Here is a 72089-nt window from a genome sequence, read left to right on the forward strand (position 1 = left end):
TACCAAAGGTCAGTAGTACTATTCTAGCAACAATTTCCACTGATCTGGGCAACTGACGGCACATCCAGATAGCATTTTTTTCCAAGGATCAGATTAACAGCCCAATCCTATTCCCCACTATCTTCCACCTGCAGCCACACTGATGGAGTATATGCTGCATGCAGTGGTGGGGGGGGGGGGTCAGACAGCCCATGAAAGAAAAGTAAGAATATTTTTTATTTACCTCCCAGTAGGCAACCTGATCACCAGTGGGTCTCCTTGGACATATGCCAGCTATTTTGCTGGCTTAAGTCTGAGGCAGTGGGGATATTGGCTGTAAAAATGGGGATAGGATCCTGGCACACACTGTTGCCACCAACATCCACCCTCTCCAACCCCTGAACTGCCTCCTGGCCTCCCCCTCCCTGCCCTCACACTACTGCCCCCACCACCACCTGACCAGTTCTGGCACATGCTGGGCCCATTAGTGGCAGGCACACGGAGCTGCTGGTCATTTTCACCAGCAACTCCAATGCACACAACAGCAGGGTACCATTGCTAGCACTGCTGCAGCCTTTACAATGACGGAACATGAACTCCGCTGTCGTAAAGGCCCCATAAAGGACTGGGCTGTTATTTGTGTGGCACATCCAGGCCCAACAGGATGCATTTCAAGACTCCAAACTGAAGTGATTTCCAGCCTATCCAAACTGAGGAATGACTGTGTGACCAGAGCAGACAATTCAATTGGCACAGGGGTGGGTATCCTGATGTTACCTCCTATGCTTTGGGTGGGGTGCATAAACTGTTGCGGTGCCATTGTGCTTTAACCCATTTCTGCCCAGCCCACAGGTGTACACATTTGATCCCTGTTGTGTATATGCAACATTGGGCAGAAATGACTTAAGCACCTTGCCCAATAATTGAAAATGGGGCTGATGGAATTATGTGTGGGAGGGTGGAATTGTTTATCTTCAAGATTTTAGGAAGCCTGAAATCATCAGCATTACACAGATAAGCAAGGGAGAGGCCCAGTTTTCTTTCCTGCGTAGTTTTGGTTGTTTCCCAAGTAGGGTTGCAGCAGAAAGCCTAGAGAGTGTCCTGAAGCCTCAGATGACTTTGAAGAAGAATCTAAAATCTGTTTCTGCTTGTTCAGAATTTCATGATTTCTGAACATGTGTGGTGGTTTGCAGTCCCTGATGGCTTTTTTTTTTTAAATTAGAATGTGCACAAATGGGTAAAGTAGGAAGGAAGGCACTGGAGGGTGGTTCATTACATAGAATGCAGGCTGTCATTAAGTGCTTCTGCTGAGGAGATGCTGCTTTCACTGTGCTATTTTTTCCTGCTGAGAGTCATGGTTTCTTGAGGAAAGGAAAATATAAATAGGGGGCAAATGAGATGGAGTGAGAGCAGGAGAGAGAAAGCAAACAGTCAGACCCATCACCCACGTGATTGCCTGGTTCACGGAACCCAACTCAGCCACAGGAGGAACTGCAGGGAAGGCCAAAGGACTGGAGGCGCTGTTGGGAGATAAAAGGGGAGCAACCCACATCCTATTGCAATGAATGGTAAAATTGCCACCAGTTTGAATGGATCAGGACTGCACTCTTATTCTTATTGAATAATAGGCCTCGCTGTATCTATAACACAGCTCACGGCAGCTGTGCATATTACAATACAAACATCTTACATTCCATTTCACAGTTAATATAGTATAACCAATATAGTCAGTACAAGACAGTTGATACTCATGCCATTGTAAAATATCCTATCTGATGCAGACTCTCAAGTGAAATATCTTCAGAACTAATATGATTTTACCTAGCGAATCACACTGCCTCAGGACTGACTTCTGAAGTGCCTTCAGTGGGTTTCATTCCTATCACTCCCAACCTCAGGTAGACTCTGTCAGAATTTCTGTGCTCTCTGTCATCCAACAACTCCATGCTTCCTCTACCCTTCCTTCACATACCTCCTCTTGAACCTGACTCCCATTCCTCCTAACCCATGCCACACAGTCCCTTACCAGCCAGGCCACAGCCGCAGCTATTCTTTTCCCCAAGGATGCTGCTATATACAGGTATAAGCTACAGAAGCAAAAGTACACAGCAGCTGATTCAAGTCCACACCTGAATCAAATGTTTTATCAGTCATCAGCTTGCTGATTTCCCTTCCTCAATACACCTGCCTTGCTGAAATCACAACTGTTGGCCATAGTATGTAACCCTGTTCAACCATGATGCAACATTTTCACAGAACAGCATCGGAGAGCACCATTCGTACAGTTCATCATGAACTTTGGCCTCTAGGATGACTTGCAGTACCAGAACAAGCGCAACAGCACCTCCCTCTCCAATAAGTACATGCTTGTGTCTACTGTCCCAACCACACAGCACATGGTTTTATCTCCTAAGCCATCCAAAGTTGCTCCCATAAGGTGTTGGAGATTCTCTCTGACAGTAGGAGAACATGAAGCAGGGCCTCCTCAGGTTGAATACCTGAGCAGGTGGATCATAGCGTCATTGATATTTGCACTCCCTACCCAGATGGAGAAATCCTGGAGAAACTGAGATAGGGACAAAGGAAGTCCTAAGATGATTGGCGAGGCATGGTTGAGCAATACTTATTTATCCAGTGCACCTTTTGGTTCCATTTGAAGATGCAGGCAGGGCCAGCCCATGCATGAGGCCAACTGAAGCACTTGTCTCAAGTAGCAGATTAGTGGGGGGCACCCGTCTTTGTTCACCTACTTGCTTCCCCTTCTCCATTTTCTCTTTCCACTCTGAATTGGTAAAGGAAGAGGGGGACAGAGAGGAAGAGGAAATGTGGAGGGGAGGGGAGTACTGAGCTAGAACAATGGAGAGTATGAAGAGCAGGGACTGGCACATCCTTGAATTGGGGGCAGCATTTGGCAGGAGGTCTTGGACCAGCCCTGCACATCGGATTTGTAGTTCCTCTGTTTGGGAACATGGACTACAGACTCTACAGACTCTACAGAACATGTTCCTTCAGACTCTTCCAGGACCTCCAAGCTGTCCCACTAAATCTGGCAAATAGGTCCAGTTCAATATTCTTCTATTTGGGGTGACTCCGGGATGAATGAAAGCAGGTTCTTTGGAGTGACAGGCATCTGTGACAAGTTAAAGCCTTAACAATGAAGGCAACTTGCACAGGAAAGACACTCTGTATAAGATGATGTAGCTGCTACAAGTGTACACTGAAATTGCCTTTTTCCACTTTTGGGTTTTGTGTCTGCCTTCCTGCTTGCAGCTTATTGCAGGCTTATTGCTGGAACTGCCACAGGAAATGATCTGAAGGGGGACTTTACGTGTCTTCAGCCATTGGTCCCATTTTAACTGGGGGTGAAGTGGAAATTACCTATGGAGTATGAACACTTGAATGTATTGGAACTAACTCTGTTTACCAAGATAGGATCCCTTTGCTTTTTCCTCTATCCTTCACATAACATCCCTTCTGTGGTTTGTGAAACTACCAGATAGATAGGCAGCCCAGTGGCCATATCAGTTACACTTCCAATACTAAAGGAATAATGTTGCACTTCAATCACAACAAGAAAAATTTCAAACCAGAAAACAACAAAAAAATACAAAATCACAATATCCATTACTTCCTCTGTACATGCATGCATGTGTAGACAGACAGACAGACAGACACACACACACACACACACACACACACTATTCTGGACCATTCCTTGTTACAAAATCATGCCAGATTTTGAGTGCAGCAACTGCAAACCAAGCACATATTTTATAGTGTTGTGCCTTATTTTCTTGAAGTTCAATTTTCATTGTGAAAGTTGCTGTTTGGGAGATGAGAACCATTAAAAAAACCCTGCCTTCCACTATGCATTTTGCATATCCATTCATGTACATTTTCCCTGTGTTCTGCTGCTGCTTACAGTAGTAAGGGATCACATCAGTGCTCAAATTGCAGAGGGGCAGATGCCCTCTCTCTACCTTTAGTGATGAATTCCTTTGCTGTTGTGTTTCAAAGGCTTTTTGGGGCCACGATCCAGCTAAAATTAGGGAAAATCAGGAAGTTGGGATCTTGGATTCTGTTAAGGGTCCTCCTACCTTTCCCCTTCATAATCCAAGTATTAGATACATAGTGAACATGATGACATCACAATGCTGCACAGTCAATCAAATTTTGCTCTGTGACAATGTTGCTAAGGGTAAATGAAGCCCTCCCATGGCAGAGGGGTCATATCCCATTGTCCAATGCGATCAGGCGATCAGGCTTATTCTGCCACACTGCCCAGGCTGTTACTTAGCAGCACTGCATGGCATAACTTTTATCTTGATCCATCTCTACTCATGCATAGTTACACATTACTAGTGACCGCATAGCAACACATGGATGTAGATGCCCATCTGAATGTGTGATGTGCATCCCCATCCACATGCTACTGCGTCTCTTCAACTGTCCACTATTAGATCAGTCTGAAGGCACATCAGCCCATTTGCGTCAGCAATGGGGACACATTCCTCTTTCTCTTGATAACTAACCATCCCATTGTGAATAGTTTTGTAACCTATTGCTAATGTGTGTGGGGGAAGAACCATTAGAAAAGGGGCCATGTTTCTTGGGGATGAATATGTTCACAGAATGCCCCCTCCTGCTTTGGCTAGGCATGGCTTCTTAACAAATTGCATATCCACTCTATTCAATGTAACAAGAGCTGTGTATTGTATCTCCCAGTGTGGAATTTGACATAGAATTGGCTCAGGAAAACCTTCTCTTATAAAGATGGACGTAGCTGTATGTAAAGTGGGAAATCTTCAACACAATTAGCACCACAAATTCAGAGGGTTTCTGGGTATATGGATTTTCTGAATAGTGTCCCTCTGAAGGCATACATGGTATTGTTTTGTAGCATGGGACAGTAAATACCCTTCTGGCATTACCGTGGCCTACTTCTGTTAGATATTGCTCTCAGCAACGTTACTATTTAATTGATGCATATCAAGGAGCAAATGCAGAGGTCCCAATAAATGTAGGATCCTTCTGGGCTTTCATTTCAATTATTCTGGTTTTCAACTGCAATTTAGCTGATAGAAACCCAGAAGAGCCTGAATTCTGAAGTAGCCAGAAGAATAAATAAGCTGGGTCACCTTAGGCGTCCTTAAAGCACATCTTTTTCAAGGACTGTTGTTATCCATAAGCTGTTGTTCTAAGCTATAGTTAAGAGAGCAAGTTCTAGCACTGGCAGCAATAGATAGTGGCAGCTCTAAGTAGTGGGACTGGTACAAGAGAGGAAACTTACAAGTAAGGGTTACAGCTGTGATCCTATGCACCTATAGTAAGGAGTATGTTCCATTCTAAACTCAGAGGCCTCTGTGACTGCCTCCCCACCACAGTATGCAGTGCATTGGCACTGGAAAATTGGATAGGATTGGACCCTATGTTGTTTAAGACTGGTGCACAAGTGGAAGCCAGAGGAATTCTGCATGCAGTTATGTATATGGAAGGGGCTGTCAGGCTTCAGGAGGGATCTACTCTCTGCTGCAGATATGAGCATGTTGTCCCAATGGGCAAACCTGAAGTCAAAGTAAGCAGATGGAGATCCAAAGAGCCAGAGGCAGAAGTGTAGTTGGGATCAGGCTGAGGGTTGATTTCCAAGGAAGTCATCCAGGTGGGATGAGGCAGGGCAGAAGTGAGATTGGAAAAGAGGCTGTTTGGCTACTCCTACTATTGCAAACAAATTGCTCAGCCTGAGGAGCTAGCTCAGTCAGGACTTTACAGAGCCTGGTGGATCCAAATTGGCCAGCTGATGATATTCACACTGGTCTTCCAGCTTGGAGGGTGGACTTGTCCCATGCAGTTTGGTCTGCTGGGCTTGCCAAGAAAGTAAACAATTGTTGATATAGAAAGTAAGTGTCAGAGACTGGTTGCTAGAGGCATTGGCCCGAGATCCCCTGCCTGCCTGCCTTCCTCCATTGCCTTACATGATGATACCAGAGAGGTTATTCATCCCCATCTCAGACCTTGGAATGGTTTTCTCTCAAACCTCAAAGTTGGGAGCCAATTCCATTTCGGTACCCACATACTGAGAATTTACCCAGACAAAATATTCAGTGACTCATCATAGGGTTTCCCATTCCATGAGAATATGCATGAAGATATAATTTAATGAAGAACTATTCCTTAGAGGAGAAGCCACACGGATTCACACAACTGCAATAAGATGATACCAAAGGTCAATGGAGTGCTGGAAAGCTACAACATCTTTTCCGGGCATGAAATGCAGGAAAGATGAAAGTAATGCAAATCAGGTATAATTACATTGGATTGGAAATGTAGACATTGGATTGGAAATGTAGATGAATCAAAGGTGAAATAGTTACCACTGAAATCAATATGGGAGTAAACTTAGATACAATTATACTTGAAAAAGTGCAGGCAAATACATTCTTTGAAACATCTTTGCTTCCTATTGTCTTGTTTGCTTCCACTTTGAAACTCCAAGACTTAAAAGTGTATATTTTTAATTGTACAGCAATTGATTTAAGTGCTACATGTGAGGTGCTGAGGAGTGGTGAGCCAGAGAACTGGAGGTACCTCGTTTGGGATTTCTATGGAGAGACTGGGCAACACAGGAACAAGGGGCCAGGGTTTGTGCTGTCCTGGATGCTTAATACATCAAGTAACTACCAGACTGAGGTGAAAGGTTAACATCTAAAATTATTGTATTTACTGACTTGACATAGAAAATGCTATAAGAGTTCATTCATGCAATTATTACAGGAGAGCTGGGAAGTTTACAGTCCTGGATTCTAGGGTTCCTTTACATTTAGGTTATGATCCCCTATATCAGTGATTTTCAACGTTTTTCTTCTCCTGGCAAAATGACCTCTATGCTCTTCTCTATGGTTTTCGCCTCTTGTGATGTCACTTCTGGCTTCCAGGAAACTCTCCCAGATTCTGCTGCTCTGTTTTAAGGGAAACTGCTTGTAGAAACAACTTGTCTGTCCCTCTTCCTCCATTCGTTCTGACATATGATTCATTGCTACAGACAGTTGCCCTAGAAGCAAAGCTGCAGAACCCAGAAGAGTTTTTAAGTGATTTTCAACTACTGTTGAAATTCCAAATTCCCATGGCACACCATGGGACCTTTTGTGGCACACCAATATGCCACGGCACACAAGTTGAAAGTCACTGCCCTATATCATAGTAAAATCACAACCCTAAGGCCAAACAAGAATTATTAGAAATAGTCATATTTTTTTATTTATGTGTCTAATGAACTGGGTTGGGAAAAATACACCTGTAGAAATGGAACATGGAGAAACACATTTCTCAGTGTGGAAGGCTTGCCTCATATATGAACATTGGAAGCTGCCTTATATTGGATCCATCTTGTTCAGTATTATCTACTCTACACTGACAGGAGCAGCAGGCAGAGAAGGAGCTTTCCTACTTCAATCTGAAGATGCCAAGAATTGAACCTGGGACCTTCTGCAGGCAAAGTGGGTGCTGTGTCCCTGAACTATGGAACTTCTCCTCTTAATTGAAATATGAGCTCTTCTAGGCAGTGGCATAGCTAGGTCATTTGACACCCAGGGCCCATAAATTTTTGTCACCCCATATGACATAATTAATTAATTACTTAATTAATAATTAATAAATTATTAATTCATTCATTCACATTTTTATACCACCCTTCCTCTAAGCAACTCAGGATTTGAAATGAATAATAATGGACAGAAAATAAATGCAGTGAATATTTCCCCACAAGCAGTGGATGAAATTCTGCATCAAATGGTATATAACATGATGGTATTATTCCTAAAAGCTATGATTTTCACAACTTTGGTCACTAGAGTGTCACCCCCCCCCCCCCCGAATGTCTAATTGACCTGTTCTGAGTTAAGGCAGTGGTTCTCAAACTTTTAACACTGGGACCCACTTTTTAGAATGACAATCTGTCCAGGACCCACTGGAAGTGATGTCATGGCTGGAAGTGACATCATCAAGCACAATAAAATAAATATTTATAAATAATTAAATTAAAAAAGCAAATAATTAAATAAGGAGAAGCCAGCCCTGTTCCCCCAAGTGAATTTTCTCTGTAGCCTGCCTGCAAAAACACCCCCCACACACACACACACACAAATATCAGTGAGATTTTCAGCCTTCCCTAGTGCCCAGTTCATTGTACATTCGTCTGCTTGGAGGGAGGGACTTCCTTCTAGGGTGTTTCTGTTGGAGTTAATTAAAAATAATTTCCTCTTTGGGGGGGAAGCAGAGTAGCTTAAGCAGCGGACCCCCGTTTGGGTATCACCCAAGGGAACCTCCCTCACCCGGTTGACTGCTATTCAATAAAAAAGACAAAGAGGCAATGGCTTGTTAAAGTTGCAAAAAAGAAGTTATTTACTTATAGTTCCATTGAGTGTATAGTTACAGCATTGGATTAGGATCAGAGGTTCAGCTATTACTTAGAGACAGCAAGGCCCTAGAGCTGCCTCGCCCTGCATACCATGTGCTCAAGATGGCGTGGGCATCAGAGCCCTGCTGTGTGCCATCTTAACAGGTCAGTGGTCAGAGGGCAAGAGAGGAAGTGCTCAGAGGAGAAGGGAAGGATAAAGGGTTAGGGCCACACCCCACAAGGATCACAGAGAGAACAGGTAAAAAAGAGTAGAGTCACTGGGCCACAGCTTGACCCCTTCTGGACAGCATCCTGCCCCCTCTGGACAGAAGATGGAGTTGCATCAACTCCAACAGTTTTGGGGGGGCTACATTCATTGGATCAGGACCATTCTGGTGTCATTGGATTTCTCTTAACCTGTCCTTTCCGATGGACTAAGGCAAGTTCACCTACTCACAGGTAAATGCGTGATATGGCTCAGTTTCACTTTCCATAGGGCTCCATGCATTTTTTGTTTTCCTGTTTTATGCCAATAACTTTAGAAAGGAGATATTTCACTCCGGTTTTTTAAATTGCATTCTGCTGTATTTTTTTATTGCATTCTGTTGCCACATCCAACAGCATATAACATGATGGTATTATTCCTAACCACCATGATTTCAGCGCACCACCCCCCTTGAGCTTCACCTTGTGAGGCCCGCACCACCCATACCCCCATAGCGACACCACTGCTTCTAGGGCCAGGTTCAGGATAACTGAGTTGACAAATCAAAGTGGCACTTTTATTTTTCCACCAATCAGCATGGACACAACCCATTGGGACGGTTTCTTGCATAACAGTACTCTTATGTATTTATTTTTATTTATTTACTAAATTTCTACCCCACTTTATCTTCCTGAAGGGCTTTCGAAGCGGATCATGCATACCTTGTGTTCATGCCAATGGGGCTTGCACAAGAGAACTTCCCTGTGGGTTGTCGTGAATTGAATAGGCCTGTCTGCCTCCTCTACCACCTTTCATGATGCTCAAAATTTATTCCCTGACACAGCCATGGCTTTGCCTCATGCTCAAGCTGGCTCTGAGCTCTTCCTGCTTCCTCCAGTTCAGAGCTCTACCCTGAGAAGTCCATCTTCTCACAAAGACTTTTTACCCCACCCACGGCTGTTCCATGGCTATGTTTGTCTATGAGTGCTAGAGAGGAATGTTGTTACACCAGCAACAAACACCCTCCCCCCCAAATAAAATCAGTTAGGGAAACTCACTGTGACAACAACCAAGAATTCATGTTGTCAATAAATGTTCAAGGTTTTAAGACAGCTGTCTTGGAAATATCAGCACCTGAATTTCTCTATGCTATTTGAAAATGTCAACAATTTCACAATAATAAGCAATGCGAAGGGCAACCCAAGAGATGAATTGCTAATGACTAACAGATCATGAAACTCCTTATGCACTTGTGGATCCAGGTGTTTGAAGGTTTCCATGACATTACTGCTTATGAAAACATCTGCATAGATGCCAAGGAGGTATGAATTGAGTGGGGACTAGGAGGGAGTGACTCCATTGGCTATTCCCTTCCAGCTGGCACCTGGCATGGGCTCAGGGTGATTGAGGGTTGCCAGTCATTTCCCTCATGTCTCAAGAAGGCCTGGCAGAGACAGGAGGTGGGATGCTCGATGCCACATGCAATTGAGTTTTTCTATTGAAAGGCTTCCCCTCAGATTTTGGGACCACAGTTTGGTTGTAAAAGAAATACCAGCACAAATCTTGAGAATGCTATGGAGTCAGAGCAGAGACAGGACCAGAAATGTTTCAAAGAGGAATGGGGGGGGGGGGAGGCGAAGAGAGAAACATAAGAAGAGCCCCACTGGACCAGGCCAAAGGCCCATCTAGTCCAGCTTCCTGTATCTCACAGTGCCAAACAGATGCCTCAGAATGCACACAAAATAACAAGGTTCCCCATCCTGTTGCCATTTCCTTGCATCTGACGCTCTAAGGTAGTCTACTTCTAAAATCAGGAGGTTACACATACACATCATGGCTTGTAACCTGTGGTGGACTTTTCCTCCATAAATCTGTCCAATCCCTTTAAAGGCGTCTAGGCCAGATGCCATCACCATATCCTGTGGTAAGGAGTTCCACAGATTAATTTCACGCTGGGTAAAGAAATCCTTTTGTCCATTCTAACTCTCTCACCAGTCAATTTCTGTGGATGTCCCCTGGTTCTGGGTTTGTGTGAGAGGGAAAAGATCACTCCTCTGTCCATCCCATGCATAATTTTATTATATATCTCAATTATTTCTCCTGTCAGTGCCTTTTTGCTTGAGATGCCAAGAGAGAGGCAGGCCCTGGGACTACTTAGATGCACAAGTTGCTCAGTTTGAAGATGGCTCCGTAAGTGAGGCTGCAGTAGAGATTTCCACTGGGAGCCCCATTCCTAACTTCAAGCTCTTTTCTTTTCTTTCTTATCTTTGCTGGTCTAGAACTTAGATTTCCTTGCGTTAAATTGGCCTTTTATCATTTGGAACCTGAGAGGCCTGAGTTAAACAATATTCTGTGGGCAGAAGAATTCGCATTGAATGATACTCTCATTTCTCTGAGCCCCATATATGAATGAGTCACTGGGAGCTTTTCCAGCCAATCTTTATTTTGTGCAAAAAAATACACAGTTGTTACTCATTTATTGCCTGGGATCTAAATATCTTTCCTCAAAGCAGAGCTTCTGTTGCAGGGAAAATGTATATTCACAGCATGCAAACCTCAATATCCGGTCACTGTGAAAACATTTTTTTCCCCACTCCCAACTGGTATATCCACTACACTTGTGCCTGCTGTGTGGAGGGCAGTTGTATAATATCATGGGCATCTATTGGATGATGTTTGTGACATCTCTCGTGATGAGTGACATATCATTTCCCTTCTCTGTGCCCACACCACTTTATGAAAATTTTTCGGTTGCATTTTTATCTTTGGAAGCTGAACGCTCCCCTGCTGCACCATTCAAGTGTGGGAACATTCCTATTGCTTTTTTAAAGTGGCAAACACAAGAGCCATTCCTCAGACTTTTTGTGAGATAGAGCCTTTATTTAGTTCTTTAAAGACTGTGTGCTCTGCCTTTCCAGCATAGATGCACATTCTCATGGTTAAAAATAAATCAAAACAAAACAACTCTAAACAGGAATATGACTGTCCTCCCACAGCAAGGCACGTGAGGCAAGGCTGGTGCTGGACTAATGGCAGCCTAGACAAAGTGCTAAAAGAACATGTTGGTTTTTAATTGTATGGAAAGATTCCAGAAATTCAGAGTAGGAAATTATCTGGCCCACTCCAAATTCCTATTCAGAAAATCTCAACCATTAGATATGAGGAAAAGTGCAGAGTTGAGGCAGGATCTCTTTTATAATAAGCTAGAGATAGTAAATGAAGAGGGGGTCTAAAAATGTGAAAATAAATAAATATAATTAATGTGAGAAAAATGGGAACAATAGAGCATGACAGGGTTTGACATAAACAGGTGATTTAAGGTCTAAAAACCTTAAACACCGGACAAATGGCCTCAAATGAAAGTGGACTGAACAAGGTGTCTCCTTAAAAAGGCTGTAACAAACTATGTGGATCTCAAAAAATGGAGGAGATGGAAGAGAATATTGTGTAACTCTATAAAGCTACCTATCACCAGATCATTGGCAACACAGGAAACACAGGAGGGTTTTGTTTTTGCCTGGGATCAGCTTCAGACCCTGTTTTCAATGTTAGGGATCAGCTGTAAACACAAGAAATAAAAAGACAAAAGTGCCACTGATCATGTGCAGTGTGCTGTGCCTTCCCCTTAACACATATCAGATGGGATGAGAGGAGTGTTTGAGCCAGACCTTGCTGTGGAACCTCTAAAACGCAGTGCTGAAATTAAGCCCAATTCAGGGCCTCATATTGGCATGGACAATCTGGCCCTGCTCCTAACTGGTCACTTGTAAGTGGTCCATGTTAAACCCAAGTGCAGCCTGGTGTCTTCATTTGGGGGCATGAGGGTTAAACAGAATGCCAGATACTGAGGAGTGGCTGCGGGATGCAAATATCTTGTGTTCTTGTGTGTTCTTGTGTGGTCTGGTGGGCCACTGTGAGGTACAGGAAGCCAGACTAGATGGGCCCTGGGCCTGATCCTGCAGGGCTGTCCTTATATTCTTATGACAGCCACCTGTGACCCAGTGATTGAACTGCACTGACCTGTCTCTTCTTTCATCCTTTCTGTCCCTTGTCATCTTTTGGGCATCTTTTTCCACCCCACATTTCAGGTTTTTGGATTCTCTCCAGCCTTACACTTTACCCCAGCTACCCCCTATTACCATGGTCTTCCCTTCTTCAGTCTCCTCCCCCCACCCTCCTTGGGAAGTTACCCTGGGTCTAAAAGCTTCACATGAAACCAAGTAAAAATTAATCAATGCCAGACGAGCTGGCTCCTTCCCTGCCAGGCAGCCATGCAGCTGATTCCCGCACGCCCGTCTGCAGAGCTGGGGGGAGGGGCATCTTCTGGTTGCCCAAAGAAAAGCTGGCAGTGGGCTATTCTGAAGGAGTTAAACTAGACGAGACTTAGCTGAAAGGGTCAATCATCTATATTAGATGGGAATATCTCTTTATTAAAACCTGATGCAAAAGGTGAGATTGCCTAGGGGCTAAAGCACATCACGTTTGCATTAGGGAGCAGGCATTTCAAGCCCTTGTGCTCTTCCCCCTCCCCCCCAACTCCTTGGGAGCATCATCTTGCATTTCCAGGTACCATTTGCGGAAAGGAGATGCCACTCAAGTTCAGTCTTGCAGGGTGAAGTGCACAGCACCACACAAGGTAAGCTACAGTTTTGAATATAACTGTCCACTGCAGTGCAAGTGATTTCGGATGGATTGCTTCAAAGCTCCATGCAACTCAGTACCCTGTCTCCATCAGCACTGAAATGACAATTAAAAAATATTGTATTTATGAGCTTTGTACTAACTAGCCCGTTGTCCATTCCTCCAAAGAAGCATACATAGGAGAGGGGAGGAGTTCGGCCATTAGGCACTGGTTTGGTAATGGGCTCTCTGAAAGATCTCAGGCCAAGGGGAGAATATACAGAGTGGCTGGTGCACCCTGCTTGGAAAATATCCACCAAGCTTGAATTCTGGAAGAAAAATATTGGTCCTGGCCCAGGCTGGAGCAGCAGCACCACCACATGGTGCTTGGCCCATCTTCAAAAAATCCAGCCTGTTTCTTTTGTCAACAAAGTATGGAGTGATGACCATGAGCCAAGCACATGTACCACTTCACGGCTGGAAGGTCATTCCAGGCTTCAGGAAGTCTAAAGGTATATACCAGCTGTTCTTCCCACGGTATAATAAGAATAATTAGCATGAATATAATCCTGTAAGGTTTGAAGGGCTGCAAATGAATTAGCTCAGTAATTCATATTAGAAAGTATAAGGTTGGTCAGTACTGTATTATTATTCCAATGTTACAGAAGGAGGTCCTGAAAACAAGAGATAGCAACTTGCCTGAGGTGACATACTGAGTTCATGTCGGAGGTGAGATTTGAACAGGGCATTTAGGTGTTTCAAAGCATGCAGCCACCCAGTCTCAGCTAAGATGACTCAGACATAAATCCTATCTACGTAGTTCCATGGAGCCTATTCTCAAAGGGTTGCAAAGTGTGCAAAGGGTTGTAGCCATACACTACCATTCTAGGCATGTCTACTCAGAATCCCATTGAATTTTCCCAGGTATAGGGAGGTATTCTCCTAGGACTGCAATCCTATAATACTGTACTCAGAGTAAGCCCCACTGAATACAATGGGACTTACTTCAGAGCAGTCATGCCTAGGATTGTGCTGTTAACTCTCAGCCACTACCTTAGGATGTGTTCCAGAATATATCAGAAACAGCTGGTGCAGTCCTCTTATGATCCACTTTCAGGTTTTTGTTCTGGGAAACGGGGTCAGATCTCATAACTGCCTCTGATGTGGCAGTCAGTATGCGCCAACTTCAGTCAGTGTCACATGTGGAAGCAATTGTGTATAGGCTGATAGCATGCAAAGAACTTTGTACACATTGTCCTTTTATGTTCTGTATCAAGGAGAATTTTCACAAGCTTACTAAAAATCAATGGGTGCAGAATTCTGTGCATAAGAACATAAAAGCCCTGCTGAATCAGGCCCAGGGCCTATCTAGTCCAGCTTCCTGTATCTCACAGTGGCCCACCAGATACCTCAGGGAGCACACAAGACAATAAGATACCTGCATCCTTTTGCCGCTCCCTTGCATCTGGCATTGTGAGGTAGCCTACTTCTAAAACTAGGCGATTGCATGTACCCATCATGGCTTGTAACCTATGATGGGTTTTTTCTCTATAAATCTGCCCAATCCTCTTTTGTGGCAAGGAGTTCCACAGATTAATTACAAGCTGGGTAAATCAATATTTCCTTTTGTCTGTTCTAACTCTCCCAACACTCAGTTTTTATGGATTTCCCCATACTGGTTTGCACATAACTGTCCCTTTACATCAAGGGTGTCCAAACTTTTTGGCAGGAGGGCCACATCATCTTTCTGACACTGTGTAGGGCTATGGAAAAAAAATTAATTTACATTTAAAATTTGAATAAATTTACATAAATGAAAATATTAGAGGTGGAACTTATATGAATGAATGAAGGTCTCACAATAGCTCAAGGCATATAAAAGACCTTGTGCAAAGCAAGGTCAGCCTTTCCTTTGCTGCTGCTTCACAGATATGAAACAGCAAGCAGCGGAGGGAGCTGTTGGCCCACAGCACGAATGAGAGGTCAAACAATCGGCCCTCGCACTAAGAGTAGTTGCATTGGGCCAGCGTGGGCTCCAGCAAGTCTCTGGAGGGCCAGAGGCTCATTGGAGACTGGGGGCTCCCCATGGGCCAGATTGGGAATCCCCGAGGGCCAAGAATGGCCCTTGGGCCAGGGTTTGGGCACCCCTGCTTTACATGATACCAGCAGTCAGTAGCATGTCGGAATTGGCCCTGGGAACAATCTACAAATGCAAGACAATTTTCTGTGTTTTCTTCCATAAGGTTATTTTGTTTAGTGGTCTCAGGAGGCTGAAATTAGGAATGGAAGACATGCTGAAAGGGACTGTTACATTCTTTCCTTGCCCACTGTTTCCATGCTCAAAATCATCCCTCCAAGCTTTCTTTCCTCAGATGAAATATGAGAGGATTCCATATTGTATTCTCTGTAAGTGGAAAATGGGGGGGGGGGTTAATTTTGAGCAGACAAATATCTGTTTGTTTTTTTTAAGGAAGGAAATGATTTAGCTCGCAGCTCCTCCCCACATTTCCTCTGCATCCCGTTTTGCCCTCCCACAACTGCTTTTCATTTAAAAAAACAACAAACTTCTGGAGAAAGAATCATGGAACTGCCCATCAGATGTAGTTTGGCCCATAGTTCCTCTTTAAGGGGGCACTCATTTTCTCTTAATGTTCCTCATGACACCATGAGAATCATTCATCTTGCAAGCCTGCCACTTTAAACGTTGACAGTAGATCATATGATGAAATAAAGTACTCCACAAACATTCAAGCAGAAGACTAGAGCCCTTCTGGGCCAGCAGATCTGCCTATGAAGAGATACCTCAGACAGCTGTTTGTTTGTCATTAAGCCTCTTGTCCATTATTTACTCCTGTGCTGGACTGGGAGTGCACAAAGAGCACCAAGGGAACAAAGGAAGAACAAATTAAAATAAAATGGAATAGGAGACAATTGTGAAGATGCAGCCTCAGCTATGTAAGGACCTGTTAGATGTATGAGATAGGATGAATGAGCGACTATCATGATGCAATGGAGCTTAGATGTTGGTGTGTAGTGATATATTTTTTAAATATTGTGCTGAGAGCACTCAGCAGGGGATCAGTTACACATTAAAAAATCAACATTAAAGGAATGTAGCAAATATTAAAATCTGGGGGAGGGGGATTTTGATTGGCTTCCAAGCTTTCAAGTTCATTATTGGAAAACAGCCCTGACATGTGAAATAAAGAAAATCTTAGCCCATCTTCCAATTTCCCACATGAGCCATCATTTCTCAATAAGAAGGCCACAAAGAGGAGGCTTTCTCTACAAAACTGGATAGAGAATTCTACCCATCTTCAACCGTTGTGCTGCTTTCTTTTCCAAACTGTCTCAGCAGCAGCCTCTGGTGTTCAACCATGGAAACCGGTTTCACCTCTCTTTCAGTTGCCCCAGCAGCTTCTTATGCTTCAATTTTACTGTTCTAGGAAGATGTTAGTAGGAAAAAGGCAAGGGAAAAAAATCTAGTTGATTATTATTATTATTATTATTATTATTATTATTATTATTATTATACTGCTTTCCAACTAAAGGTTCACAAAGCAGTTTACAGAGAAAAAAATCAAAAACCTAATGGCTCCCTGTCCCAAAAGGGCTCACAATCTAAAAAGATGCAAAAGAACACCAGCAGACAGCCACTAGAAAAGACACTGCTGGGGTGAGGTGGGCTAGTTACTCTCCCCCTCCTAAAAAGAGGAGCACCACCATTTGAAGCACTTCACCATTATGAAGAATATATTTTTCTTCATAACATCTGAATGTTCGCACCCAAGTTTGGGACCTTGACCTTCTGAGTCATACCTAAGACTGCAATCTTTTGCCTGTACACACTTTCCTGGAAGTGAGCCCCATTGAATACAATACAACTTCTGAGTAGACACGCATAGGATTGTGCTATCAAGCTCCAGTGGAAACACACCCTTCTGCAATTTCACTATGTCCAGGAGGTCTGCTAGCTTGGGAGAGGCTCTGGGAATAGTGTCTCTCAAATTCTAGAGCTTACAGGGCATTCTTACTTGGTGCCCACAGGACACAGAGACAGCCTGAAAATAGTGATCCAGCTCAGCTGTCTTTGAGACCTATAGTAACATCTTAGCATCATTAAATTCATTTCTGTTGCTTGCTGCAATATGATTACTGAGTTGTACCTAATTATCGCCCGTCTAAGATTTATTTTCCCAGTCCCTATGTACTGAAAATCCAAACTAAAGAGAGCTGCTAGAATCACATCTGGCATCAGCACAAGGAACCCCTGGACAGCTGCAGGGCCCCAACTCCCTAGCAGGGTGCACTTCTGACACCTACCATTGGTCCCCCTGAAGAGGATTGGGCCCAGCCACCATTTTACTGATGATTGCCATTTTTCCTTGTTCAAAAGCTGCAGTGTTCCAGCATGGGGGAGGGGGGGAATGGTGTCTGCTAGTACGAGTGCCAAGAAGAAGCACAGCTGTCACTGCTACTGAAGTAAGCCCCCAAACCTTAGGGGGGGGCTATCAGGGATATAGTTGGGGGACAGTGGGGAGAGTGGGGCTCCAGGACTTCTCCTACTGCAGAAGCAGTGATGTTATCAGCAGGAATACTCAAAATGCTGCCTTTGAAACTTTGTTCAAAAGGCTTCAGCCATCAGGTGCAGCAGGAGGGAAACTTGCCTAGGGGCTCATATTCATGTCTAGGCCATCATCTTTCCCAAGGGAGAAAGAGTATGTCCTTCATATTACACAGGCTACAGCCTGTGCACATTTACCTGGGAGTAACTCCTGTTGAACACATTGGGACTTCTGACAAAACATGCATAGGTTAGCATGGTAAGGCTGCAATCCTAATACACCAGTGCTTCCCAAACTGTAGGTTGGGTCTCTGACCTGTTGGTGGGTCACAATTGTTGGTGGGTTGTGAAACTGACGAAGAGATAGCTGATAAGGAAAATGTATTGAGCCCTATGGACAGCAAAACTGAGCACTTGTGTGCATTCACTCATGAATATGCAAATATGCCTTGGCTCTTATTGAAGGCCAGGCAAAGGAGAAAAGTAAGGCTACAAGAATGAACCCACTCTGATGAACATGGAGCTCAACAAATGCTCCAGAAAGCAGCCCCCACACCTAGTAAAAAAGATAAAAACAGAGGTTTGAATAGCTGGTAAGATGAAACTGTGGGTTTTGGGGAGGTCTCAAAAAGCTACGTGGTTCCTGATAGAGTCTCAATTTAAAAAGTGGGTCTTGCTGCTGAAAAGCTTGGGAACAACTGCTATACAGACTTATCTGGGAATACATCCCATTGAATTAAATGGAACTTATTTCTGAGTAGATACCACAGGACTGTACTGTAAAATACTGTTATATTTATTTGGAATATTTTAACCCCATTTTTCAGTATGTGTGTGTGAAATAAACTTGAAAGTAGAAATCAGCAGCAAGAGAAAAAAACTAAAGAAGAAATTTCAAGTTTTGGTTTTTTGTTGCTATGGTCTTAATGGTTGTGGTTACAGGGGTGTGATTCTGGGGGTACCGTGACCTATATTTCACGTAAGTGGGTTGTGCCATTTCCATGTACTCCTTCAGTTGCTATGCAGTGGTGTGGCAACATCTAGTATTCAGTGATGACATCATACGTCATTACCAATTCCCAATTCACCAAACTCTGAGCTGTGCAGGGTTTGGGTTCGAGTTGCGCGGCCACACAGTTTACCAGGAATACTGGTCATTTAAAATTTACCACTACACCAGTGGTTCCCAAACTGGTGGGTTGTGTGTCAGAGAGGGGGTCCATTGGAGTTTCACTTGCCAAACTTGGCCTGAGCTAAAAATCAAGGTGACGATAGGCTGGAACTGAGGAGCACCAAGGTAATCTGTAGAAATGTTGGGATCATACGGGGAGGGGGAGTGCAGATACAGACTGAAGGGTATAACAGGAGAGTTGGAATTGGTAGTCCAAAGAGCTTTCAGGTCCTGACTGAGTAGAACCAGAACAGCAACAGAGAGGCTGGGTTCTGGTTTCTTTTGGACCAATGGCAGGAGTTCATCATGTTAATGTTGAGAGGACAACAAACAAAATAAATCACTCAGTCCAATCCCATTTTCATGCAACAATTACATAACTGAAAATGGGAATAATTAAGGAACTGAGCCAATCATTAGTCTACATCAGGCTCTGTTCCCAGGTCTATAGTGGAGCAGACTCTAGTGCAGAGGTGTCAAACATAAGGCCCGGGGGCCGGATGCGGCCCACAGATGCTTTTTCTCTGGCCCTCAGGCTCTCGGCTGCTGATCAGTGCTGAGATGTTACTGCTGAAAGGGCAGCCACATGAAAATTGTGCTCTCCTATCTCTTGAAATATGATCAAGATTTGTGTAATTCCTCTTCTGTCATTTGAAGCTAATGATTTCCTAAGTGAGTAAAGGTTCTTATTTTTGGTTATGACCTGTTTAATGACATCACTTCCTGACTGTTGACATCACTTCCAGCCCTCAGCAGGCATCTCTTGAGACCTTTCGGCAAGGCCTGAAGACCCTTCTGTTTAAACAGGCCTTCTGAGTTCTTGGCCTTTTAACATCTTTTTAACATCTTTTAATATTTTTTACAGGCCTGATTCTTTTATGACTTGCTGCTGCTCTATGCTCTTTTTACCTTTTTTTTTTTTTTACTCTGCTGTTTTTAGTATGTGTTAATATGTTTTTATTTGTTTTTAAATTGTTTTTAATATGTTGTAAGCCGCCTTGAGTCCCTTCGGGGAGAAAGGCGGGGTAAAAATAAAGTTGTTGTTGTTGTTGTTGTTGTTGTTGTTGTTATTATTATTATTATTATTATTATTATTATCATGAATGCTATTTGGCCCTCTGCATGAAATGAGTTTGACACCCCTGCTCTAGAGGCTTTGAAAAGGGCTTAATAGAAACCAAGACTCTAGGACACAATCCACAGCTGTTCTCATGATCCCTGAAATTCAGTCATGTTACCTGAAGCCCAAAATGGTTTTTTGTAACATTCCCTGAGGCTGAATGGGATAACATGCTGGCCCATGGTGCAGTGGCAGACCTCCCGTGCTCTGTGTCCCAGCACAAAGCTCGCAATGGCACCCCCTGTGCGCAAATCCCCCCCATTTACCTGGAGCTTACAGGGCCTTGCACAACTCCAGGATGCATCAGGGAAGCCTCCTGGAGCTTCCCTGACACTTAAACTGTGCTTCTGGCAAACTGAACGCACAGTTTCTGACTGCATTGGGAGCCTTGGAGAGGCTTCCACGCAGCCCTAGAGGTGCGCGAGGCTCTGCACCTGGGGCATTTGCCCCTTTGATTTAATGGCAGGTCCGCCACTGCCATAATGAACCCTTTTTCTAAGTAATGATTCTTGCTGAACCTCCTACTGCTAAGAAAGCATCATGTAGGCCTTGGAATTATTCAGAATTTCTCATTACAGCCAAATGTTAGGGGAATTATGGATCAGGAGCAAGGTTATAGTTATAGATGTTAACTGACCAACTGTTTTCTTACCTGCACAGTACTGGCTGGCAATTCAAGGAAACACTGAGGCTCCTAAAGAAAAATTAATGACCCTTAATGGCCCAGGGGTTTCCTTGGATAGGAGAATGAATGGAAAGCTTCCTTATGAAGAATAGGACCCTCCAATGAAAAGCTGGTAAATGTCAGGAGAGGTTGAGGTGAGGGTGTGTGGTCACTAACCCCTCCATTGGGTGGTCAGTCAAAAGGACAAAGGAAGCATTTTTCTGAGTAAAAATAGACAGGTGGATTTGATCTGAGTGAAAGACGGATTAGAATGGAGAAACTGTGAGAGCAAGCAGAGAACCAAAGCACTTTGGGATGCAGAGCTGCCATCTGGGGAATTTGACATCCTATATTATTGCTTGAAAGGAGTGCTCTGCTATCTACCTTAATCCAATGATCAGCATATATATATTTATAAGTAAAGCAAGTACGCACCAAGACACCATCAATGCTCTCTTCTCCTAAGGAAGCCAGAACCCCGGGAGCACTGTGTCTTAAGAACGCCTTACCATTCAGGGAAGTGGAGCACATGCTTGTAACATTAGGCTATCCAGTGGGTCTGCTGCCACTAGGTCCCACCATTTAGTAATGCCACATGTTATCAAGTTCCAGGTACAGATGTATAAATTAACTGTCAATTATCAACACTGCAGACTCCTAATTAATATTCCCCCCCCCCATGTTTTCAAAATGGCTCCAAACTGACATAATTCCAGGCTATTAGTGTCACCAACCACAATCTGATTGTATTTCAATATGAGAGCTCGAGGCTGCAGCTAATTATACCACGTACTGGGCAGCCGCCAAGGTGCAGGGAAAGTGCATGCACTTCGGAGGAAGGACAAGAATGGATTGCAGTCTGGCAAAAGCTGGCTATGGGTATCATTTTTCATCTTACAGGCCCTTTTGTATTTCAGTTCAATTCAAGCACGACAATTAAGACAAGTATTTCAAAATTGTAACTGTCATGCAAGTGGATTCCTCCCCCTCCTGTTAGAGCTTCCCCTCTTAGAGCTGCAGTCTCCAAACTGGCGACTGCTGTGCAACAAGAAAATCTTCCCTCGGGGCGAACGGAGCTTGCCGTTCTGGGGAGCATCTTCTCTGTGCCTCCGATTGCTCCCAACCATTATACTAGCCAGCTGTGTCTGCCTGGAAATCTGATCCCAAAGCCTGCTGGGGCGACAGAACCTGGAAGCGGATGGCTGGCATGAAGGTTGGGGGCGATTGGAGGTGCAGGGAAAAGGTATCCTGGTAGAACAGAAAGCTCCATTTACGCCAAGGAAGTATCACAATGGGTGCCAGATCTTACCCGCAGGCCAGGGTTTGGTGCCCGCTGTCTTAGAGAATTGAGTGTGAAAATGTGGGAATGCTGGGGGTGCTATGCTTTGAAGAGAAATGCCTTTTCTGTAAGATCTGGATAGTATTGGAAATATCCTTCCTGTGGGATCCAGATTGGAGGGAAGTTTGAAGTTGTTTGAGATGGATGGAGAAGTCAGAGGGCTGCCAAGCCAGAGGAATAAAACTGACCTTTTAGACACCAGCATGGAGAATTACTGCTCTGGGAACCAAAAGGGAGTAGCCTGCCAGGTGGTCCATTATCTGATGAACATTATCTGAGACCAGGTGCTATTGATCTGGAACTATGCCAGACACCTGAGAAATAGAAGCTACATGGGGTAGCAATGGAGGGGCAGATCATGGCTACACGGATTTAAAGTTATTTGATTGGACTGGACCAAAAAAGGCATTAGGTATATAAGTGGGAGAAGTGAGTCTAGAGTGGGTTGGTTCATGACAGGATTGCAGTGAGACACTTTGTCTGTTTGAACACTGACCCTACGGTGGGATTCTGAGAATTTAGTCATGTGGTTAATCAGTTTTGTACTTCCTTTAAAATTTATGTATCTCACTGTTTGGAAAAGGTTTAATAAACTTTTAAAGCAAACGGCTGCTTATTGGTTGACTAATGGAAATTGGGCTACCCTGAGGAACCCTTGGAAGGTTTGGGTAAATTACCTGATAACCTAGTGATTCCCATCCTTCTGCCTGAGTGGGAGCCTTGGGGTGGAGAGGCAAAGGCAGGCAGGGGGAGGTGGGCACACTTGGTGGCTTTGCCAGGAGGATGAAATTGTAGAGAGATGGGATTCAGGTGCATAAGCTTGGGAAATGTGCAAGTCCCTTGAGCCTTGAACTGTAAAGCACTTTCACACAAACAAAAAGGGAGATTGGCCGGAGCATGGATGTGCGCGGCCTCCTTGGCCAGGGGATAGGTGAGTTGTGTCAGCCGAGCTCAGCCATGCAGGGGTCTGGGGGAGGCACGTGTGGAGGACAGGCAGGAGGCAGGAGGGAGGCATTTCGGGCTGGGGGAGGGTGGGTGGTGGGCATTCCCAGGGCCAGCAGCTGGCAGGGAATGGGAGGCGGGGCCAGGATCCGGTATTTATTAAAAGCCTCCCCTTGCCTTGGGCTGACCCATGAGCAGCCTGAAACTTGTGCTGGATACAGCGCAGGCCCACCGGCCTGCCTGCTCCAGCGCAAGTTAGGATTGGGCTGCCCATGTGTTTTTAGAGTGTGCTGGGATGGAAAAAATTTATGTGACTGTACTGGGCATGTGAGAAAATGCATGAATGCCTGGGAGCTTCTTCACATGTAACTCTCTTGTTTGTGGTTAGATATTAATTGGTGTATACCATCTGCTATCTAACAATTTACCTAGACGTTACAAGCCTGTGGTTTCTCTCTCTTGGAGCACTTTTCGCCACAAGCAGCTTCACAGGGCTGTAAGGGATTGGAACCATATGTCTCATCACACACCATATCTTTTATAAAAATGATTTTAAAAATAGATTTTGAATGTGATCTTATTGCATTTTATTGTTGATTTTTTATGTTAAGCTCCCCAGGCGCCAATTGGCATAGGTGGGGGCTATATAAATAACATAACAATTATGAGCACTACTCCCACAAACGCTACAGAGGAATCTCAAGGTTTCTCAGGAGATAAGGATGATTATTTCTTTCATTAGCATAATGGGAACACACCATGGGAGGAAGCAAATGTCTCTGTGTGAGAAAGGGGACACGCAGATGGGAGGCATATTTGCCTGATGGTGTCTGTGAGCATGCACATGTAGGACATATATGTATGATCAGATCAAAGTATCTGGAGGGGTATGAAGAGAAAAGTATGCCTGCCTGTTGCTGCCTTGCCAGTGTGCCATGTTTTCTGTCTGCATGGAACTATACATGTGTGTTCATGCAAAGGTATGCATGAGTGACTCTTGGTTTCAGTAGGATGACACAAGTCTTGTGTCATACAGATCTTAATAAAAACCAAGCCGGACCCTCTGCAAGCTCTTCCAGTGTCCTGTCCCCTAAGAAAGTCCCAATTCAGATTCTATCTTCATAAATACTTCAGCTCAGATAAGGACAACTCCTGCTCTCTGCTGGTAGGACCATAATACTGACTTTGCCACCATTCCAGCCATAAAAAGGATGGGAGCCCAAGAAAGCAGTAAAATGAATTGGCACTGATGAGTTTGACAACTGAGAGCAGCAGTTCCCAAACTGTGGGTCAGGACTCACCAGTGGTCACAACTCGATTTTTGGTGGATTGCGAAACTGACAAGCAAATAGCTGACAAGGAAAATGTATTGAGCCCTACGGAAACTGAAACAGAGCAGCATGTGCATGTTTTCTCTTGAACAGGTGACTTTGCCTTGGTCCACTTTGAAGGGCAGGTCTAGGGGAATACACCACCAGAATGGTCTATATCTGATGGACGCAGGCCCAAACAAACTCTTGAGAAGGAAGTTCCCCCCCCTCCCAAGTTCACAAGGAAAATGTATTGAGCCCTATGGAAAGTGTAACTGAGCCACACATGTGGCCAACAGATGAGTAGGTGACTGTGGCTTGGATCTTACTGAAGGCCAGGCAAAGGGGAATGAATGCAAGGTCACCAGAATGGTCCAAATCCAATAAACCTCTTGTAAATCTGGGTGGGTCTCAACAGAGTGTTGTTCAAAATATGGGTCCTGGTACTAAAATGTTTGGGAACCACTGACTTAGAGGCAACACGTATGACCGACTGAGGAGCCCAGCAGTTCGTGAATAGAATTCCTGAGCATATTTGCCTGGAAATCAATCTAACAAATCAATAGGACTCATTATTGAGGACCAAACTAGATGAGACATTTTAATAATGTGTGTTTTTAAACTGTTTTTCCCCCCAAACAGCAGAAATCGAAACAATGGATCCAGATGTGGACCATGGTGTGAAAGGAGAGGGATCTAACCTTTTGCCCCCCACCCAGGTCTGAACTGGAGGTCTCTCTCCCAGTGGAGAGACATGGTCTTTAAAAGCATGTTTGAAACATCTCACCCAGCTTGGCCCTAATTCACCATGAATAATGTTGGACTGTAACTGGGCATGGAGTCCCTGATTTTGCTCTCACAGACTTATATGGAAAATCAGGGGTAGGGAGTATAAATGTCTCACTATAGGACTGGACAGTTCCTCCCTGCTTTGTAGTTAATAAAGCTAGCCAAGATCAGTCTTGATTGCCCTCCTTTTAGTTTATTATAAAAGTCTGGGGGCAGTGAAGTTACAGGATTAACACAAACATAAACACAAGGCCACATAACTATTCAGTTCAATTAAATGTGAGTATCTGATCCTCTGATTGCAATTCTATGTAGATATACATGCCTAAACGCATAGACATCAATGTGTTTGATACTCCCAATTATAAATGGGATCAGGCTCTAAGAAGGTCCCGCTTCAACTATATGTACACACAGGAGCAATATCACGGGAGGGTAACATGACCCCAGGCCCAGACGAGGTCCCACGCAGGGATGAATCTGGCCCCTGAAAGGAGTTGCTACACGAAGTGTGGCACTCTGTAGACTAGTAAGAATACTGAATATAGAATTGCACAGTGACCCTATATTTTCTTAACTCTATATGGGACTTGCATATAGAGTTGCATTGAAAGTTCAGTAAGCAGAGATAAGGAAACTTCATTATGCAGCTCAGTATTTTCTTACTGGTCTATAGGATTGCTTCAGAGACCCCTTGCAATAACAGTGGGGCCACCACTTGGGACGAAATGAGATTGGCTGGTGGGGAGGAGGAGGAAGAAGTGCCTATTTATATACAGAAACTTCCTCCTCCCTTTCACCTCACTGACTAGTCAGGCTTGCTTCCAGTTAGGAGGCCCTGTGTTATGGCAGGGGCCTCCTGTGAGTAAGCCTGAGCAGCAGCAGCTCTTCCTCTTCCATCCTCCAAGTGTTGGCGGGAGAGGTCCTGCCCTACCAGCTACCCTCCAGCCTGGTAAGCTAGAGATTCAGGAGGAAAGCATGGGGGGGAGGGGAGGCTCTGTACACTTGTGCTGGGCCCAAAATCCATCTTTTGCCCCAGGGTCCAGCACAGCCTGGCACTGGCCCTTTATACTCATGTCCATCCCCTCAGCCCATCATCTACAACTTTCATATAAATATTCCCAGGTGCCTTAGTAATGCTAAAATACTTTGCTAAGCATACTGTGCATTCCCAAGCACAGAAACAATTGTTACTGGGGAGAAGGGATGAATAATTCATGGTGGTTTGTCAAAATTGATCAGGAAATTTAAGAAGCAGGATATAATCCAATACTGCACAAATGTACCTCAGTTTTTGCTGAAGTACAGAAACTACTCATTCTTCAGGGCCTATTTAGATGTAATGCTGGCATGAAGGGGAAAAACTATACCATGCAGGGTTACAAGCAGCTGGCATCACATTTAAATCTGGTGCGGGTTCCTATTTGTCCAACATCAACATGCTAGTAACACACACACCCAACCAAGGGATTCCCAGCATGCAACCTGATCAAATTTGATGCTGGCCATGTATAATCAAACACAAATCTATTTCTTTTACACAGCTTTAAAGTTACCCTGAAAACCTTCCACAAACAAAAGCAATACAGGAGGCTTTGAAAGTGACTTCATGGGAATAAGAAGAAATAAAATTCTGACCACCATTAGTGATTAAGGGCCCAATCCTATCCAACTTTCCAGCACTGACACAGCTGCAGTACAGCCCTGAGTTAAGGGAACAAACATTCCTGTACCTTGAGGAGGCCTCCATGTCTGCCCCCACTGCAGGATGCCCCATTGTTACAGCTGCATCAGCACTGGACAGTTGGATAGGTTTGGGCACAAATCCTAGCTACACTTACCTGAGAGTACGCCCTATTGACTATAGTGGGACTTCTGACATGCCTAAGACATGCATAAAATTGGGCTTTAAGGCTGCAGTCCTATACACACTGATTTGAGAGTAAGTCCCACTAAACTCAATGTGTTTTATTTCTGAGTAGACACAAATAGATTTGTGCTCTAGATTACTTTTATGAGCAGACAGTAATCATTAAGTGAGCAAAAAGGCTTGAAACGTAACTGAAATTTGTTTTGTTCTTCTCTTCATTACTTTCATACAAGAGGTTGCATTATCCCAATAGATACTGATTACTGTGGGTTTATTATTATTTGATAAGGAAATAATTAACACAGTAACTGCAGGTATGTTTTGAATTCCAAGGACGAAAGGCAGGATACAAATGTAATACACAAATAAATCTTCAAACAGTCCCAAAACTTCACTAAATGTTATTCTGTCTGCAAAGTTTCATGTCTCCCAGGCCTCTTTACACCAGCATTAGCTATAGCTAAACAAACAGCTATTGTCTTGTTATTATTCCTTCCTCTGCTATTATTCCTTGTCTCTGCAAGGAATAGTTTAGCTCAGTGGTTCCCAAAGTTTTTAGTGCCAAGACCCACTTTTTAAAATGATAGTCTTTTGAGACCCACCCTAGGACCAGAAGTGATGTCATGAAGCAGGAAGTGACATCATTTACCTTGTCATGACCAGAAATAAGCACTTTTTTCTCATTCAATAAGCACATTAATTAACTGCAAATGACAGACTGGACTTGCCTTTGTCTCAACCAGGCTCAAAGGCAGGGTTGCCAACAGATCAGGGTGAAAACAATATATCCAGATCTTTTCGCAACCCACCAGAAATTGGCTTGTGACTGACCCACAGCTTGAGATCCAATGGCGTAGCTTATACCTATACCATCTAAGGAGTATACCTAGAAACAAAAGTTTTTATTTGAGTTGATGGGAAATGGTTTTTGGTATCATTTGTGATTACAGTGTGACCTGTTGAATATTTTCTTAGGGAAGAGCCATAGGCTGGTGGTAGAGCAAGAAAGAGTCTGCCTGAAGCCCTGGAAAGGTGTTGGCATTCAGCGTGAACCATGGGTGTCAATTTTGTTTCATGCAGCAGGCTGAATAGCATTCACAGCGCCTGCTGAAAGCTGGAAGTGACATCATTAAGCAGGATGTGACATTGTTAAGCAAAAGATGTCCAGAAATGAGCACTTTGTTCTTGTGTAGGAATGCATTAGCTGCAGATGACAGAAGAGAAAATATTAAAATCTTAATAATATTTTCAAGATATGGTCGAGAGCTCAAGTATCACACAGGCTGCCCTTTCAGCAGCACTGTTTCTGCTGAGGTGCCACTTTGCAGCTCAGCAACTGAGAAGAAGAGGTGCTTCTCAACGGGAGAAGAGGTGCTGCTGAAAGAGCAATGCTGGGAGAGCCCAATTGTCACATGGGCTGGATAAAGAGTTTCAGCAGGCCATATCTGGCCCATGGGCCTTATGTTTGACTCCCCTGGCATAGACAATACAATCATATATAGCTTGATGGTTTAATTGAGGATAAGGTAGTGTTCTGTGTTCTATATTTGATGGTAGGTGCTGCTGTGCATAACATAACTGTGATACAATACTGCCCCAATGACTTACAAGAGCAGGGATTGACAATCGGATGGGTGGGAAAGGGACTCCTGATGGCAATGAAAGTGCAACCAAATAATGCTTATATTATCTGCAGATAGAATTGCAGGAGCTGAACAAAAAGTGCTTTACCGCTGTGTTCCCCAAAATTCTTTTGAACATTTTGAAAACTGCAGCACAGAAAGCAACAGATAAAGGGACCTCCACCACCACCAAGCTAAAAATAGTCAGTGGGACTAACTCCCAGGTAAGTGTGGCTAGGGTTGAAACCTTACAGCCCAATCCACTGCCTGTCTACTCAGAAGTAAGTCCCATTATAGTCAGTGGGGCTTACTCCCAGGCAAGTGTGGCTAGGGCTGCAGCCTTAGAGCCCCATCCTATGCCTGTCTACTCAGAAGTAAGTTCCATTATAGTCAGTGGGACTTACTCCCAGGTAAGTGAGGATAGGACTGCAGCCTTAGAGCCCCATCCTATGCCTGTCTACTCAGAAGTAAGTCCCAGGATAGTCAGTGGGACTTACTCCCAGGTAAGTGTGGGTAGGACTAAACCGGCCAACCTCAGTTCCCTCGCTTCTGTTCCATCGCCTCTTCTGATTGATCCCTGCGCTCTCACCGTCAAGAGCTCATTGGCCACCCCGTGCTTTAGCGCGCGGCGCGGAACAGGCAGGACACGCGCTGATTGGCGGGGCGGGAGGGACTCCGAGGCGAACGCTGATTGTGCGGATTGAGCTCCCGCCAGGGACAGAAGCCGAAGGACAGATTGGTATAGGGGCAGAAGTGGGCGGGGCTACGCGCGAACGGTGGGCGGGCGAGTTCGGGCGCGAAGTGCGCTGATTGGCAGCGGCGCGCGCGGAGTGTCGTTAAGCCGGTGGTGAGCGCGCGCGCGCGCGAGGAGCGAGCTTCGGGTGGTTGGCCGGCTGGGGAAGGGGCGGCTGTCATGGCGCGGGTGTCGGTCCTGGGGGCGACGCTGCTGGAGAACCCGAGCCCTTTTGGCCACCCGCTGCGCTTCCAGGTGCAGTTCGAGTGCGGAGAGGCCCTGCCTCATGGTGAGTCGGGCGGGAGGGTGGGGGCGGCCCGTTCCCCCCGGCCCGGTCCAGAGGCTGGCGGCTCCCACCCCGCCCCCCAGAGTGCCAGGACGCTTCCCGCCGAGTGAGTCCTTCGGCCTCTTGCTGGGCTTCCATGAGCGGCGGGTGAGGGGTTGGGGTGGCCTTCCTCCAACTTGGCGCCAGAACTTGGGGGGGGGGGGCGTCTGGCCCAGGAGAGCCCTCTAGGCTCACCCAGGCTGCCTGCGGTGGCGTAGCTGGAGGGGGGCTCAGCGACCGGCCTGGAGGGGGGCTCAGCGGGGCGGGCAAGCAGCTCCTCCCTTCGGAGCCATTCCCGGCGGGGGGGAGCAAAACAGAGCCGGGAATGGCTCCGAAGGGGGGGCTGCTTGCCTGCCCCGCTCAGCCCCCCCTCCAGGCTGGGCGCTGAGCCCCCTTCCAGCTAAGCCACCGAGGCGGAGAGTGCTGCAGGAGAAGGAGGTGCAGCCGGAGCGCACGGAAGAGCGGTTCTGCTCCCCCAAAACCCAGCAGCTATGAACGTATCGGGGGCGTTTGCAGTCTCTGAACGAGCAAGCCTGGAGCCCCACCGACTGTAAGGTTGGGCATTGGCTGGGAGCCCATCTGTAAGTGCCTTCATCTGGGTGGCTCAACTCACTGACATCTTGCTGTCAGTGTTATTATAATTGCTGTTATTAACAGCATTTATATACTGCTTTTCAACAAAAAGTTCACAAAACGGTTTACAAAGTCAAATAACTAAATGGCTCCCTGTCCCAAAAGGGCTCACGATGTAAAAAGATGCCAAAGAACACCAGCGAACAGCCACTAGAAAAGACACTGCTCTCCCCCTGCTAAATATAAGAGGATCACCACTTGAAAATTACTTGCTCGGTTATTAGGGGATGCAGTAGCCCCCAGTGTTGCCACAGGGACTAGTGGGTAGTATCTTGGGGGACCCTGTACAGAACTTTGCACGGGGTCTGTGAGCAACTTGATGCCAGCACTGCCTGTTTGCCAAAGGTGAAGCATTATGTGTATATGTGCATAAACTCACTATGGTCAGGTCTTTTTTTCCAATCCTAGGGGGCTATTTGCCTAATTTTGTAGCTCATGTTGGGGAAAGTATTAGCTGGCACTGAGCCTGGACGATGCACTTACAGACCCCTATGCATGTCTACACAGAAGTAAGTCCCATTATGTTCAATGAGACTTACTCCCAGGAAAGTGTGGATAGGATTGCAGCCTTAGTTAAGTAACAGTTGCAGCTTACTGGGGCATTTACTGAAGGCCCATAATAAGGCCTGCAAACAAAGGAGACCTTTTCCCCTCTATCTGTAGCTTTGCTTAGCTAGTTGGAGGTTGTACTCCAGAGTTGGTAACTTGAACAGTCTCAATTGAATGTGGTTTGGGGTTTGTAACCGGTGTTAGACAGTGATTTGGTTTTTCACAACTTTGAATAGGAAAATGTTTGGAAAATTTGAATATACTGAATAGAAGGTGATCTGATTTAGCATGTATGTTTAGCTTATATTAGTAAACAGTTTTTTAAAACTTTGTTTATGTACCAGAAGCTACAATATTTGAGGAGCATAAAATTAATCAAGTGTCGTTTAAAAGTTTGAACAAATTCAGAACTTATATCTACTAACATATTTCAGAAAAGTCTTATAACTATGCCAAACTAGCTTTTTTCCCCTCTAGGCATTACAACTACTTCAAAATAACCAAAAGCACTAAATCTGTTTTTTATTTGGATTATTGTGATTTGTTTATTTACAGATCGATAAAGCATAAAGATACTCTCCTACATCCTAGAGATAATATTAATTACAATTTAAACTGCTGAACTTTCCCAGTATTGTTTTGGCAATTGCATCTGTTGAGAGTTAATGAATTTTATGAAACAATGAATCTTTAGAAGTAGAAAACTTTTCACCAAAAAAATAAAGTGCTGGAAAGTGCTCTGCCGCACACATCTGTTATAGTGTATTTAACTAACACACAGAGGGCAGAGATACTGTTACTACATTTTTTCTTGCTCAATTTCTGGGATTTGCTCTGCCACCAAATTTGGAACAAGTACTCCCTGTTCACTCCTTTCCTTTGGTTTATAGCAGTCGCATCCTGGATTCACCTCACGGGCCAAAGAGCACTTGGTGATATGGATTAAACTGAGTAACAAAATTTGAATTAGCTTCATGTTTATCTGAATATTTTGATGTTTCTTTATAAATTTTGGTGTGAGGATTTCAAAAATGCTGCTATTTTTGGCATAGCATGAATAATTTAACTGCAATTTACACTATGCTGTTGTATAATACAGTGTGTATTACAATTAATTAGGCAATATGATAGATAAAAACACAAAATTTAAGATAACTAAAAAAGTTAAAATGATACCAAGACTTACTGTTGGGGTTGGCACCTCTGAATTGAATAAGTAACATTAAAAATTCAACATTAAAAATTTTAGTGTAATGAGCAAGTTGGATTCAGACCTAATAGTAGTTTTGTTAGCTTCCATCCCGAAAAAGAACATCTATTTCAAAATGTTCCCTTACCAATTTTCCTTGCTCTCATTCTTTCTGTCTTACACTCTCAAAAACTGTCTATAGGGCTCACTTGGCAAATCTAATTTGCTTCGGGAAGGGGGATACAAATGCATACAACAAAGAATAGACAAATCCCCCATTGTATATGGCAGGGGTGCCCAAACTTTTTGGGAGGAGGGCCACATCATCTCTCTGACACTGTGTCGGGGGGCCCAGGAGAAAGAAGAATTAATTTAATTTCAAATTTGAATAAATGTACATAAATGAGTATATTAGAGATGGAACTTTTATGAATGAATGAAGGTCTTGCAGTAGCTCAAGACCTATAAAAGACTTTGCACAAAGCAAGGTTGGCCTTTCCTTTGCTGCCGCTGCTACATCACAAATGTGAAACAGCAAGCAGTGGAGGGAGACCTCATTCCACACTTCACCCAAGAGATCAAAGTTACTCTCATGCTGAGAGCACTTGCATTGGGCAAGCATGGGCTCCAGCAAGTCTCTGGAGGGCCAAAGTCTCATTGGAGACTGGGGGCTCCATGCGGGCCAGATTGGGAGTCCCCAAGGGCCGCAGATGGCCCCCGGGCCAGGGTGTGAGCACCCCTGGTGTATGGGATAAACTACCCTTGTTTAATATTACATATTTTGGCATAATATTTGTTGCTTTATAGAATAACATAGTTAAAGACAGGCCTCTGTTCCAAAGTACTTGCAAATGAAACTTCAACAGATGCTAGCACAGTGATGGCAAATCTGTGACATCCATGCCACAGTGTTTTCAGTGACACACCAGTTTCTCTTTTGATCAGGGGAGGGGGGTGACACTGCAGCAGAGTCAAGTAAGGCTTTTTCTGAATTTTTGACATGCCAAGCCCAAAAGGTTCACCATCATTGGACTAGGGCAGGGATGTCCAAAGTTTTTGGCAGGAGGGCCACATCAACTCTCTGACACTATGTCGGGGGCCGGGGAAAAAAAGAATTAATTTACATTTAAAATTTAAATAAATTTACATAAGTGTACATAAATGAATATATTAAAGATGAACTTATATGAATGGATGAATGGATGATGGTCTTGCAATAGCTCAAGGCCTATAAAAGGCCTTGCACAAAGCAAGGCTGGCCTTTCCTTTGCTGCCGCTACTGCATCACAGACGTGAAACAGCAAGCAGTGGAGGGAGCCCTCATCCCACAGCTCACACGAGAGGTCAAACAGTTGCCCTTACACTGAGAGCAGTTGCTTTGGGCCAGTGTGGGCTCCAACAAATCTCTGGAAGGCCAGAGGCTCCTTGGAGACTGGGGGCTTCCTGAGGGCCGCATTGAGAGGCCTCGAGGGCCGCAAGTGGACCCAGGGCCGAGGTTTGGGCACCCCTGGGCTAGGGTAAGAAATCAAATATGAGCCAAGTTGCATGTATTGAGCTGTTTCAATTTAAGATTGGGGATTAAGGCTTCAGCCAAAGACTGTATAGAAAAGATGGTATTTAAGAAGTAGTATGATATAGGTAGTCCAGTAAGACAGTGGTTCTCACACATTCAGCACCAGGACCCACTTTTTAGAATGAGAATCTGTCAGGACCCACCAGAAGTGAAATCATGACTGGAAGTGACATCCTCAAACAGGAAGAGTTTTAACAATTCTAGGCTGCAATCCTACCCACACTTACCCAGGAGTAAGTCCCATTTACTATCATTGTTAAAAGAATATACAGAGTAGCTTGTTAAAAGTACAAGTCTGTAACATTTCCCCAAATGCAGTCACATACCATCAAGTCTAGAAGCATCAAGTCTGATACATTAAAAATAAAATATTGAAATGAATGGGGACCCACCTGAAATTGGCTCATGATCCACTAGTGGGTCCCAACCCACAATTTGAGAAACACTGCAGTAGGAGTTTCGGGCATTATGCATGGTATTAGGGTGGAGTTGTTCAAGAGAACAGTGGTTGCTAGGTTTTAGACATTTGTATTCTGCCTTTATTGCCAAAAGGAACAGCTTTCATCAATTAAACAATTTAAATTTAAAAATGAACAAAACAATAAAATTACAGCTAAAGCCAGCAGTTCATGCCTCTATACATTAAAAGCATTCTTAAAAAGGAAAATGTTGCTGTGTCTGCCACAACACACCACCCATATTCAGAGCCTTGAGGCAATTGAAAAGGCCATCTCCCAGGTACCAATCAGGCATACTACTGATTCTGGTGAGATGCAAAGGAGGGTCTTCTGCAGCCCTGAACTTATAAGCAGACATATAGGTAGAAGACTCATGAATGGATTAAGACAGAAGAACTGGGGAAGTTGAATGTTCTAGATATCCCAGGGAACAAGGACCAAAAGAATGAGACAAGAATACAGAAGAAGGAACAGTGCAGTTGCCTTGGGCAGGTGGCTGTTGCAGGTGGCTTCTGATATGGCAGACTACCTGTTCAGAGATTGTTGCTACATTTGAGGAAAATGCAGTGACCCTCAAAATGTGTTCTGTGGTACTGGGGTGTGAATTGCCTTTGTTCTGTGGTATAATCCTGCTAACTCATCAAAGGGCTGTGCCCATCATTTAACTACCAGTCTCTTTCAAATTCTGGAATCTGAGCTGTGAAATTGAGAATCAGTCCCTCCATGACCTCCACTCCCCAGTGATCCTTATTTGACTTGGGGTTGTCATTGTGTGAAGCAAGTTAGACTTGGTTCAGGTTGATCTTGATAGAAAGCTGCTACTTCAGTCTCAGTGCATGCACTTTGGGGAATGAAACTTATTTTTAAATGCAAGCCTTCTTGCGAATGAGCTAGGCATATTAATTCCTCAACCTTAAAATTTATGCTGCTTATGTTCTGTGAACAGCAGGTGCAAGTGCAAATCAAGAGCTTATTAATTTTATGGCCGTTCTCACAGATAAATTGTGGGGAAGCTTTTAATGCAGATCCCCCCAATGAACAAAAGGGGAGAACAGCACAGGGAGAGGGGAACTCCTGTCACAGAGTGCAGGTGAGGATTATATTGTATTTCTGCTTGAAATTGTTCACATTCATCTTTGATTCCTCAGTTTTACTATACAAGTATGAAATTTGGTGAGTCATTGTTCTGGAAATCAGATCTTTAGTTAAAGAAACTGAATGTTGAGTCTAACAGCTATAAAGGTAGGCAATACCTAGTGAAGTCTCAGCAATATTGGTTGTATATCTGAGCAAAGCGGTATTGGGGACAAATGCTCTTTCCTTGAATTTCCATAAACTGCATATAACTTCTACAGGTTACAAAATTTTACTATAGAACTTGTGTGATTAGGTTTTTTTTAAAGCACAGAATATCCACAGTTCTTTCATGACTGTAACATCAGTGTTTCTCAAACTGGGTCAGGATCCACTAGGTGTGCCGTGAACCAATTTCAGGTGGCTCTCACAGCACCTAGTGCAGCCGCCATTGCAAATATGAGAAGATGGGATGCTGGAAAGCATAAGGGTTGTGTGGTTATTTTGCTTGTGTCAGGGTTGTAAATAAGCTTTTTTCTTTCTGATTCATTTTGCTATTGGAAAATGGCTGCAAAATAACCCAACTTATAGCTGCATTCTCAGGAAAACAGCAAGCTCTAGTGTCACAATGATAGCACTTCTGCTTGATGATGTCACTTCTGGCCATGACATAACTTCTGGGTTAATGACATCACTTCTGGTGGGTCCCGGACAAATTGTTGTTCTAAAAAGTGGGTACTGGTGCTTTGAAACCTACTGTGCTACATAGTTGAAATTGGTCAAATTGGAGATACGCTGACATCCCTCTTCACAGACCAGATGCAATGAAGATCTCCTTCATTTCCTCTTCTTCCACTAACAGTGTGTTCTAGGACTTGTTTTAGTATAGCCTTCAAATGTTGGCAACTGCTACAAGTTTTTTAAAGTTACTAGCTCCTTTGGGCATTCCTCCATGAAAAATACTTACCTGCAATCAATCTTATGGAAAAGTTATGAGAGTGAACTCTAGCAAAGGATCAGCATTCTTTCAGGTACTAATTTTCTGTTAAGAGAATGGCTTCTCAAAGAGCCAAGGCAGCAGAGAGTGATTTGAGTGAGCAGGTGTGGATACTTGAGCATTCCACACAGCTTCCTATCATTCTTGCTTCTTTCCCCAATGTTTCTTTTGACTCCCATTGTACTTGGCAGAAAAATGTAGAGTACCTTATTCATAACCTTTGATTGTTGAATAAGAAGTACTTGTAATTAGCATTGCCATGCCACATGAGAGAGATGTTAACCTTTAGAGCTGCACTAGTGGTCTATTTCTGTAGATTATGGCCATTTTTTTTACTTTTGTCTTTATGGAGATGATCCTTAAAGACTGAAAACTGGCATAGAGAAGTTGCAGCAGATTCTTCACCTTGGTGAGAACCTGGCTTCCTCCTGGCTTTGCAGTGTGAAAGATAGATGGACAATTTAGGTTGAAAACTGGATCAGCTGTCATTCTTGCTGCTTCAGACAAGCTGCCTGATTTAAAAATAAAGTTAGGGCATTGTGTATACTCATTTCTATATATTTGTGTTTTGCACTCTTCGAATGAACACTTGCAGTTGCAGTTGCAGAATGAACTAGTAAGACAGTTGCAAAACTGGTCTGGGAAACTGGAGGAGTAGTTTTGGTAGTGATACAGATGCTAGCTATTTGGTGCTGTTCACAGCCAACTCTTGCTGCAAACTAATATAGTTTTTAGATTGAATTAAAGGTACACATATACTAAGAGTGCTTTCAAACTGACCATGCTGATCTGCCAATGTTGCATCTCTCTTCCAAAGTTTTCCTGCTTATTGTTCAAGGATATCTAACACTTGGATTGAGGAGAGGCTGTTCTGAAAAAGGTTATTTGATCTGGGAAACAGAATGAAGCTGTAGTAGCTTATACAATCAATGAATCTTTTTTCTGTTTTTATCTGTTTTTCAGACTTGGAGTGGAAGATCATCTATGTAGGCTCTGCTGAGAGTGAGGAGTTTGACCAAGTTCTTGACTCAGTGCTGGTGGGACCTGTTCCAGCTGGGAGACATATGTTTGTGTTTGAGGTAGGATCTCATGTATGCCTTGGAGGGTAAGAAGAAAGATGCCTAGATAATTTTAGGACTGTATATAATGTGGAAGACTAAATCACTACCATTCTGCTTACAGCATAGTTAGGGAATAAACCTCTCTAGGGCTACTTAACACAAACTCTGGAAGCATTTCCTAGGCCAAACTATCTCTGACAGCTGTTTAAAATTCTATAGGCAGAGATGAGAGAAAACGGTAATAACAAAATAAATGCATAACACCACTTTCGGCACTTCTCATTTTTGTGTAAACAAAATCGGCAAAAAAGTTTTATTTGGTTTTTATTTATTTATTGGAGAGAGCATGGGTAATAACTGTGGCTGCATGTGCTGACACAATACCACCTATATCACATACCTAGTATACTTTTAAAGCTATTATGATTATAATATAGATCTTGAATAAAAACACATAACACTAGTTTCTGCACCTCTGACTTTGGCAGACAGAAATCTGCAAAAAAAAAAAAAAGCTGTTCTCTCCCACCTCTATCCATAGGGAAAGAATTTTTTTCTGGGAAAATGATTGTTTGCTCATTCTTTTAGAAAGTGTGCCATGGCTTTAATAAAATCCAAACTAAATCTGTTTTGCAACAAGCTGGCTTGTATCCTCAGTGGCCTTGGTAAACATTCACATAACTTTCTTTATGGCAGGCTTTTCAATATCTGAAAATTGTCCCTCTTAGGAATTCCTCTAGCTATAAGATAACCATTCTTCAACCTTTCCACATATCTATTCTGTCACCTTTATTGTTTTTCTTTGAACACTCTGCAGTTCGTATACTTAAAATACAGTAGTAAAATGGTACACTCTAATTCAGCAGAAGATTAACTAGTTTCATTTAAATTTTATATTCCACTCTCCCATGCCTTGCATACAGTGACACTGTTAATATGTCTCAAAATGAAACTTGGGGGGTGGGGAGAGAAGTGTTTTATTTTGTCCATGTTTGTAATTAGTCCTTTTCTAGGGGTTCAGATGACTTTGTTGCAAATAAAGGAGAACCTTTATCAGAGGTTTACAAACCAAAGGGCAAAGAAATAGAGGAAGCCCATTATCAATGCAAACAAATTTGCATGCAGCAAGAAGACTGGGTTGCATGGTGGCTTGTTTGCTTTGAAGGGGTGAATGCAAGATAAGGGAATATGAGAAGTGATTGAGTTAAGGTCAAGGATAAGTTATGAAGAGGGGTTTATAGGGGGAAATGAATAAATGTGTGAAAAGGGGAACAGGAGAAACAGTTCTGAGTTTAGACTTGAGGATGCATCAGTGAGAGTGGAGGCCAGTGTTGAGATGAATGTGTTCTGAAATAAAATATAGGTAATGGAGCAGAGTGCTCTGTGTGTTGGGGGGAAAAACTGGGGGCAGATGAAAGAAATTGTTGGCAAGGGGAAATCTGGCAACGCAGCTAAACATCCAGAAATGAATTCATGGCAGAGAGCGGAGACATTGATGCAAATTTCAAATATAAATCCCACGGTCGCTTTATTGGACTGGTAATGGGGAAGCTAGTAGCATTCAGAGGGATTTATATCCCTTAGTAGCGCAAATGATAACTTCTCTTTATTCACTGTTTAGGACAGTAGTTCTTGTTAAACTGCTGGACTGAGATGGAAGCTGATGGAATTGTGCCTCGGTTTAGGCTACCACTCTGATACTGCTTGTCTGCAACTATAACCATAATTTTTGCCTTTCCTCCTGTCTTCTATTTGCATTGCTCTTTCCATGTCATGTATGAAACCCTCTCTTATAGTCATGTTAGACTGCCATGAGGATAATTATCTTTTGTTAGATTTTTTTGAGGCCATACTGTATGTATTTTTGTGCTTCTCTTTGGCTGAAACAGATATGAACATAATGATTAACTTCAATCTGGGGGCCTTTCATCTAACACTTTTTTCCTCCAGCATAAGTTCATTTACTAGTTAGACTCATCCCAAATACAACATACTGTAGATACTTGCCTATCCCAAATACAACATACTGTAGATACTTGCCTATCTCACAGATAAGTTGAGGGCAGGTTTTTGGCCAAAAATCATGGAATGTTCCATGACTCTTGGATAAGTTGGGGGTAAAACTTGGGGAATGGTGCTTGTGAAGAGGAGTTGCAGCTTGCCCTGGAGCCTAATTGAAAGAGGGAACAGAATCTGAGCCACACTACTGTCTTTGAAGTCATTAACAAGGTGCTTGTTAAGTACAACATGCACAAGTTACACAAGATGCAACATTAAGTACAGAATGCCATTCCCCCCTTAAAGCAACAGTATTAAACATTGCATTGAATTGCTAAAAAACAGGTTTGAAACTGCAGAGGTTTGCACTTGCATAAACCTTTCAAAACAAATGCAGCACCAACATAAAGCACCATAAACAGCTTAACTTAGCACAACACCCTGCTTCCATTGCTGCCAGACAATTTCTTATACTGTTCACTGACATTTTTTAAAAGGCACTTCTGGGTTTGGAGTTAATAAGCATGTTCAGAAGACTTACAAAGCTGCATGTTTGTAAGCCATCTCCAGTCACTCAAAATATTCCTCAGATGCTTTACAGATCTTCCACAGTCACTTTTAAAGCTCCTCCTGACTTCTCCTTGCTTCCACACCACTTCTGAACAGCCCTGACTCCTGAGTGAACCGCAGATAAGATGAGGAGATCTACACTTGGTAGAAATTGGTAGATTGGTAGAAATTTCTCACCTTATTGGCGAGATCTCCAGTAATATAGAGAATAGTGTTCTGTCTCAACACATTAGGCTATATGACTATCCAGTAAGCTAAACTTGCATCCAATCTCACAAGTTCATTTAACCAACCTTCAACATTATCGAAACCACAGTTTCTAAATGGAAAGTAGGAAAGTTGAACAGGTTAGATCGGGGTGTCAAACTCATTTAATACCGATTGCCGAATGGCATTCATGATGCCTGCTGAGGGCCGGAAGTGATGTCGTTAGGCAGGAAGAGATGTCATTAAACAACTCATAACCAAAAATAAGCACTTTTTCTCACTTAGGAATTCAATGACATACAAATTACAGAAAGGAAAACACGCAAATCTTTATCATATTTCATGATATGGGACAGCTCAATTTTTGTGGGGGCTGCCCTTTTAGCAGTAACACCTCCACACTGCTCAGCAGCTGAGAGCCTGAGGGTCGAATAAAAAGCTTCTGCGGGCCGCATTTGGCCCCTGGCCCTTATGTTTGACACCCCTGGGTAAGATGATATGGGAGGAGGAAATTGGATGGGATTGAATTATGTAGGCTAAGACTGCCTGAGATGAAAAGACAGCCAGGCTTTACAGTTGCTATTTTGGATGGCAGCTGAGTTCCACAGAAGGCTTTTCTGCTCCTACCAAGATCTGACCTAAAGAAGGATGAATATTCTAGTGCAGGCAGTCAGTCATAGTCTGACTAAACCGATGACTAAACTGGCAAGAAATTCATAGAGGGAAAATTAAGATAGTTCTGCATATAAAGGCTTGGGGACAATGCAGCAGCTCCCCTACTGAAGAACTAGTTTGGTTCCAGGGGACTGTACTTAGATAGTGATGATGGACTCAAGAACAAAACTATCAGTAGAGCCCAGCATCACTATCAATAGTGAACAATGAAATATAAAAAAATGTATTTACAATACTCTATTGTATGGACTATTTTGAAAAGTGGACTGACAGGGCTTGCTTGGACTGGCTATTGATATAGATGCCACTGGTGATGCATGTTTTGCTGTTTTCATCTGGTCCTCTCCAATCTGTTACCCTTTCCAGTCATGACAGGGTTGATGATGTTTTCTAGCCTAGTTCATTAATTCCAAAGACTTGCCTATAGGCAAAAGTGTAACTCAAGGTTATCCACTGAGCTAAAGCAATCAAAACACAGAAGGGTACCATCATAAGATTGTTCCTTAGGTCTTAATTTTTTAGTCATATTTATCATAATTAAATTAAAACTTAGACTGTAAAGTTTTCTGTATTTCTTTTACAGAGAGTAGATAGCAGCTGTATAGGACCTTGATCAAACTCAATTTTAACTCTCCCCTAGTTAGTAGTGGAAAAATGTGGCTGTTTGTTCTGTTGGAGTTGCCTCCATTCAGGAGCTACCTTTTCTCATAATGTTCTCCTACGGCTTGAAATATTTTGACTTTCCTTGTGCCCACTCATTCTTGGCTATGCTGACTGCTTTAAAACTCTATTCCATTTGTGAGATGATGGTAATTGAAAGTCTGTAAATCAAGGATCTTTTGTATAACAGAATGTCCAGTTGGGACAGAATGAACAGCATGTGTTTGGACCAAGTAGACCTGGTTTCAAATCCCTGCTCATCCAAGAAGTTCAGTGCATGTTGACCATGAATAATGCAGTGTGGTTTAATGTCCTTATAGGGTTGTCAAAAGGAGCAAATGGGAAAAATCTTGTATATGCTAACCTAAATTTCTTGGAAGAATGGTGGGATACAGTGTTGCTAAACTTGTTTGGCTCTCCATTGCAGGCAAATGCCCCCAACCCAAGTCTAATCCCTGAGAGTGATGCTGTGGGAGTTACAGTGATACTCATCACCTGTACCTACTTGGGCCAAGAGTTCATTCGCATTGGGTACTATGTTAACAATGAATATGTGGATCCTGAGCTAAGGGATAATCCTCCCCTTAAGCCAGACTTTTCTCAGGTAAGACACTTATATAGCAAAAGCAGGCTAGGCCTAACCTTGCTTTTGGCATTGAGGGGACTCATATTCTTGCAGTGGAAACCCTTACAATTCTGAAAACTCAGTTTTTAGGCTGATTCTGAAAGCAAAGACCAACCTTGCACTTGTATGTATTGAGGCAAAGTGAGGAGAAAATGTCCAAAGGCAGTGCTTCTGAAAACTGGAGGTGAGGTAGCATTGTAAATAATTTTGCATATCTTAATGGTAATAGTCTAAGCCAGTGCTTCTCAAACTGACCCTAGTGGGTCAGGATGCATTAGGTGGGTTGCAAGCCAATTTCAGGTGGGTCCCCATTCATTTCTGGGCCTATACTGCTCTGGGCCAGGTTATCTTAGAGATCGCCTACTCCCGTACAATCCGGCTCGTCCTCTCAGGTCATCAGAGAAGGCCTTTTTACAAGTGCCGCCGCCTAAGGAGGTATGTGGGGCGGCGGCAAGAAATAGGGCCTTCTCAGTAGTGGCACCAACGTTGTGGAACTCCCTTCCCCTTGACTTGAGAATGGCTCCCTCTCTTGAGTCCTTTCGGCGAGGCCTGAAGACCTTGTTGTTTAACCAAGCCTTCTGACGTTATGGCCTTTTTAACATCTTTTATATATCTTTTAGTTGCTTTTTTACAGGCCCGATTCCTCTAAGAACTGCTGCTTTATGCTCTTTTATTCTGACTCTTCTGACTACTGTTTTTATGGGTTCTGCTAATGTGTTTTTTATTATGTTTTTATCTGTGAAATTATGTTTTAATTTGTTTTATATGTTGTTAGCCGCCCTGGGTCCCTTTTTGGGAGAAGGGCGGGATAAAAATAAAGTTTTATTATTATTATTATTATTATTTCAATATTTTGATATATTAGACTTGATGCTACCATTGTATGTGACTGCATTTGGGCAAATGTTACAGACCTGTACTTTTAACAAGCTACTATGTATATTCTTTTAACAATGATAATAAATGGGACTTTCTCTTGGGTAAGTGTGGGTAGGATTGCAGCCTAGGATTGTTAAAAAAATTTCTGCTTGAGGATGTCACTTCTGGTCATGACATCACTTCCAGTGGGTCCTGACAGATTCTCATTCTAAAAAGTGGGTCCTGGTGCTAAGTGTGTAAGAACCACCGGTCTAAGTAATTCAGGTTCTGTCTTGTGGGGAAACCATGAAGTATGTAGTATACTCATCCCTTAGACTGGAGCCTCTGATTTTTCCTTTGTTCATCTTCCATTCGTTTCTCTTGGTAGAGTATACCACAAGAGCAATTACAATCTCTGTGCTATTTCTTCCCTACATGAACCTCCTCCTTGGTACTTGTATTCCCCTCCCCAAAGTACTAAAGGAGGACATGCAGGGAAGAAAGAGCACCATGGATGTAACTACACTTGTACACCACAAGAGGCTGTAGGGAGTGAAACTTCTAAAATTGCTCGAAGATGTGCAGTTTCGAAAAAGAATGGGTCCTACCATTTTCTGTGGGAGACTGGAGTCCAGTTGATAACAGGTGAGGGACAAAGAAGTGGTCCCACCACTAGCTTTTATTTTATTCAAGCAGGACTTGGAGCTGTTCTTTCATATTGTTTAAGGGTTGCTGCCAGTATTCAGCATAAAGGATTTTATCAGCAATGACCATAAATGAACCTCATTTCCTATCGGGGATTATTAATTCATTGGTATTTTGCAGCAAAAAACAATAGTGGATCTAGCTTAATTAAGTCTCCGAGTTTTATTGTATTTATCCAGTAAAATTAGTTTCTTTCAGTGTTTTTGGCTAAAGAGCAATTCCACCTGCTAATGAAAGAACTTGCCTTTTTTCTTTCATTTTCAGCTGTTCAAGCTTTAAGGCATATTTATCTTATAGTAACTGGAGTTGCACAATCCACCTGCTTTTTTTACCTAGTAATGTTTTCAGAATCAGTTTCTTTTCTGTAGAAATATAGTGAATCTCTCCATGTAGTCCCTTTGGAATTGTATGAAATCCTTACAGGGTATCCTGGTAATCCACATTGTAGAGAATAGTCTCTGACACAGCCATTGCAGAGAATGCTTTTCAAAAATAGAAGCAGTTATTGGAGATCAGGATCTGACAGATAAGGCAAGGAGCCATGCAGTGTGTTTAGTTTGGTATCAGCTTATTATCTGCATTCTGGGCAAGATAGGTTATCTTGACCAAGGGATAGGCATGGTGTGTACCCCTTAAGATACAAAATGAAGTTTTGACTTTTCCAGGCACTAGGCACAACCTGAACACAATTTGTACAATTGAATTATGATATGGTTGGTTATAACTGTCTATAGAGAACACAGCCTTGTTTACAGTTGCATCTTGATCTGATTAAATGATCATCATATGCTGATTGATTCAGGTGAGAATGGTTGTTACAGAGCAGTTTGAGAGCCTTGAATTTTGAAGGAGAGATTAGCATGATTAGTGAGGTACCAACTTAGCTATGTGAATTGAGGATTTGGGGATGAGTTGCACTCCAAACAGAATGCTTAAATTAAGCAAATTAGGGTTGAGAGGTCACATCGGTGTTCTTTAGGAGTTTGCACCTTCTGAACTTGGATGTGCAGTCTAGAATTCAAAATGGCACCCAAGACAGATCAATGTGCCCTGTAAGGCACAGATTTAGCAGTTCTTGTGGTGCCTTTAAAGCAGGGCTCTCCAGACCCTGGACTGTGGGCCTGATCCGACACCCTGTCTGATTCCTCTCCTGCATGAATGGTGCTTACTGTTCCATGGGGGAACCTCTTCTGTTTGCCCCCAGTCTTTGCTGAAACCAGCCAGCCACTTTTGGTTTCTGATGCCCAGCAGGCTCTGTGCCCAGGCAGACGCGGCTGGGCCAGTGTGAAGACTGGGGGCAAACAAGGGCTTTGCGGAGGCTCCCTGGCGGAATAGTAAGCACCATCTGCACCAGAAAATCCTTTGCCGTTGCACAACAGTCTCCACTTAGTAGACGGCTGCTTTTAAGGCAAACTGTGCCCCTCTCTCTCACAAGAATCCGCCATCTGGTTTCGGGAATGGGAAGGAATTGTGAACTGCATTGAGGGTCTTAAGACATGGAAAGGCAGGATACTAATATCTAGATGAATAAAATAAAGGATAGCAAGTAGGAGTTATTTCCTACACATAATAGAATAGGATAGATTACCAAGAGGGTCAATTTTCTTTGTTTTCATAGATGTTTTAACTTTTTGTTACTTTTGTCCCCATTTATCAAATTGTTGTAAGACTTTGACAGAAACTTGATTGAATTAAAAACCAATGTAACTTTTACTCCTGTTCTTGTTCCCAGCTACAGAGGAATGTTCTGTTGTTGAACCCCCGGGTCACCTGTTTCCACATTAATTGGGATGGTCCTAAAGATCAGATGGACAATATTGAAAATGTAGATCCAGAGCATGATGGCTTCCTGTCTCCTAGCTGTGCCTACATCAAGGGATTGGCTCCTTCTGTGGGTCTGCAACCTGAGAATTCCATGGACTGTATGTGATCCAAGCACAAGAATTTAGAGACCTGCAGAGAAGGGCAACTGACACGTCTTTGGGTGCAGGGTGTGCAAAATACCTGTGGTCAGTGAAGCAACTGAAGTCTTAAATGGCTTATCTGAGTAAGCAAATATTCTGAGCCCTTGAGGTTTGTGACAGACTTGCCTTCCAGACTATGCTACGGCTCTGCTATAGGGATTCTTCATTGTAACCTGGATTCTCCTACCACTGACCCTTAAAAGGTGTCTAGCCTAGCTAACTGAGTAAACAAGAACAACTTGTGTTTTCACTCTTTCTGTTGGATCTCCTGAAGCCTGGGAGCAACAAGTGCTGCTTTGACCATCCCTGAGAGCCAAATGTTGTAGGCACCTCCATTTGATGGAATTTTATCTTGCTTCATGCTCTGTATTTCTGCAGAACTAAGCCCTGGAACTGCTGCTAACACAATGTCTAGATATTGCAGCCAGGTTTTTTATTTCTGTGAATTTAGGACCTGATAATCCTCTGTCCCAACGTAAACACATTGTTCTGTGTTGTGCTTAGCATCAAAAAATGGAGGTCTTTCCATGAGTTAAAAACAGCGTGGGCTGTATCTTATGGGAAATTCCTTACTTTGCTCTTGTGATCTCCCTTTCTAAGCTTGCTCTAGTTGCCCTTTGAAAAACTATCCAAAAGGTGCCCTCTTGAAGGCCAGAATTGGCAAGAATAGCATCTACTTTTTCAGGCAATGGTTGGTTCACAAATCCTTCCCAGATGCTCTTGTCTATGGCATTACTGGATATTGCACTTAAAGCAGTTTGGGTACTGGTTAATGCATGCCAAGTGCCTCTAGAAGCTCTTGCTACTATTGAGATGGCTCTTGTAGGAGTTCATATTTGCATGACAGAAATTTTTTTCTGGCCTGCCTCCAGTCCAAATTCCCTTTTACTGACTGCATACTCTAGTACCTAATCTATTTCTTTCTCTCTGATATTAGAAATACATGCTGTAGATAAGTATTTTAAATATTTCACTGTGGAATTGATATCTATTAAAACTTTTGGAAGAAACTGAAGTCTGAGCGATATGTCTGAATAAGTAGTTCCCAACCTGTGGACCACAGGTGGTCCCAGAGACCCTGAGAAGTGGTCTGCAAGGTCTTGGGGGGGGGGGATGATAGCCTTTGATCACTTCCAGTGTCTCGCCAAGCACTTCTCCACATACTACCAAATTGTATTTTTTTGTGCAGGGGGATGGCAGGTGGGGGAAGCATGTAGTCCACAACAATTCCAATTGCTGCCTCAGTGGGCCATGGGCTGCTAAAGGTTGGGAACCACTGGTCTGAATACATGGAGAACCTTGCACAGATTTTTATGTTGTGAGTTGCTCACATTGGCAAGGAGTGAACTTTTAGCAAGGTTAAAGGAGTGCGTCAGATAAATTCTGTTTCTTTAAAGTGAGAGCCAGGAAACCTCTTGCTACTGTGTGCAGTGTTACCATAACAAATCTGTAGGCTGAACATGGTATTAACACTGATTTAAGGCAGCTAAGTGATAGACTTTTCATTGGAAGCATGCAACTTTCTGTGAGAGCCTAAATTACCAGGTTGTGGTCATGACCAGAATACTGTTTTCTCTGTGTGGTTAGTACAGAGTTGCAGGCTGATGCTTACTTATGTTTTATAAAATGTATTGCAGCAGTTTCCAAATTTCCAAGTTTCCTGGACCCACCATAGGGTCGCGACCCAATTTTCAGTGATTTGTGAAACAGACAGGGCAGATTAGGCCAAGTGCATAAAGGGTTAAACAAGGTGCTACTTGGGAGGGAAGCACTACTGCCTAATCACCATTACAGCCACACCCATTGGCATTTATAAATCAGGCAGCAGCCTAAGAAATGGTCAGCAAGGCCTCAGGAAAAATTGTCACCTTTGATTACTTCCAGCATCTTGTTGAGCATATTCTCCCTCACGGACCACCAGAGAAAGCAGAGAATGTACTATTCACAGCTGACACTGAGGTGCTGGTTGCAGGTGGTCCGTTTTCCATCCTCTCTGGTAGTCTGGGGGAATGCTTACTTGGGAGATGCAGTCTCATGGACCACCAGAGAAGGTGGAGACACAGAAGGCTGTGGCTGTGGGCGATTTGTTCTCCACCCTTTCTGGTGGTCTGTGGAGAGTGCTCACTTGGGAGATGCTTTCCCACAGACCACCAGAGGATGGAGATTGCCCACAGCTGGCATTACATGTGGTCCACAACTGTTGCAATTTTTACCTCAGTGGTCCATGGGCTTCTAAAGGTTGGGAACCGTGTTCTAGTGCCTCTAAATAGTTTGGTAACCACTAGTTTGCATTTGGCTTTATCAGGCATGATACCAAACTATTAGTGCTGTGGGAAGAAGTTTTGTGCTTGCATTCCCCACTTCAGTTGATTAGCTTGCACTAAAGATAGTTTCTTCCATTTGAACTAGCACTTGCTTCCCCTGCAAGCCATAGTTTAAAGCTGGTATGCAGGAAAATGGTAACCTTACAATTCCAGGTGGAATGCAGTGGCAGACTGGTGTAGGGGATGCGGAAAATAGCTAATTTAATAAAGAGAGGAGAAGAAGCACATAAGTACTCATGTAGTGCCAAGCATGGATTGGCATGGTGTAAACTAGCCCTTTCTATCCAAGGTAAGTCAATGTACAATAAAAACATAATATGAAATTAAACAAACTTAAACAAGACATGTCAGTAATGCAAAGTTTTTTTTTAAAAGCCATACTCCAGAAACACAGCTCCAGAACAAAATGCAAGTATCAATGCATAGTATTTAATTGCACACTTAAAATGCACAAGTGGTGCCACTATAGGCAGCCCTGTTCTGGACATCATTAGCTCTTGTGATTCTGAGCTAGTGCAAAGTCATCTTTTATGCGGAAGGGCTCTGGCTAAGTGGCAGCGCATCTGCGTTGCATGCTGAAGATCCCAGGTCAAATACCAGGCATCTCCAGGTAGGGAAGGAGGGAAAAAACTTATCTGAAATCCTGTTACGCTTCTGCCAGGCTGTGTTGACAATACTCGCCTAGATGGACCAATGGTCTAATTCTGTAAAAGGCAGCTTCCAATGGTGCTATAAAAAGATGGCTGTGGCAAGGTGTTGCGTGAAGCATATGTAGACATTAAACTATAGGTCTGCTTTTGCTATCAGATAAAATACTGAGTACCCTTGGTATTCCCAGACTCTAGCTTGGAAACTGTTATAGTACTCATGAGTCTTCCTAAGGACAGGAATTGTCAAGCTGATTAAATTGAACTCAGGGTTGATCTACAGATCATTTTTCATTCTTGAACATTCTCTGCTTGCTCATTATTGAAAAATTTGAACATGTGATTATGCAACCTGTGGTGCACAGATACCATGAAGGCACTAACTACAGCAGTACTTGGGGGGTACCACCATGTCTACCGTGCTGCTGGGAAGTGTACTGTGCATTGGCACAGAATTTTAAAGCTATGAGCAGTGCAAATCATTGTTGTGTAGCAGACAGTCTGAAGAAATCATTTTGTATCACTTTCTAAAGTAAACCAGAAAGATTGAGGAAAGCAGGACGTTCCAAAGATGTGGGTAGAGGGAGGAGATCGGTATGTGAACAAACCCTCTCCCCATTTTCTTTAGATTCTTCCCTCGTGTCCATGTCAGTGGAACATTTAAAATACTGCTGATGTTCAAAGTACATTATCATACACAAGGATGATTCTTCTACAGCAGGGGTCTCCAAACCCTGCCCCAGGGGCCAGATGTGGCCCACGGCCAGCCTTTGGCCTGTGGCCATTTCCCCTGAGAGCCTCGGGCCCAGTTGACAAAACACAAGCAGAGTTGTGCTTGTGGGGTTGGGGTATGGGAGTCCCTTTAATAATAATAATAATAATAATAATAATAATAATAATAATAATAATAACAACTTTATTTTTACCCTGCCTTTCTCCCCGAAGGGACTCAAGGCAGCTTACGTATGTACTTTATTTCTTGGGCTGTGCTGGTGCTTGGAGAGATTCTGGGCATTTGAGCCCATTCATTTATTTATTCATCTGAGCTCTATCTCTAATGTATGTATTTAAATTTTATATTTAAATTTTTTCAGGTCCTTGGCACTGTGCCAGATATTTGATGTGCTCTTCAGTCAAAAAGTTTAGAGTAGTGTTCTAGAGAAGGGTTTCTTAAACTAGGTCGGGATCCACTAGGGGAGTCACAAGCCAATTTCAGGTGAGTCAGCATTCATTTCAATGTGTAATTTATTATCAATATATTAGACTTGGTGCTCCCATGGTATGTGACTGCATTTGGGGAAATGATACAGATGTGTACTTTTAACAGGCTACTGCATATATCCATTTAACAATGATAGTCAATGGGGTTTACTCCTGGTTAAGTGTGGATAGGATTGCAGCCTTTGGGTTGTTTGGAGAATTTTTTAAAAACGGATCCACAACTGCTTGGGAGGGTTGGGAGGGTTCTTTATTTTAAATAAATTTTTAAACTTATAGTTGGTTGGCAACCTTCAGTCTGGAAAGACTATGGTATCAACCTACAGCATCTGCTATTCCCAGGTGGTCTCCCATCCAGGTACTAACCAGGTCTGACCCTGCTTAGCTTCCAAGATCAGACAAGAGCAGGCATGTGCAGGGTAACTATAAACTTAATTTACTTGATTTGATTGTCATATGGAGTGTTAAAAATGTACCTGCTTCCTGTTCCTGTCACTTCTGGCCATGACATCACTTCCAGGTTAATGACAGAACTTCTGGTGGGTCCCGACAGATTGTCATTCTAAAAAGTGGGTCCTGGTGTTAAAAAGTTTGAGAATCACTGTTCTAGAGACCATAACGGAAGACAAATGTGCATGAACTGGTGTACTTTGAAGGAAGTAGATCCTTGAAGCATCTCCAGAGGATTTTCCCTGGTCTTTAGAGTCCAGGATTTCCAAACAAAGGGCATTACTCTTTGACTCTTACCTGCTGCAAACATCTCATGAAGCTGCCTGAATGTAATGTGTCAGTGCATTTTTCATATCACTTCTCTGCCTAGCTGTCATTCCTCTCTAACCCCCAGCCATCATATATCTGTTCTTTTTCATCTTTTCTTTATTTGGTAGTCATATTATTCCTTAGTTGTTCATTAGAATGTTGTCTGTAATCCATGTCTGAAGCTCTCACATTCTTTAGCAAGCTATGGAGGAAGGGAGACCCATTGAAGATTTGGACATTCCTCTCACAACTACCACAATGGCTTCATATAACCCCAAAGCTGGAACTTAATTTATAAGCCTCTGCTAGCCTAGCAGGCAGTTGTTCATTGACAGGTACTAGCTGCAGAGAGCCCGTTATCCCTGTGCTCTGCAGTGTGTGGTAAGTGCTTTCAGCTGCGATTCAAGATATGGAGTAGGGCAGTGGTTCTCAAACTTTTAGCACTGGGACCCATTTCTTAGAATGAGAATCTATGAGGACCCACCAGAAGTGATGTCATGACCAGAAGTGACCTCATCAAACAGGAAAAATTTTAACAATCCTAGACTGCAATCGTACCCACACTTACCCAAGACTAAGTCCCATTTACTATCATTGTTAAAAGCATATACAGAGTAGCCTGTTAAAAGTACAAATCTGTAACATTCCCCCCAGTGCAGTCACATGCCATGGTAGCATCAAGTCTAATATATTAAAAATAAAATAGTGAAGTGAATGGGGACCTATCTCAAATTGGCTCACAACCCACAGTTTGAGAAACAGTGGCACAGAGTGTATGAAGTTCTGCAAATTTGGAACCTGATTATATCAGAACAAGTACTCCGGAGTTTAAACAGCAAGGCTATCTATGTTCTGGACAAAATTGGTTTAACCTCAAATATACAGTAAGAACCCCCTGAAAAGTATTAATTGATAAGTCTTGCTTGGCCAAAGGTTGGTAAACCAGCAACATCCTTTTAAGGTTTCTTTGAGACAGTGGCATAGCTAAGGAGATGCAGGGGGTAGCAGTTGCACTGGGCAACAAGCTAAACTTGACACTAGTGGCCAAAATTGTGAAAAAAAATTGGGATGAAGGAATAATAACATAACGCTATATATTATTGGAAAGGTAATTTAATGAGGAATCTAACAAACCCCATTGAAATATCTGTATTCTATCAAACATGGCCAATTAACCAGAAAACAAAAACACAATTACCTTATGGAACAAAAAGTGGATTGTCATAATTCAAAACTGATCTATGAGTCTGATTGGTCTGAAAGTCAATGAGATGTTGTTATGGTACAGCAAGGAACCAATAAGGTATTAATGAGTCAGCTCTCATTTCCATGTATCATAATAGTTACCCCTGCTAACTGAGTAGAGACACTTTTTTCACGTGGGACTCCTCTTATATTTAGCCGGGGAGGGGGAGAATAACTGTCCCTCTTTGCCCCAGCACAGTGTCTCTAACCAATAAGGGGCACACTTTCTATATATTTTCTTAATTAAATTCGATTTTGTTGTGGAGGGGGGCTACAAAATCTTCTTTGAGCCCAGGTAGCAGATAGATCCCTTAGCTAAGATACTGGCTTGGGGGGAAATGGCAGAGCAAGGGGGTGTCGAGCTTTTGGAGGGAGGAGGCATGTTTTCCCTCAATTTTCACTTTTTAAAACCCAGATGTGACATCACTTCCAAGGCATCATTTTGAGCTCAGCCCCAGACTGCATGATCATTAGCTACACCATTGCTTTGAGATAGGGACCTGAGGAAAACAGAGCCTAAGAAAATTGCTGGACATTTTCATCCCTCCCCCCACATCTTTGGAACATCTTGCTTTCCCAGTCAGTCTTTATGTGGTTTACTTTAGGAAGTGGTACAAAATGATTTCTTCAGGCTGCTTTCTGCAACACAACAGGGATCTATGATTTTCACTGCTCACAGCTTTAATATTCTGTGCCATTGCAGCTCAAATGCTCTGCTCTGCTCATTAGAATGGGGGTGGCAGAGTGAGCAGGGCCTCACTAATAGTCTTGGCGATACAGAGTGGGCTTTCCCTATATTTGTGTTCTGATGGATAAGAACCTCAAGAAGAAACTCAAACCTTCTGTTTTCAAAGAAAAAGAGAAAAGTATCTTTAAAATCCTTTTCAAGGTCACCTTTTCTTTAAGCTGTGACTGAATCTAACTCTTCTTGGCACAAGAGGATTTGGAAACTATATGAAAAAACATGTAGCACTCCAGTCCTGTTGAGGGGGTGGGATGGAAGCTGAAGAACAGCAAGAGTGCTTATGGAAAATATATTTTTACATATTCTCCATTCTGTTAATGTCAGTTTTATCCAGCTGCAGATACAATGCCAAGGACAAACCAACTCATTTTCAGCAAAATGAAGATAGATATGGTAACTGATGAGATTCTTCCCCCCTTTTTTCTTTGAGGGAGAAGGAAAGGACCTGCTGAAATCGAGGCTTGTCCCCCAAAAGCCTTATGCTCCCCTAAAATGTGTGACTGTCAAAACAGGATACTTATTGAAAGTGTTTATACCCCACCTATCTAAGAGTTCAAGGCACCTTAGAAAATTCATAATAAATATGTCAATAAAATCATGTAAAATTTTGTAATACAAAATAAATTCACAATAGAATTTAAAAATTAAGAGGAAAAAATACCCAGCATATAGTTAGGTTTGCAATCCTATGCGCACTTTCCTGAGAGTAAGCCCCACTGAAGAAAATGGGACTTATTTCTGAGTAGATAAGCTTAGGATTGTGTTCTCAACCCGACCATATGAACCCCATAGCAGCATGGTCAGTCACAAGGCAAGGCAGCAATATACAGTAAAACAATTCAATCAAGGAAGTGCAAATAAAACTGCCAAGCAGCAACAGTAAAATATTATAAAAGGAGCAGGCTGTGAAAGTAAAGGCAACTCAGCCACCCCAAGCCCCCATCTCAAAGTCAGCCTAAATAAAAATGTCTTCGACCCCTGCTGGAATAGTTCCTAAAGAGGGGGCTGTTCTTAGCTCATAAGCAAATTCCATAAATGCAGTGCTACCACAGAAAAAGCCCTGCTTCTTGCTGCACACACCCCTGACTTTCCTTAGAGGCAGCATTTGAAGCAGAGCCCTCTCACATGATCTTAGGGGACAGGCTGCAATATATGAAATAGTCCCTCAGGTACCACAGTCCCAGGCCAAACCCCTGCAACCCCATGAGTTACCACATTCTGCAGTTTCTGAAGTATCTTCAGGGCCAGCCCTACAGAAAGCACATTACAGTAGTTCAGCCAAGATGTCACCAAGACATGGTCTGCCATGACTCAGGTATGGCTGTAGCTGATGCCACAGCTGCCATTGGGCAATCCAGGAATAGTTGTGGATCCGGATGACTCCCAAGTTGCACACCTGATCCTATTAAAAGTGCAATCCTATTAAGAACAGGGTGGTGGTCTAATACCCACATTTTGAATTTGTGGACCAAATTCCATATTGTCCAGATTTAACTTTGTTAGTTTCCCAAGTGCCTCCAGACAGCATTCCAGGACCTTGACAGCCCCCAGTATTTGATGGAAAAGAGAGACAGAGCTGTCATCAGCATAGTGATGTCACCCAGCTCCAAATCCCCAGATGACTTCTCCCAGCAGTTCCATGTAGATGTTAAACAGCGTGGAGGACAAGATAGAGCCCTATAGCAGTCCACAGGCCACTGGCCAGTATGCTGTACAGGAGTCCATTCCCCAACACCACCATCTGGGACCTGTCAGCCAAGGAGTGAGATCACTAGAAACAGTGCCTCCAAGCCCCAACACAGCCAACCAACCCAGAAATCTTGGTCAATTTTGTCAAAAGCCACTGAAAGGTCCAGCAGGACCAACACTCACCAGTTCCTGCAGCAGGTCATCAATCAAGCCTGTCTCCATCCATATATCCATCCAGCTCCATGTGGTAACTTAGGACTGCCGACTAGTATTTGCACTGCACCTGTGCACCTTAAGTCTTTCCTTCATCCATCCTATCTCTGAAGTTGTTCCCAAGTCATTCTATGGCCCTGAATTATAACTTTGATTTCATTCATTTTCCACTCAAAATCTGAGACCAAACTTCAAATTTTGAAATTCTGTCAATTTCCAATCAAGGACACAATCTAGAGTGAAATTCTGTCCATTTCCTTCCATCACCCATATTTCAGACAACAGGTTATTTGTTGGGTGGTTCAGAAGCATCAATATCTTTGGTGAACTTGCAGGTTCTTTTAATACATTGATTATTCTTATAAATAATTATATGCACTAGGTATGCATGCTAAAGGCACAAGCAATAAGAAGCATATCATACCAACTTCACTGACTTCCAGTTGATTTCTGGACCAAATCAAAATGCTGATTCTGGCATGATGAGATGAGGGTTTAGGATGTTTCAGGGACTTTCCCCATATGGACGTATTGTACTGTTAAGATCTTCCTCCAAGACAATAAACCAGGTTCTCTCAGTCTGGAAAATGGTGGGTGATTAGCCAGGAAAAGGCCTTTTTGAGCAGCAGAACTCCTGTCCTAGGGAGATGGTTTGCTTCCCTTTAAGCAGGAGGAGATGGCAGTTCTTTTTGAGAAGTCTTTTGGTCCCCTCTATTTTTTTTTAGTCTGGGAATTTATCTTGGTTGCTCTGCTAGGTTTTTTTTTTTGGGGGGGGGGGAGGGTCCAACACAATAAATTGATTAGTTTTTATTTTTGTCAGTACTGTTTCTATTTGTTCATTTTGTTGTATTTATTTTAGATTTTTGTTTTAATTTTATGCTCATACCTCCAATAGCATGGCTTCCTTTGACACATTCTTTATTCTGCATGATTGACAGCCATTCTGACCAACGAGAGTAGTGCATTCTGGACCAATTAAAGCCCATTTCCTGCCTATAGATCAACAATATTTCCAAGAGTGCTTTTTCATGCAGTACTCGACTTTTGGAGAAAGTTTTCCCCACTCTATCCAAAATATTATTGGTCTTGTGCACAACCCACCAGATGTTGGTGGCTGGATTTGGTCTGCTGAATATTGATTGGGTCCTTTCCAAGCACCTGGAAAATTCAGTTATTTCTGCAAAATGTGTGCTGTGCCAAAATATTATTATTAGCAGTTAATATTTAGTAATGCCAGAGATACTTTGTCAGAAGTTCTCAGTCTTTTAATTTTAAAATACATATATCCCACATTTCTTATCCAAAGCAGCTAGCAATCAAGAGAAAAATGGAACAAATTATAAAAATAAAACAATGCAGCATCATAAAAATCATTAAAAGTAGTTAAAAGAAAAACAAAAGCTGCAATCAAGTCACCCCCTCCCATTACCATAAACGATCACTCTTCTCCACAGGTAGAATGAAAAAATTGGGTTTTATTACAGTGCTGAAGGGTTGTAGTGTGGAGGCCAACTGGGACTCTTTATTGACCAATAATTCCCAGCTTTTCTTGACAGATATCAATTACAGTTAAATAGCAGCTTATTTAAGTGCAGACCTGTCCCCTGCTGTTCACACATCTCAAACTAGTACCAAACTCTTTTGACAAGTCAGAGGCACCTTTCCTTGACAATTTTCTGGCCACATATTTTTCAAAATGCCAGTGGGGAAAGAGCATTGGTCCTGATGATACACCATAGAAATGGTCCTGATGATACACAGTAGCAGAGAAGGAGTAATGCATAAACCTGAAACAAATATCCCAAACTATTCAGATGTTGAATAGTAAAGCAGTGTTTGATTAATTTTATTAATTTTTGCTGCTGGTTTCAAGTGTGAAATTAGCATCCCATTGGAAAATGTTTAATATTCATAAGTGCTTGAAATTTATTAATTTGTTAAAACGTGATTTGTTTTCTATGTTCAGAATTCAAATATGTTGATTATTGACCTAATTTGAACTTTGTGTTCAGAATCAAATTAATAAGGCCCATGTTTGTGCAGCCAAAATAGCTAAAATTAAATGTCAAGTTCTAGCCTTTCTAGCGTAACAGAGAAAACTGTTTCGTTGGGTATCCAGAGTGCTGCAGTGTCCTGAATGGAACAGCATCACACAGCATTGCTATGTAGGGATGTTGCATAAAATGCTGGGTAGCAAGACTGGGCATCAGGATTTAATTAATGTGATGGCTCAACTTTTGAACCTATTTTCAACAACAGGATGATGGTAGTCTTAGGCTGCAATCCTATGCACACTTACCTGGGAGTTGATCCCATTGAACTTCATGGGACTTACTTCTGAGTAGACAAGCATAGGCTTGGGCTGTTAACTCCTATACACACTTACCTATAAGTAAGTCCCATCAAACTCCATGGGGTTTATTTCACAGTTGATGTGTATAGGCTTGCACTGTTAGAACATGAAATATACTCTCATGTCCACATGTGAACTCAATATTACACTATTAGTACTGGATCAGATCTAGCAAGTGCAAAGATGGGTTTTGAGGCATCTGGAATTGCTCTTACAGAGCTCCTATTCCCAACAAAAAATTGTGAGTCTAGTGTGGGACAGTTCTCAGCTGACTAGAATATTTTTATATACATGGGCCCCATTTCTTGAAAGGTCTTATATGTTGGATATAAATCTATTTAATAAAACAAGACAAAACCAGAAAGGGAGATGGGGAGGTAATCTTGACAATCCAAAACCCTATGCTCATGGCAAAACTGACTTACTGTTGAGTTCAGCCACTGTGTAGGGGTAGTGTGCGACCAGGGTCAGGGTATCCCGTTCAGTTGTAAAACAGAAGCAAGGGCTTTGTGTCCAGCATGAGTGGTCAACCTGAGGCACAAGTGGTATATGCAGCAGGGTTTTAGGGCACTCATGGGCAGCAGCAGAAGGGCCACAGAACCTGGTTATGGCCTACACCAGCATTTCTCAACATTTGTCCCCCACTGTACCACTTTGCATGGTCCATTTGCAGAAGTACCACTGGAAATAACTGGCAATGTCATGCCAATGATGTCATTGCCAGTTCAGATTGGGAGGCCAGGCGCAACGTGACAAACACAAAAGCAAGAGGCTCAGGGCAGACAGAGGGCTTTTTTAAGAGTACAAAAAGTGCATGCTGGAGTTCTGCTGCCAAGTCAAGCCCCCTACTGTTGCTTGTCATGTGTTACTGGTCTTGCTGCCAGGTGGCAGGAGTCTGGGTGTCCCGCAAGTACCACCGGACACCACCTCAAGTACTACCAGTGGTATGAGAACCACTGGTTGAGAAACTCTTCCTAGTGTCCAATGTTGCAGTGATGCCCAATCCTTCAGCTGACTAGAACCAAAAGCACCCCAAGACTGCAAACTGTATATAGTAGTATACCACCTACTGGAATACCAACATCTCATACATTGTATTCAACATATGGCACACTTGCCACAAAGTATTGGTCCCAGCTGGATCACATGACATAATAGGAATGCATGAAAACTGAGATATTATACAATGTAACCTATATATGTGATGTGACTGCCATAAAGACTAAACTAGACAAAACTAGAAAGTTTTAAAAAAATCAACACAACAAAGATTTGTAATGTTATATGCTTCCCCCCCAGTGTGTACAACTAGCCAACGAAATGTGGAGTCTCCACCACATTTACATTTGTTACATAAGGTGCTCAGTAGAAGCAGTACAAAGAACAAAGGGGACAGACTTTCTGTCACAAAATGCAACAATCCACAATACACCAGACTTCAGTCTTATTATATAAGAGTGGTCTGTTACATAAGCTCTCCCCCCCCCCTTTCCATTTAAACAACCCCCTCACGTCCTATGGCGGCTGAGGCGAATTCGACTGCAATCCTATACACACTTAAGAGTCTACTCAGAATTAAGCACCATGCTAGCCAATGGGGTTTACTCTCAGGTAAGTGTGGCTAGGCTTGGAGCCTGAAAGCCCAATCTTCTGCATGTCTACTCAGAAGTACATCCCATTATAGTCAATGGGACTTACTCCCAGGAAAGTGTGGGTCGGATCGAAGCCTCACTTGGTAGTAAGCCCACTGAACGCTGCGGGACTGATCACGCCAAAGGTTGCACTTGTGCGGGATTCACTGTGGGCAGAACACCCTTTGTTCCACGCCGACGACAGAGCTAGAGCAGGCTAGACTTGCAAAGCGGTTCAGGGCGGGGGAAACACTTCCTCAGCTGATAAGGAACATAGAGAGAGATAAGGGGGATCTACATGCACGCACTGCCGGGTAGGGAAGTCCTTGTTCCTACCGCACAGCACCCTAATTATACCAGCACAAGGGGGCCGGGCTGGTCTTGCATGGACCGCTCTTCAGAGCCCACGCTGATTCTGATGCGAGCATTCGCTGCAAGCTCCCCGCCCAGGAGCTGCGTTGATCCCACGCCGGTCACCCGGGGACACTGGAACGGCTTTGCACAACAGCGATCTCCGGCTGCTCCCCAGCGCTGCGCGAGCCACCCAAGTCCTCACTGAGCGCACCTGGACTCAGGACTGCTGCAGGGTTCCTGGGATCACCTTTGCCTCCCCCTCCCCCCGCAGCCCCACCCTTCACAATGGACATTCTTTGGAACGCGGACAATCTCTGGGTTCTAAATTTAGAACGCTGAGCCCTCACCAGCCAGGCTAGCCAAGAGGCGGGGCCACACCAAGGGGTGGGACTAGAACGCCCCTGTCAGCCAATCGAAGGAGCCGGAGAGGCCGACCGCTTCTATCCGAGACTTTTGCGCAGGGCGGAGGCGGGCAGATGGGAGTGACGCGTCACGAGCCAAGGGCCAATCGCGGCGCGGACGTCTCCAGGGGGCCCAATGAGTGAGCCGCGGTCTCTCCGGCAGCCAATGGGATGCGAGCGGGGGGTGCCGCCGCTCCTGCTCCAGCCGCCGGGGGAGGGGGGCGGAGGCGACACCGGGTCTGGCAGGGGAGGGGGGATTGGGCCTGGCTGGGCCCAGCCGGAGCCTCCTGCCACCTGGACCGAGCGAGCGGGCGGGGAGAGCGCCCCCTCCCCGCGGGCCCAGCCCCAGCCCGGCCCCGCCTGGTCATGGGCAACGCGGCCACGGCCAAGAAAGGCGGCGAGATCGAGAGTGGTGAGTGCGGGGCGGGAGCCCGGCTGCCGAGCGGTGGGAGCAGCTGGGAGGCGCGGGCCGGAGCGAGCCTCGCCTCAGAGCAGGTCGGGGGGGACCTGCGGGGCAGGAAACGGGGCTGAGGGTGGAGCGTCGGGCCGGGGGGGACGCCGTGCGGGGCGGCCTGTGGCCCCGGGGGAGCGGGCAGCAGCAGGCTGGCTGCCTGGGAAGGCGCGTTGCCCGCCAGATCTGGCCGGCCGCTTGGGGCGGGGGCCCCGGCGCGAGCCCTGCCCACCGCCCTCTCCCCTCCAGGAGCTGTCTTGGTTTCCAGCCGGGCCCTTCGCTCCGAGCCTGTCCCACCACGAAGCCCGCTCTTTTCGGGGATGGCTGTGGCTGGCACGCCCTGCTGGTGGGCTTCCCCTCGGAGCCTGGGCGGGAGGCGATCCTGCGGGCTCATCTGGCGGGGCTGGGTGGCTTGCAGCCCTCTGCTGAAGTTCCCACTGGAGGCCCGTCGTCCCTTAGTAGCCACTTGCCTTCCGATCTGGGGCTTTCCCTATGCTTGATCAGCTGCGTGTAGTGGATTTACACCTCTTGGAGGGCTGGGAACTGGGGCGGTTCGCCTGAGACTTACTGTGCTGCTGGTGTCTTGGGGCAGGGCACAAGCCTAGCCAGGTCTACTCAGAAGTAAGTCCTGTTTTATTCAGTGGGGCTTACTCTCAGGAAGATGTGGTCAGGATTGCAGCCTTATTTGTACAGGCTGCAGGCATGCTCTCTGCCTTTGGAGTTGTGGCTGTGCCCTTAAAGCTCTGCTAACAGCAATCTTTATCCCATATGTTGCTTCTCCTGGCCAGATATGTCAAACGGGTCTAAAGATTTAATTAAAAAAAGACCTTTATTTGTTTTTGTGACACCTTGAACTTTTTACAAAAAATCTGTTTGGTTTACAGTGTCTGGTGAATGAAAAATGTGCTGAAGCTAACCCTTTTTGCTGTTACTTCTAGGCAGGCATGACAGGTTCCTGTACGTAGACAGCTGGTCCCGTTTAGCACAAATGAAGGCTTCTTAATTCAGGAGGGACAGATGGATGTGTCCCCTGCTCCCCCTCACAGAAAACTGCAGAATGGAGCTGGTCAGGCAGGCAGAAAAGTAGCCATCAGAGGAAGACTTGAACAGCAAAGCAGGAAGTGTATATGTAGTTTACTGAAGTGCAAGAAAGAAAGTTGCATGTGGATTGCTATGCTCAGAGTTGAAGGCAAATTCTTGTAGCCATTAGGAGACCCTTGCAGGACAGCTGAATTGCAGACCTGGCATGAGACCACATGAAGATCTTCTGAAACTCTTGTCTGGGGGAGGGCTTCTTGGAGAGACTTGTGGCAGGCCCATCAGAGAACTGAACTGATGATGGCTTTCTCAGTGTCAGTAAATGTAGCTTTGAGCTTTCATAGTGTTTGGTCAGCCTTGAGCTAGAATATCATTAAAAAACTATTGGAAAGACATAGAGTGGTGATGAAAAAAATAATTTGTGCTCCATGAAATAGGAGGTTGCAGTAAAGCAGAGCCTCCAGCCAATTTCTAATGTAATTCTGTCTTTTCAACATGGAATCGCTCATCATTCCTCAACACTCACCACAGCAAGAAGATTAAAAAACAATCATAATGTAAGTGGCTGTTTGAATATCGCAGTTCAAGGCCTAGTGAAATCTTAACCTGCTGGACTTCATCTCCTACTTGATTAAGAGAAACTACCTGGGCGTCTTAGGGGTGCTCTCGGCTTTTAGTGCACGCTGACACAGTCTTTGCTTCACCATTCCTATATCCTTCCCATAATTGGGAGCTTCCTGTCCTGGATTAGATTCGCTTCCATGAGCATCTAGGTGTCACGCAAAGGGAATCTCATTGTGGTTGGTGGTGTTCAGGTGCAACAGCTCCTATTCTCAAGAAATATCTGTCTGAGAAGACCAGCTCAATGTAGCAGGGTAGTCTTTGTGTATTATGCATATATGTCATGTCGAGGGGAAAATGGATAAGGGCATTTGTCACTGATGGCTCTGCACTGCAGGCACCTCTTGATTTTCATGTTTTTGAAATAGCACAATTTGTGAATTAATACCAGAATGTAGTTTTTGCATGTAACTTTTGAAGTTGATCATTTCCTCACAAAGCCACTCCAGAAGACACAAAGAGGCTTTATGACCTTTCCCAGCTTTGAAATGCAAGTAATTAGCAACTAAACTAGTTCCTAAGGAGCTGTCGGTTTCTTGTACAGTGGGAAGTCTCCCCTAGTGCTAAAAGGTAAAAAACAGAGATAGAAAATGCATTCATAGAGCTGCTGCTTGCCACGTTCTCCGTTTCCTTACTGGAATCTTTGTTTTCATCCTTGCTTTTTCAGCCATCAACATAATTAACCCACTTCCAGTAGCCTCCCTTCTCTACTCTCCTCCTATGCCATCTTAATGAAGCAGAAGTCTTTAGTCATCAGCATATGTGTTGATGATTTCCCCCTAACCTATACTGATTACATAGGTTCCTACAGCAAAAATAGTTTTAATTTTTGTGTTTGGTCTTAGGATAGTTCTTCTCCTTCTGTCCTCACAACAACCCTGTGAGGCTGAGAGATGTCAAACTGTCTCAAGGTCACCCAAGAAGCTTTATGGCTGAGTGGGGGTGTGAACTTGGATCTTCCAGGTTTAAGTCCAACTCCTGAAGAACTAAACCATCCTAGCTCTCTGTATGTGCTGATTTCCTAGAACGTAACCTCTAAATAAATCAGGAGGTGCCTGTACTGCCTTTTAAGGTATATGTTATGCCTGTTACCTTGGTGTCAGATTATTCTACAATGTTTAATGAATTTGTTGTTCCCTATCTTGCCACTGCTGTGATCAGTATCCAAGAGCTTAGAGTTACTGCTAATATTGTGATGAGCTAGTATTTTTGAATCATGTTTCCTTTTGTTAACCACAATGCAAGATTGTTGTAGCCAGAACCAGAAAGCACTCACATTCTGTATTCAAAATAAATTGCACAAAGCAATACTTTATGCAGTATGCTTGTTTTGTGTAAATACTGTTGTTGTATGTGCGATTCTGAACTTGTTGTTTATGTTTCTAAAGAATTTGAGCCTTCTGTTGAGGGGAAGCATAAATAAGTGAGAACAATAGTAGGGATGCAAGATTGGAAACTGCAAGGGGTGGGTGGAGCAGTAGTTGTACACAACTTACAGCACAATCCTATACATGTCTACGGAAAAGTAAGTTCCATTGTGTACAATGGTGCTTACTCTCAGGAAAGTATCTACAGAAGTGCAGTTCAAGTTGCACTATCCATTTGAACATTGGTTCATTTCAAAGATACTGTCCCAGTTTAGACAGTGTAATAAACTATAGTTTTGTTGAATTATGAATGAGTCTGTGCATGTCCTCTTTCCTACCCCTCCCCCAACCCCTGCCTTTGTGCTTGGTTAAATACAAAGTTGCTTCGTTTAAGCTGGTTTCCCATGATATCCTAGCCAGGAAACTGATTTAAGTTATCCCAACAACAAGTCTTTGATAGTCTAGTTTGTATATGCCACTTTAACAATTGTTTTCTAGTTTACACATTATGGGAAACTAAATCAAGGTTTGTCAAACTAAAGTGTTTTGAATTCAGCTGGCTGAAAAGAGGAAAGGGGAGGATGTGCACAGGTTTGTTGGTAATTTCAGTGAATAGTATGGATTCATCTGAACCAAGTGATTGAGTGCACATTTTAAAATATTTTAAGTACAAGTACCTGATGCTGTCATGTTTTTTTTAAAAAGTCCTGGAAAATTCAGCTTTTTTCCAAAGTGCTGCCTTGCACACAAAATTCATAGAAATGTCAGCATGTGTAGGACTGTAGAACATTAGCTGCTCTCGCTCTAATTTAGATATGAAGCTTCTTAAGATCATGAAAAGATAAGAGGTAGAAAAGATAGAGTCAACTTGGGCAGTTGTGACTTAATTCTACACATCCTTCAGAACTATAGTCTTCTCTTAGGGTTCAGTATGCACTCATGCATGTGTTCTAAAATACTTATTCTTAGTAATAATTCCCATACTGCTTTTCCAACAACTTGAGCCCAGTGTGGTGTACTGGTAGGAGTACTGCACTAGGGCTAGGGACACATAGGTTCAGATTCCCATTTAGCCATGAGGTTCACTGTGTGACCTAGGCTAAGAGTGTTAGCCCCAACTTAAGTTTGTAGGGTTGTTGTGAAGACAGCTGTGTATACTACATTGAACTCCTTTGATGAGGGGTGAGATACAAGTATGAATAGTAATGACAAAGTTTCCATAGCAAAAGGAAGAACATGCCTCCCTGTCCTAAAAGGGCTCAGAGTCAAGAAACCCAAAGGAAACTGTGCTGGGATGAATTGGGATAAGTCTAAAAGATTTATCCTCTTGCTAAATAAGTGAGCCAGCACTTTAAAAGGTGCCTCTTTGCCTGGTTAGCAGGGGTCTTGATGGTGTACTGCAGAGGTTTTCAGACTGAGGCGTCGCTCAGGGGGCTGCAGGGGCTTGGCTGTACTTATCACAGCCTCCTAGGGGTGCGAGGAGCCCTGCGCAAGGCCCTGTCAGCAGGGCTCCCCGATGCTTCCAGAGTGAAAGTGGGACAATTGCTCACAATCTCCACCAAACTGGAAGTGGAGCGCGATTGCTCCACTTTCACTTCTGACGGGGCTGCAGGGACTGGGATGAACTCACCAGTCCCTGCAGCAGCCTTCTGGGTTGTGGGGAGCCCTGTGTGAGCCTCTGCAGGGCTCCCCAGGTCAGGGAGAGTGAAATGGAGCAATCGTGCTCCACTTCCGGTTTTCCAGAGGCAGAGCACGATCACTTCACTTTCCCTGACCTGGGGAGCCCTGCAGGGAAGGCTGCTGCAGGGGCTGGTGAGTGCATCCCAGTCCCTGCAGCCCCCCCCCGATCAGCGTGATCCTGGGGATCGCGTCGCTGCCTTCCCCCCGCCCCTGCTGGCTCCCTCCTCTCCCTTGCAAGAACTTAAGAGTTTGAAAACCGCAGGCGTACTAGTTATTTCCTAGCCCTCATCACCAAATGCGTTGGTAGCTGGTGGATAATAAAATACTGCCAAGGCTATTGCCTCAATGAATAGCATTCAGAGTATCAAGGCTGTTAGAGAAAATGTGGAAACTTTTTGTGTACCTCATTGGCCCGTGGAACATGTTGCAATAGAATTCTCCAGGGACAAGCATTTGGCTGGCAACTGGTAGAGATGGAATTTTTCTACAGATAATAGGAGTAGGACTGTATAAGATTAGCACTAAGGGGGAACTTGAGAACATAAGCCATTTGGGGACAAGGTCCAGGCAAGGCCTTCCTATCAGTGGGGAAACATTGATAAAGTAATATGCACTGCTGTCCCCTCTCTGCTTGTAACAGATTATTTTGAGGAATTGACAAGAACTGCCTGCTTTTTTGTTGTTGCACAGTACAAATGAATCTGGGTCTGACAGTAATACACTACCTGAGATTGGGTTGTGGATGTGTTAGGGAAAATGCTTTAATCTGCCTTCCTGTCTACAGCTCCCTTGATACATGTGCAGCAGTAAGAGGTAGAGGTGGACTCCCTTGCAGGTTCCTAGACCTGTCTCTTCTTCTCTTATCAGTTGAGGAAACAACATAGACCTATGCTTCTATTGCTGCTGTCCAGAACTTCTTTGCAGATCAGTTAGTGTGTCAGCAGAGATTTTTTTGCTGATAATTTTTCTCCCGAAGTGTCTCTTCTGTTTTCCCCTTTCCCCCCCTTTTGGCAAGGAAGAACAATGAAGCACATCTCGGTTAAACTGAGCACAGCTATAATTGAACAATTAAACCAAGGTAACGTATGTGAAGCTTTTAAAGCACTTAACAGAAACTGTATTTCAGTGCAATTAACTGGGACATCCAGGTGTCTGTGGTTTAGGTGCCAGGTTGTTCTATGAAAAGTGCCAAGTGTGGACTTAACGAAAAAAAAAAATAGATTGTTCAGGCGAGCTCTGGGCCTCAGAGCTTTATGGTGTACTCAAGATAACTGTTGCAGCACGTACATGACCTTTTTTTGGTGAACTCTACTTCATCTTGCATGTTTTTGGGCAAGCCTTCCTCACTGGAGGTTTTAAAGTAGGATAATCACTTGTTGCCTTAATTTATTATTGATCTAGCGGATATAGTTCTACAATGCGCAGACGTTCTTTATAGCTTTGTAGCAGTCTGCTTGAATATAGAGCAGGGGTGTCCAAAGTTTTTGGCAGGAGGGCCACATCATCTCTCTGACACTGTCGGGGGCCAGGGAAAAAAAGAATTAATTCACATTTAAAATTTATTCAAATTTACATAAGTTTACATAAATGAATATATTAAAGATGAACTATGAATGAATGAAGGTCTTGCAATAGCTCAAGGCCTATAAAAGGCCTTGCACAAAGCAAGATTGGCCTTTCCTTTGCTGCCGCTACTGCATCACAGATGTGAAACAACAAGCAGTGGAGGGAGCCCTCATCCCACCGCTCACACAAGAGGTCAAACAGTCGCCCCCACACTGAGAGCAGTTGCGTCGGGCCAGTGCGGGCTCCAACAAATCTCTGGAGGGCCAGAGGCTCATTGGAGACTGGGGGTTCCCTGAGGACCACATTGAGATGGCTCGAGGGCCGCAAGTGGCCCCAGGGCAGGGGTTTGGGCACCCCTGATATAGAGGATCCCCTTTATAAGTCAGGGTTAGGGACCCAAAGGCTTGGACTTAAAGTGAAATTATTTATAAAAAGAAATTTTCCTCCATAACAAGAAATTATGTGAATAGGGCTTAATGGGGACTTGCCATGCAGCCATACCCTTAATTGGGCTTAAAAGAGGGGGATTTAATCCAATAAGAAGCAATTGAATAAGGTAAGGAAAGGGATTGTAGACAGTGACTTTCAGTCCTGAACATTTATAAATCAGTACACACATCTGCAGGGATAGTCTGTCCAGGATGTAAATGTGTGTTATATATCAAATTGGAGATGGTGGTGAGTTGGCAGGGGGTATTCCACTCCCATCCACCCAGTCTGCCATGGAGTTCAGACTGGGTCCATCTTTTTCCTGTGTAATGTGCAAGAGGAGGATTGGGAGGACTTGCCTCTCTCTTCTGGTGTTCAGTGCTGCTGCTTCCTCCTCAGATGGTCAGTGGAGGAAATCATGGGAGACAAGCTTTGGAGGAGGAGGTGGCTGTGGCAGTGCTGGATGCAGAGGAAGAGCAATACTCTCCCAATCCTCTTCTAGGTGTCCAATGCCATCGCTGGTGCTTCCTCTAATGGCCAGTGGAGGGAATGCTTGGATTCTCTCTGTGGCCATCACTGGAAGTGGTGGCGGCACTAGATGCCTGGGGCAGAAGTGAGTGGGCAAGAGTCAAGATTACTCTCTTATTCTAATAAAAGACAACAGCAATAAAACAGCAATAAATACAGTGATAATGATGTCCTTTTAAGAGCTTGGAGGGTATGGGGAGGAGAAAGAATAGCATAGGTCTACCAATGGCAAAATCTAAATATGAGGGATAGCCCTTTAAGAGCTTGGTGGAGTAAGAAGATATGCAGGAGGGGCTACAGGAGTAAAGTACTTAAGTGTGGGGAATGTTAAACTTGAAGTCCTCAAAGTTGGGGGTTTAAATGCAAGGAAATGTATAATGAGGAGATTTTCATGTGACCCCTTATAATATAATACAAATGCTAAGTGGATTTTCAGAAGATAGCCAACAGATCTGGGGGGCATGTTAATAGAAAATGTCTACATTGGATGTATGTTTAGGGGTTCACATAGGGATGTATTATTGGCCTGATACTTGCTACTATTATCTGACAAAATGTAAAGTTGTAGCTAACATGCTAGTGGTGTTGTAAGTAAATAGACATGAGTAACACAGAGATCCTTGGGATGCTTTATAAGCTGGATTCTCCTTTTTTTTAAGTGCGTTTTAGTCTACTCAAATGTAACAGAATACGTTTTGGGTGCAGTAGTGTCAGTAAAGTAATTTTTAAAATATATATTTATATTGTTGCTGAAACAGGTGAGGAAATGGTTCATGGCTGACATTGCTGGTTCAGGTTTTTGATTGGATTGTTGCCTTAGAAGATGCAATGCTTTTTCATATGCCTGCTACCCTGGGAGCCTTATGTGGGGCAGCTTATACATTTTTAAAAATCAGGGGTGCCCAAACCCCAGCCCTGGGGCCACAGTGTCTCTCAGTGTGGCCCTTAGGGAGCCCCCAGTCTCCAATGAGCCTCTGGCCCTCCGGAGATTTGTTGGAGCCTGCACTGGCCCAATGCAACTGCTCTCAGGGTGAGGATGACTGTTTGACCTCTTGTGTGAGCTGTGGGATGAGGGCTTCCTACAAAATGACTGATTCCCCCCATTATTCTCACCCCCTAGTTTCTTATTCCTCATGCCCTTATGCTTTAAAATTTGACTTTGCAGCTTAGAAATGTGTATTTAAAATGATCACTGATATTTTTCAGAAAACTAGCTTCTGTGCTATCAGTTTCCGTGAAGTTCACCCAGCTCTGCCCAACCAGCCACTACAAGCAGCAGAGTCATGTCTGATCTCAGAAGCTAAGCAGGGTCAGGCCTGGTTCGTACTTGGATGGGAGACCTCTTGGGAATACTGGGTGCTGTAGGCTTATACCATAGTCTTTTGAGACTGAAGGTTGCCAACCACGAAAGCTTAAAGGCAGGTTTCCTGTTTCCTCCCTCTGTTGTCTGCCCCCACCTAAATTTTGATACTAAACTCCTTGAAGCTAGGACCTGTCTTCTGTTTGTTACTCTCTCAAGTGCCTTGCATGCTGATGGAGCTATATAAACAAAGAAGTAATGGATTCATTAATTTCAAGTTTGAGTATTTACAAGCCTAATTTTAAAAGCTGCACTGTACTGTTCATTCCAACTAACCAGGTAGAAGGGAGATTGCTGGATGATGACCAATCATGTAAAATCTTGATATTGGAAATGGAGCTGATTTATCTCACACTTTGCAGATTTAACTTTTGCAGCGATAGTTTGATTATCTCTCAACAGAGTATATAAAGCTGAGGAGTCTCAATTTCTGTCCCACTGATAGACCTGTCAATATTTATCCAGGCAACTTATATCAAGAATGTACATTTGCTTCCAGAATGATTGGAACTCAAACTGAATGAGGCTTATTTGATTGGGGTATGAATAACTGGTTATTTTTGAAAACCACAGTTCATTTTTGGGTTTTAAATTAAAAAATAAAATCCTTATTTTAACTGTCTCATTGCTTCTGGTATTGGTAGTGGCAAGAACTCCAACATGCAGGTGCTGCAAGGAGGTGACTATGTTATATTTTAATTAGAACTCAAATTGGGTTAGAAATGTAAATGGGGACTGTATAAATGGGGGGATGGTCAAACAGCAGCTCTAGAGCTACATGCAGCTCTTTGACATATAATGTGGAAATATGGAAATATGTTGATTGAGCTCCTTTTACATCACAAGTAATATAAAAAGTAAATAAGACATTTTAAAGTTTTATAGTTATTTAACTGGTTTTAAACTGGGAGTCCACTGGATTAAAACATAAGTTTAATATTTATGGTATTTAAGAATTTAAATACTTCTTAAATATTGTGATTTCAAACAACTCTTTTGTGACTCTCAGACATATGAAGTTTATCATATATGGCTCTTACATTAAGCAAGTTTGCCCACCCCTGCTATAAATGGATCTCAAAATTTAAAATAGATCCCTGAAAATAGATTGTGTACATTTACGAGACAAACATTTAGGATACATCTTGTTTTAGTTGTGGGGCAAATAACAGATGAGGATTCCCTGGAGTTGGTATTGAGAGTAGAATGTGATTATTGGTAAGAGGTCATCTGAGAAGTTGTAGCTGAGAGAAAAATTAAATATACCAAGTTAGACTTGGTATGTATGAAGCCGTTTTTCTTCTTTCTCCCCTTTCTGGTAATTAACTCTCATTCTTCTAAGGTTGAGAGCAAGGCGCAGGAGTTCCCCAGAACCAGGGGACATCCACTAAAATTGAGTGTTGGGCGGGTTAGGACAGACAAAAGAAAATATTTCTTTACTCAGCGTGTGGTCGGTCTGTGGAACTCCTTGCCACAGGATGTGGTGCTGGCGTCTAGCCTAGACGCCTTTAAAAGGGGATTGGACGAGTTTCTGGAGGAAAAATCCATTATGGGGTACAAGCCATGATGTGTATGCGCAACCTCCTGATTTTAGGAATGGGTTAAGTCAGAATGCCAGATGTAGGGGAGAGCACCAGGATGAGGTCTCTTGTTATCTGGTGTGCTCCCTGGGGCATTTGGTGGGCCGCTGTGAGATACAGGAAGCTGGACTAGATGGGCCTATGGCCTGATCCAGTGGGGCTGTTCTTATGTTCTTATGTTCTGGCCTTTCTCCTGGCAGTTGCATTCTACTAATTATGTGACTGAAGCAGCTTTTAGGAAAGGTTTGGTATGCCTGGGTCCCAGATTTCATTGGGATCTGGGGGGGGGGGTGTGTTAGGTCAAAAGTGCAATTTCAGGTCGGTAAATGAAGGTAGGGAATGGAGAGCTAGTAAAGACCTGAGTAAAGTAGGACATGGGAAGCTGCTGTTAAGATTGGAAATCTGAAGGAATGGGTAAAACTTGTGAAGTCGAAATGGAATTTGGAGACAAAGCATCTTGTGTCTTGTAATTGAAGTGTTAGATACATATCATGCAGAGTGGGTAATATTTTTTTAATCCCTTCTTCAAAATGGCAATAAAGAGAAGATAATTCTCATCTCAGTTGAAAGTTGGTCCCTCAGACTGGGCACCAGAACAAAAAAGGCCTCATTGTGAATCGCTGCTGACCGGGGATCTAATGATGATAGCACCCCCAATAGCACCATCCTTGATGACCTGACTTGGATCAACAGATACGCTTGAAGGGCTGTCTCCACATGTATCTGAGGCGCATCTCAACCATTATGGGCTTTATAGATCATCATCAGCACTTTGAAGTAGGCCTAGAAATGTGCAAGTGGCCAATGAAGATGACTTAGAATTGATGCGACATGCTTCTAGCTCCAGTCAACAACCTGACAGCTGCATTCTGCACCAATTGTAGTTTCTGAACAGTCTTCCTAGGCAGCTACCATGAATAGTACGCAATTCGGGGGCCACTTCATATATCACAGATTAAAAGCTTGCAGGTAGCTAAAATTATTTAGCCACATCATACTGAAATGACTAAATATCAGTTTCACTGCATGTATACACTATGGGGAGTCACTGCCAATTGCAGTTTCCTACCAAGTATGCACATACTACAGGTGTGCGTAACTGTTTCAGATCTTATGCTGTTTATACTTTATAAATGCTTCTGAATTGAGCACGTATAATGTTCAAGTGTTGAAGCTTCAGTATGATGTCTTATACCACCTGAGGTCAATATTAAACATTGCTAATGCAGATTGGGTCCCTGCTTCCTCTGTAATTAGACATCAGTCATTGTAGATGCCCTTTAGAAAAAGGGCTTTAGATGGCTTTAGAAAAAAAGTGCTGCACTGTTCACTGTCCTCTGAGATGGGTTGTCAACATGTCCAGTTAACAGTACTCTGCCTTGTCCAAGTGCCTTTCCTTGACAGACCCGGGCAACTTTCAATAACTTTTCAGTTCACAAAACCAACTAAGAGTGTCAAATACAAGGCGTAAGGGCTGTACTAGGCTCTTTAGGGGTCTCCCATGTGGCCTTGTATCTGTGGTGCACTCCTTTCAAATGTTTGGACACACTCCAGGGCTAGGAAGTTGATGTGCATTGGAGGACAAAAGTGTTGATCTGCCAGTAGCTGTTACTATTACTGTATGTGCCCCAGTAGCAGTCATTAGTGAGTTTTGAGCTCTCTCTTGATAGCTGGCTTTTTCAAGGAGAGGGGAAAATACTTATTCCTAGGTCATCCCGGGCAAGGCAAGCATGTGGATGCACCGTAGCTTTTGTTAATCTTCTATAAATGGTTAAGAACCAACAATCTGCCAGATATCCAATAATAATTTGACTTCTATCCAATGTAAGTGTGTAATGAATTTGGTACTGAATTTGGCCTTCTCACCCATTTGAGTTCAACAGCTCTGATCTAAAACTGTTCAGCTCTTGATCAACCTACTTTGCTTAGTTTTCAGTGTAGGTCAGTCAAGTGATGTCTTCAGGCTTAGGGTCATAAGAGGCACTACTAAATGATGAACATTTTCTTTACACAGTCGTGTATGGAACAGAAGAGGCTGTACTACTCAACCCAGCCTTGAAGGACTTCGAACATGTATTAGACTGTCATTTTAAAAGTGGGTCCCGGTGCTAAAAAATTCGAGAACCATGACCTATCAGGACCCAGCTAGCGTTATGACTTTAAAAAATGAACTTGAAAGAAATAATATTTGTATTTATTTACAAGTAATATTTATTTATTTGCAAAAACCTCAATCAACTTCTTGTAATGAGACAGCCCTAGTGAATAGCCTGAAGGCCGAGAGGCTTAGTTATGTGACCCAGCCTTCACCTGCTTCCACTACCTGTCATTAACAGACTTGGGAGAACACACCAGAAAAAAAAGATGCTCAAACATTTATCTCCCTGTATCAACACAAGCTTGCAAACTGCAGGAGCTCAGCTGTGACATTTATAGAGGTAGGGCCCAA

General features: G+C 43.5%; 1 protein-coding gene across 1 annotated transcript; it reads left to right on the forward strand.

Annotated features, from left to right (window-relative positions):
* The first annotated feature begins 29463 nt into the window (after positions 1-29463).
* ASF1B (anti-silencing function 1B histone chaperone) lies at positions 29464-46425 on the forward strand. The gene is made up of 4 exons (XM_066616449.1): positions 29464-29609; positions 37082-37197; positions 41717-41893; positions 45210-46425. The coding sequence occupies exons 1-4, from the start codon at positions 29501-29503 to the stop codon at positions 45405-45407; spliced, it is 600 nt and encodes a 199-aa protein (XP_066472546.1). The 5' UTR covers positions 29464-29500; the 3' UTR covers positions 45408-46425.
* Positions 46426-72089: the final 25664 nt, after the last annotated feature.

Source organism: Tiliqua scincoides, chromosome 2 (genome assembly GCF_035046505.1).
Source record: "Tiliqua scincoides isolate rTilSci1 chromosome 2, rTilSci1.hap2, whole genome shotgun sequence".
In the NCBI taxonomy this organism is placed as follows: domain Eukaryota; kingdom Metazoa; phylum Chordata; class Lepidosauria; order Squamata; family Scincidae; genus Tiliqua; species Tiliqua scincoides.

Coding starts and splice junctions, on each gene's coding strand:
- ASF1B (XM_066616449.1), top strand. CDS start 29,501: ATGGCGCGGGTGTCGGTCCTGGGGGCGACGCTGCTGGAGAACCCGAGC. Junction 29,610..37,081: donor CGGAGAGGCCCTGCCTCATG/GTGAGTCGGGCG, acceptor TCTGTTTTTCAG/ACTTGGAGTGGAAGATCATC. Junction 41,894..45,209: donor TTAAGCCAGACTTTTCTCAG/GTAAGACACTTA, acceptor TCTTGTTCCCAG/CTACAGAGGAATGTTCTGTT.